Source organism: Hakea prostrata, chromosome 2, assembly GCF_041222555.1.
Source record: "Hakea prostrata isolate BN-2017 chromosome 2, UWA_Hpros_2, whole genome shotgun sequence".
Classification (NCBI taxonomy): Eukaryota; Viridiplantae; Streptophyta; class Magnoliopsida; order Proteales; family Proteaceae; genus Hakea; species Hakea prostrata.
Genome location: NC_142601.1, coordinates 39,548,202 through 39,620,290, shown reverse-complemented (window position 1 = coordinate 39,620,290; position 72,089 = coordinate 39,548,202). Strand labels below are relative to the sequence as shown.

Below are 72,089 nucleotides of genomic sequence, written 5' to 3'. Positions count from 1 at the left end.
GAATACCCCTTCCATCACAAGTACACTACATCACTCTTTATCATACCATGAACAGTTGTGCAATATCATAAAAGATGAAGTACATCAAGGAACACCACAAACAGCAAGTATACAATAAGATTCATATGCTTTATACAATTACAACAAGTTACATGATCAAAGATTAGTAAATAGAACAACTAAATCTTCATGTATATGTAATTGCATATAAATAAGAATGCATGTCCTTACCTGTAATTTAGTAGAAGTCCTTTAAATTGCAATCCAAACACAATTATAAAACTTTAAGTAGAAACAAAGGACACCTATATACCGGGTTACAAGAATGTATAAGAGTCAAGAGTCAAAACAAATCCAAAATCAAACCTACACAGTTACTGGAAACCAGCCGGTCACTAGTGGCAGTTGCTTAGGTTAAGCGACCTCCACAAGCGACCACCCCTGTTTCAGGCAGTTTCCAACTCCGAAAATCAGACTTTTTATCATCCGATTTCAATCCGTTTTGGGATGATCTTAGTCCGAATTTCAATCTTAAAAGCTCTAGAACAAAGGGGTAACAAGAAACCTTAAAATTAACTAAGATTTAATACCCAAATCATTTCCCTTGATTAGATCCATCCATTAACAAATGCAGGGATTTGTTTCTGGACAGGATCTCATCAAGAACATTGAAAAGGGAGATACAACTAATCAATTGGGTAACCACTAACAAAATGGGGATGGGTTCATATCAATTATAGGTTAAAAAGAAGAGAATCTCAGATGGAGATTCATTACCTTAACCAGAATCATCAGGAATAGAAGAGAAAAGGTTCCATATCATTAACAACACTTCGCCCACCTTCTAGCACATTTCCACTGCTGCCTAATCGCCCAAAATAGCAATCTTGAACATAATAATGCGTTAATAGGGCTAGGGATGCTATTTATAACGAACAGGGGGCAAAATAGGGCATTTTCCCACAAGCAAAACTGAGCGGTTGCTTAAGGCAGTCGCTTGGTTTAATCAACCGCCACTAGCAACTGCCCCCAAGTATATTGCTATACAAGGGTGCTTTGCTCAGGGGGTTGAAACCCAACCACAACCTAGCCCTAAATAACACATGGGAGAGGTCTTACCTTTATTCCGAACATCTCCAAACACCACTTGCCTTCTACCAGAGATCCAACTTCCTAGTAAGGCAGATTCTTCAACAAGAGAATCCAGATCCATGGGTTCTGGATATGGATCATGGACTTCTATCCAGACACTCCACAAAATAATCCAACTAGACCTTCGGGTTCTCAGACCTGCAATACGGATTCTGGGTTAGAAATACGGGGGTTGTTACAATTCCTTTGAGCTTGACCTTGTAAGAGCTTCCTGCACGCTCTTCGGTTCATGCTCATCGACTAAAGTCATCTCACAGTTGATCTCTTCAGGAGTTACTATGTAGGCTTCATCCTCTATGTCGAAACGTCGATAAGGAACTAGGCCGCGCCCACTACGGCGCAAGTGCATGTCTGATTGCTCACCCTCTGAGGTAGCTATCACATCTGCACTCCCACTCCCACTAGGATCTTCTGGATGAACCTCAGGTTCATTATCAAGAATTCAAATCCTAGAGTGACAAGACCACTATATTGTATTTCAAAGAATTCTGATGATTCTTTGTTAACTCCTGAAAGAGATGGAAAATCATTCTCCAAGAATGTTGCATCCCTAGACTTAAGTTCTACTCTCCTCTCACCCTCATCTAGTCCAATGAAGACATGACCCTTTGAGGGTTCAGAATACCTCACAAAGATACACTTTCTTTCTCTGGGTCCAAGCTTTCCATATTGCTGAGAAGAAGAGTGAACATATGCTGCACATCCCCATGCACGCAAGAAACTCAAATCTGGCTTCCTTCCGGTCCACAACTCATATGGTGTGGAAGAAACCGATTTGGTTGGAACTCTGTTGAGGATAAAGGCCGCAGTCAGCAAAGCATCTCCCCAATAAGAGATGGGTAGATTTTCCTGCGCCATCATGGATCTCACCATGTCTAGCAAGGTTCTATTCCTCCTCTCAGCAACCCCATTTTGCTGTGGAGTCCTTGGAATAGTAAGTTGTCTAGATATCCCTTTTTCATCACACAACCCTTTGAACATATTGGAGAGATACTCTCTACCTCTATCCGTTCTAAGAGTTTTAATCTTTTTATCTAACTGATTCTCAACTAAGCTCATGAATTTCTTAAAACATTCTATAGCTTCTGACTTATGAGAAATTAGATAAACGTGACCATACCATGTATAGTCATCTATGAATGTGATGAAATAAGCCTGTCCTTTTCTAGTATGCACATTCATGGGTCCACACACATCTGAATGGATAAGTTCTAAAGGAAGAGACGCTCTCAAAGCCTTTTTAAATGGTTTTCTAGTTGTTTTTCCTGCTAGACATGACTCACAGGTTGGCAAATCAGATAGTGAACCTTGGCCTAAGAGACCTTTTCTTCCCAACCTGTTGATAACTCTATGAAATAGAGTTAAGATTGGTAACTTTATACTTGAGATGGCTTGATTTAAGAGCATTTTGTCTTTGTTTTAGTGATAGTATTCATTAGATGTAGTCTTATTTGGTCTTAACATGTTGAATCTTGTTTAGCTCATTATTATCACCTTTACATGAATTTCTCTTCAGATTTGTGGATGAATTTGACTGTTTCTCTTTCTTTTGAAAAATGTAGGTAAAGAGCCATAATAGGAGAAGAAACTTTCCTCTAATTTTGCTGTGAAGTTGCTGCAGCAAAACGGAGCAGAATATTCTTAGATCTAATACAGGTGGAAATGACCAGAAGGGGCTAACTGAAGAGGACATGATTCTTGTAAATATATGATTGTTCTCAGCCCTTGATCTCAGGAAGAATGTTCTAATCCTATGGCCAGAATCTAACCTAATGATTGAAAGCATTTTTGGAAGAAAGAGAAGGGGGGCAAAGGAGAGGAATGAGGCACATTGGGCTAAGGGAGGCAAGAGAGTGCTCGGCTGAAGCTAGGAGAGGTAGAGAACGAATGCTGGAGCTCTTGTGGAAGCAAGGAGCTGCTGGAGTTGCTGATTTGCTGGAGAAGAAGGCTGGAGCTCGTGTGGAAGCATTGAAGCTTTAGTTTTTTCTTGTTTTTATAACTCTATCTTCTTACTTTCTAGTCTCATGTCAACTATACTTGGTTTTATGCATTTGAATTCTGTTATGGGCTAAATCTTTGCTGTGTTGGGATGATAGTAGTACCTAAACCTGAATTTTGATATGAAACTAATCATGTGTTCTTTAGTTTTATTGCAATCCACTTTATTGTTAATGAATTCAGCATGTTATATTGACTAATTTCAGTTCTTGAATGATCTTTCTTGAATGAATGTTATGATTTCATTAATTGGAAAATTAATGGAGTCTAGGTGTTTGTTGAATTGTGTAAGTTAACATAATCTTTAATTAGGTTGTGTTAATTAGTAGGTTGGGTAGGAATACCCAATTACCTCACATTATCATTGATTGGATTGTGTTTAAATTGTATTCTTAATTCAATTCTTCATAGGAATATGCAGATGTTGATTTAGGATGCTAGCTTATGTGTATTGGAAAATACCATATTGCCATTCGTTCCAAGTTCTTGAATTATCTTGGGGTTGTAGTATTGCTTTAGTATTTGCATTATAAAATTCAAGGGAAGGGAAACTTGATTCCTAACACACTTGTCACTCACTAAGTTTCTTCCATTGCTTAATCTACATTTTAGTTTCTTAGTTTTCTTTACTTGTCATTTGGTTAATTAGTTAGTCAATCACCAATCAACCTTGTTAATTTCATTTAAATCAATTTTACTTTTACATTGAAAGTTAAGGATATAATTCTCCGTGGGATCGATACTTTACTTATCATTTATTACTTGATTGCGATACGTATACTTGCGTAATATCTTGAGATACAAGCAACAAGTTTTTGGCGCCGTTGCCGGGGAATTTTGTCTTTAATAATTAGTGTAGAAGTAAGTTTTAGTTATCTATTGAAAATTCTTTACTTTGAAATTAGTTTTCTTGTATTTCCAGGTGCTTTTACCCTTATATGAACACGCTTGCCGATCAAGAGTTTGTACCCTTTGACTTTGAAATAGAAAGGACATTTCGAGCTAGAAGAAGGGAGCAGCGAGGCCTAGCAGTAGTTCCAACAATGGCTGAAGCAGTGAGAAATGGATTGAATAATAATGAGAATAATATGGCAGCTGAGGGTGATGATAGAGATAGAGCCATCAGAGCATATGCTGTCCCCATGTTGCATGAGCTGAATCCAAGCATAGTACGGCCAGATATTCAAGCACTACATTTTGAACTTAAGCCGGTGATGTTCCAAATGCTTCAAACTGTGGGACAATTCAGTGGGCTGCCAACAGAAGATCCTCATCTCCTTCTTAGACTCTTCATGGAAGTAAGTGACTCTTTCAAGATACCTGGAGCAACTGAAGAGGCTCTGAGATTGAAGCTATTCCCTTATTCATTGTGGGATAGAGCAAGAGCATGGTTGAACTCCTTACCTCCACAATCAGTAGCTACATTGAATGATTTGGTAGAGAAGCTCAGAAATGACATAACTGGTTTTCAACAGTTGGACAGTGAGTCTTTATATAAGGCATGGGAAAGATTTAAGTAGCTCTTGCGTAAATGTCCTCATCATGGCATTCCTCATTGGATTTAGATGGAGACTTTCTACAATGGTTTAAGTGGACAAATTCGGTCCATAGTGGATGCATCAGCAAATGGGGCTATATTGGCAAAGTCTTACAATGAGGCTTATGAGATTTTGGAGAGGATGTCCAACAACAATTACCAATGGCTAGCTGAAAGAGTTGCTGCAAGTAAGAGGGTGGCAGGAATTTATGAGTTGGATGCAGTGACAGCCTTAACTGCACAAGTATCATCCCTAACTAGTGTGCTAAAATCTATAAACTTGGCTGCAGCTATACAACCTCAACAAAATCCAGCAGTCTCTTGTACATATTGTGGTGGGGAGCATGTCTTTGATAGTTGTCCATCTAACCCAGAATCAACCTACTATGTTGGTAATTTCAGCAAAGCTAATAACCCATATTCCAACACTTATAATCTTGGTTGGAGGCAACACCCTAACTTCTCTTAGAATGGTCAAGGACAGAATGTAGGCCCATCATCTATCCCAACTAGACCTTATCAGCTTCCAAGTACTCAACAGCAAGTGAAGACTCAGCTTATGGAACCTTCTTCATCAATTGAGCTTCTATTGAAAGAATACATGGCAAAGAATGATGCAATTATTCAGAGCCAAGCAGCTTCATTGAGAAATTTGGAGAATCAAGTTGGGCAGCTAGCTAATGCTTTAAGCAACAGACCTCAAGGATCAATGCCAAGTGATACTGGAAATCCTAGGCGTGAAGGCAAAGAGCATTGCAAGGTTATTTCATTACGGAGTGGGAAACCTCTAGAGCCACCTCATTTTAAGTCCAGTCAACCGAAGGAGCCTATTCCTGTTCAAGAAGAAGGGGAAAAGGAAGATCCAGTGGCTATTCAAAAGGACCAATCTGATTCTGAAAACCAGAGTGCTGAACCACCAGCTACAGCCCCATTGCAACAGGGTTCTCCAGAAAAATTGCCTTATAAACCACCCCCCTTTCCTCAAATATTTCAAAGGCAACAATAAAACCATCAATTCAAGAAATTCTTGGATGTTTTGAAGGAGCTCCACATCAATATACCATTGGTAAAAGCACTTGAACAAATGCCAAATTATGTGAAATTCATGAAAGACATCCTTTCTAAAAAAAAGAGATTTGGAGAGTTTGAGACAGTAGCCATGACACAAGAGAGTAGTGCCTTCTTGTTGAACAAGCTTCCTCAAAAATTAAAGGATCCTGGAAGTTTCATCATTCCTTGTGCTATTGGAGAGAATTATATTGGGAGAGCCCTTTGTGACCTTGGAGCTAGCATTAACCTTATGCCAATGTCAATCTTCAAGAAGCTTGGTGTGGGAGAAGCAAGGCCAACTACAGTAACACTTCAGCTGGCTGATAGATCCTTAGCTCACTCTGAAGGAAAAATTGAAGATGTCTTGGTAAGAGTTGATAAGTTCATCTTCCCTGCTGATTTCATTGTTCTTGATTTTGAAGCTGATAGAGATGTGCCCATCATTCTTGGAAGACCCTTCTTGGCCACTGGAAAGACTTTGATTGATGTGCATAAAGGAGAATTAACTATGAGGGTAAATGGAGAGCAAGTTACTTTCAATGTTCTCCAGGCAATGAAATCTCCAGATGAGGTAGAGCAATGCTCTATTGTAGATATTATTGAAGAGCTGGTTTTAGAAGAAGTGGAGACAAAGGGCATTAAAGATCCATTAGAGCTTTCATTGGCATATGAAATTGCACAAGTAGGTGATGAAGCAAGTAGCTGCATGGCTTGGTTAGATGCAAGACCAGCTAAGACATTAAGAGGGAATAGATTTGATCCTCTTGTATTATCTGAGCTTGCAACTCCATCCCTTAAGCCATCAATTGAAGAGCCTCCTGTGTTAGAATTGAAGCCTCTTCTAGGACACCTTAGATATGCCTATTTGGGTGAAGACAAGACACTCCCGGTTATCATTTCAGCAGTGCTAACAGCAGAGCAAGAAGATATGTTAATTAAAGTGCTGAAGAAATACAGCAAAGCATTAGGATGGACCATATCAGATATCAAGGGAATCAGCCCATCAATTTGCATGCACAAAATTTTGTTGGAAGACTGCTGTAGTAATTATGTGGAGCATCAAAGGAGGCTGAATCCAATTATGAAGGAAGTGGTTAAAAAGGAAATCATTAAATGGTTAGATAGTGGGGTTGTGTATCCAATTTCAGACAACAAGTGGGTGAGTCCAGTACAATGTGTCCCCAAGAAAGGAGGAATGACAGTTGTGGAGAATGATAACAAGGAGTTGATACCTACAAGGATAGTGAGTGGGTGGAGAATATGTATGGACTATAGAAAGCTCAACAAGGCTACAAGGAAAGATCATTTCCCTCTGCCCTTCATTGATCAAATGCTTGATAGATTGGCTGGAAAAGAGTACTATTGCTTCTTAGATGGATACTCAGGTTACAATCAAATAGCCATTGCTCCTGAAGATCAACATAAGACCACTTTCACCTGCCCTTATGGTACCTTTGCCTTTAGAAGAATGCCTTTTGGTCTATGTAATGCCCCAGCCACTTTCCAAAGGTGTATGATGGCCATTTTTACTGATATGGTGGAACAATTTGTGGAGGTGTTTATGGATGATTTTTCAGTTTTTGGAGAAACATATGTTGAATGCCTCACTCACTTGGCAAAAGTTCTACAGAGATGTGAAGAAACCAATTTAGTCCTCAATTGGGAAAAATGCCATTTTATGGTTAAAGAAGGGATTGTTCTTGGACATAAGGTTTCCAAACATGGTCTAGAAGTTGACAAAGCCAAGGTTGCCATTATAGAAAAATTACCACCACCATCAAGTGTGAAAGGGATTAGAAGTTTTCTTGGCCATGCTGGGTTTTATAGAAGGTTCATAAAAGATTTTTCACAAATATCTAAACCATTGTGTAGCCTGCTTGAAAAAGAAAGTCAGTTCAGCTTTGATGAAGCATGTATGACAACATTTTTAGAGTTGAAGAAGAAGCAAATCTCTACACCCATCATTGTGGCACCGGATTGGTCCATTCCCTTTGAGGTCATGTGTGATGCTAGTGATTGGGCTGTAGGAGCGGTTTTGGGACAGCGTAAGAATAAGGTATTCCATTCAATCTATTATGCTAGTCGGACCCTATCAGGAGCACAATTGAACTATACTGTCACTGAAAAAGAACTCTTGGCAGTTGTGTTTGCATTTGACAAATTTAGAGCTTATCTAGTGGGGGCAAAGGTCATTGTGTTCACAGATCATTCAGCCATCAAATATTTGATACACAAGAAGGATGCTAAACCAAGGCTGATTAGATGGATCTTATTGCTTCAAGAGTTCAATTTGGAGATAAAAGATAGGAAGGGGACTGAAAATCAAGTGGCTGACCATCTGTCTAGGCTGGAAAATCCAAACCAAGCAGCTGAATTTGAAATTAAAGAAGTCTTCCCTGATGAACAACTCTTTGCTGTTTCCCTCTCACAAACACCTTGGTATGTTGATTTTGCTAATTATTTAGCCAGCGGACTTCTACCCCCTATGATGACCACTCAACAAAGGAAGAAATTTCTACATGAGGTTAAAAGGTATTTCTAGGATGAGCCATTCTTATTCAAGCTATGTGCAGATCAAATATTGAGGCGTTGCATCCTTGAGATAGAAGTAGAGGATGTGTTGAGGCAATGCCATGACTCCCCATATGGTGGACATTATCAAGGAGATAGGACAGCAGCAAAGGTCTTGCAATCGGGGTTTAATTGGCCAAGTATGTTCAAAGATGCGTATCAATTCATTCAAAAATGTGATAGATGTCAAAGAGTGGAAAACATCTCCAAAAGGAATGAAATGCCCTTAACCAATATCTTGGAAGTAGAATTGTTTGATGTTTGGGGAATTGATTTCATGGGGCCATTTATTCCTTCATATGGCAATCTTTACATTTTAGTAGCAGTGGACTATGTATCCAAGTGGGTGGAGGCTGCTGCTTGTTCAACTAATGATGCCAAGGTGGTTATTGAATTCATGAAAAAGAACATCTTCACTAGATTTGGTACTCCAAGAGCCATAATCAGTGATGAAGGTTCACATTTTTGCAACAAATACCTTGGAGCTTTATTGTCTAAGTATGGGGTTCGTCATAAGGTTGCCTCAAGCTATCATCCCCAAACAAATGGGCAAGCTGAAGTTTCTAATAGGCAGATCAAGTTGATTTTGGAGAAAACAATCTGCCCTATAAGGAAGGATTGGTCTATAAGGTTAGATGACTCCCTTTGGGCCTACCGAATTGCTTACAAAACACATTTTGGAATGTCACCATACCAACTTGTGTTTGGAAAGGTTTGCCATCTACCATTGGAACTAAAGCATAAGGCATACTGGGCAATTAAGAAATTCAATTTTGAATCCACTTTGGTTGGTGAAAAGAGAATGCTACAACTCCATCAACTTGATGAGTTCAAGCTCCAAGCATATGAGAATGCCAAACTCTATAAGGAGAAAGTGAAGAAATGGCATGATAAGAAAATCTTGAATAGGGTATTTGAACCAGGTCAGCAAGTTCTGCTGTTCAACTCCAGACTCAAACTATTTCCAGGAAAGCTGAAATCAAGATGGTCAGGTCCATTTACAAAAATGACAGTATTTCCACATGGAGCAGTGGAGTTGCAAGATGGCATCTCTAACAGGAAATTTTTAGTCAATGGGCAGAGAATCAAGCATTATTGGGGAGCACCATTGGAGCGGGAAAAATCTTCAATCATCCTTTAAGATGCTTAAAAAGGAGGGAGGTCAATTAGATTTCATTATTTTTAGTTTAATTGTGTGCTATTAGTTCATTAGGTGTTTAATAGAGTCATGAGTAGTTCCCAATGTGTGAAAAAAAAAAAAAAAAAAAACTGAACTGATAGATAATTTGCTAACATGTATCTTTGATGTGCAGGGAGTGTGGGGAACAAAAAGAGAGTGAGTGGTTGCTTTGCCAAACTTATCATTCAACCAAACTGCTGAACAGAACATGTTTCAATATCTAGAAGCTTTCACTATCTTTGTTGTAGTGATGTTGCAGCAATACTACTACAAAGTTTTGATCCCCAGCTACGGATCTTACATGTTCTGTTGACAAATTACATTCTCTGTTGAAAATTACATTATGTGTTCGTTGCTGTAGCAATGCTGCAGCAACACCACAGCAAGGATAAAACTGCTCACCTGACCCGGTTTAACATCAAACCCAACCAACCCATCAAAAATACACTTCAACACTTCTATTAGACCATTATTTACCCATACTGACTCGAACCCATTTGTTTTAAACCCTTCTAAACCAATACCACCCCAAACCCATTAACCCTCTCATTTCCCACTGAAATTAAATCAAAACGAAAACACACTCAGCTTACCTCTTCGACCCTCACGGCACCATCTTCTCTTCTCCACTGCAACTCATCTTCCTCTCATCTTCATTTTTCTTGCTTCTCAAAGACTTTCAAACATCCATTTGCCTCCATTCACGCACCACTGTACCTTCATCTTCACCGATAGTCCTTATTCCACTAAAACCCTAATTTTTCCCCATTCTACAATCGAATCGCTTCTCAGAGGACTCCGGTGCTGTACTGGGCTTCGTGCAAATTATTGTTGTGTTTCAACATTCCATCTTCCCTACACCACATCAGCTAAGTGTTCTCCCCATTTCCTTTCTTCCCTTCCCCATTTGTGAAATTTCTGCTTGGCTGTGTTTGTGTCGTATGTTCATTTTTGGTTTGTGGTTTATGTGTTTATTCTTATACTATTTTAGTGTTTGTTTTCGTTCGCCTATGTGCAATTTTTATTTTGTTTTAGGTTCTGTTTTGGAGCTACCATCACTTGCACACAACAACACAAAATTTCTAGGTCGTCGGATACATATCCTCTGTTCTTAATTGTTTGTTCTTGTTATTTGTTTCATTAGTTGTAGTTATTTGTTTGTTATTTGTTTGTTTTTGTTTTCTACGTTTGTAGTGTCTCTAGTTTTTTGTTTGATATAGTCTGTTTGATTAGTTTTTTTATCTTCTACTGTATCTGTTTTTGTTTAGTTTGTTAGTGTTTTTGTTTGAATTCAATATTGGTTGTTAGGGGCCAACCTTGTGCATTCCCTTCGAAATGGCCCCTCAAAAGAGGAGCAGAACAGACCCTAGTTCTAGTGCTTCAATGGTTCCCCCTTATTTTGCCTCTCCCATGGCTGAGGACCGCTTCACATCCATTTCCACCAAGAAATTTCTTCAGGAGAAGGGGTTCAAACTCAAACCCAATGAAGCCCAAGCATTTACATTCATCCCATCCATCATAGCTGGGCATCATTGGGAACAATTTTGCACCCATCTTGGTGCCTACATCCCTTCCCTCGTCTATGAATTATATGCTAATCTCACTACCCCACCTCAGGACCAGGTGTATGTTAGGGGGGGTTCAGATACCTATAGATGGTCCAACCATTAATGCCTATTATGAATTGGACAATGTAGAGGATGAGCACAATCCTATCTTGCTTCGGCAGACCCCACTGCCTTGCATAACATTCTCCAGACTTTATGTTCTCATGGCATGGATTGGTCCTCATCCCCCCAAGGTGCATTGACTATCGCCCGCCACAACCTGCAGCCAAAATATGGTACCATTTCTTACAAACCCGCTTAATGCCCTCCACGCATATCCAAACTATTTCAGTGGATAGAGCTTTGGTCCTCCACTCTATTCTGGAGGGGCATCGGATTAATGTGGGTCACCGCATTCATGAGGCCATTTGTGCTTGTGCTGCTCGGTCGGGTGGTAGTTTAGTTTTTCCATGTTTAATTACTGCTTTATGTTTGGCTAACCATGTTGATGTGCAGGCTTTTGATGTCCATACACTTAACAAAGGTGCCATTACACACTTCAGTATCACTCGCATGCTTACACCTAGTTCAGCTCCCCCTTCCAGTGCACCCCCTCCTGCTGCTGCCTCAGCTATTCCTCCCACTTCCTCCACCTCAAGTGCTCCACCCTCTAGTTATACTCAATTGGAACAACGCCTCAGCCAAATAGAAGTCACCCAATTTCAAATGATGCTGGAACATCAAATTTCTTGTGACCTCTTCATGGATTATATGCGTTATGTGGCTGCCCGTGATTGCGCCCTTGAGTCTAACTTAAGGATGAATAGCACCCGGTTCCAATCTTTCCCCGCTTTTCCCAACCAACTCTTCGCTAATCCTTGGGGCCAAGATGGGAACTACATTCCTAATATCGATGAGGAGGATGAAGATGCAGCTGCTGCTGATGATGAGTTCCATTCCTTTGATGATGATGATGAGGCCTAGCTTATTCAGGGAAGTTCTCTCTCTTCTTTTACTTTGTTTTCTTTTGATTCCCTTACTTTCTTTTCCTTTCTTTCTCTGTGAGGACACTGCTCCTCTTTAGTTTGGGGGTAAGCTTTGCAATGTTCCAATAATTGCATATGTGATCTTTATGATTATGGAGCTCCTAGTTGCTTAGTTTTCATCAGCTTTCTTTTGTAGTTGCTTTCTTTTGTTGTACAGAGTTGCTGTCCAGTTTTAGAGTACCTATTTTGGGTAGATGTTTTGTGTAGTTAATTTGGCTTTTCATGAAATTTGGATGGTTGTTAAGGAATGAGTTGCTCTTACTCTGATTTTGTTGGAAATCTTAGCACAATTCTGCTATAATGATCTGATGTCTGCATTTACTTATATCTGTGATGCCATATTATTGATACACCAAGTGATATTTCAAGCTCTGGAGAAGCTGGGGAAAATTGGATCAATGTGAGAGTTTTAGGATTTTAGAATTGGTTAAATGAGAACCTTGAGACTTACACATTAGGGGTCCCCATTTGGGTGTTTCCAAGAACTCTGTGCATTGTGAATATTGACTGAAGTTTGACCCTTTCCTTTCCCCAAAAGAATAATGTTCCGCTGTTTTGGGCAACCTAGTAACCGGGAATATGCATGTAACCCATGTGTATTTTTGACGTCAACGGTGGCCCGGAATATGAGCATAAAAAATAATAATAAAAAAAAAGGGAATAATGTTCCGCTGTTTTGGGCAATCTAGTAACCGGGAATATGCATGTAACCCATGTGTATTTTTTACGTCAACGGTGGCCCAGAATATGAGCATGCAAGGCACTCTTGTTTGTGATCTTGTTGAGTAACCGGGTATCTTCATCACAAATGAGCGATATTCGCGTAAAAAGGCAGGATGACAACAACATTCAAAAAAAAAATCAAAAAGAATAAGTTTGGGGGTCAAATGATCAAAAGAGCATGAAACATGTTCTTGGGGGTGTAAAAGGATATGGATCCCTAATTAGTGGAGAGGTAATCATTTGGTCAACATATTAGATCAATGAACTAAACTTGATGACCATGATTCAGCTTGACTAGGGTGATCTGAGGCAAGATTCTTAACTTTCACACACACACACACTTGAGAGCATCCTGATGAGTAAAGTATGACATCTAAGTGTTATTGGCCAGATGTGTTGGAACTAATAATAATAATAAATTAAAAAATTAAAAAAAATTTAGAAAAAGATTAAGAGGCAACTTCTGCTTAACACCCATCCTATTGCATGATTGAGCTAGGCTATTTTCTTTTCTTTTCTTTTGATCTTTTAATGCTTTCATTAGTAGTTAGTTGGTATTTTCACTTGTCTTTATTGCTCGAGGTCAAGCAATGTCTTAAGTTTGGGGGTGTGATAACTCTATGAAATAGAGTTAAGATTGGTAACTTTATACTTGAGATGGCTTGATTTAAGAGCATTTTGTCTTTGTTTAGTGATAGTATTTGATATGGAAAAAATATAAACTAATCTGTTTCATACTTTTTTCCCCCCCCCACCCCTTCGGAAAAAAAAGGGGGAATCGACTCGCTCCCAAGCGAACCGGATCCAGAAGATAGCTTGCTGAAGAAGAGAACTTATTCAGCCACAAGCATGCCCTAATCCAATTTATGGATTAGGTTAATTACCCTAATGATGGCAGACTCAAATTGACGGCTGCGGCTAATCATTATCGAAGGGATAATCATCGCATAACCTAGAGGTTATCTCAGGAGTCCTCTACTAGTCCAAACTAGTAGAAGTCTATCGCTCAACGGATCTAACTATTAAGATCCAACGACTACCCAAAGAAGGCTCAAGTGCATCTGACGAAGGAGATTCGAAGGTACACTCTATATAAACCTCACTGCCATACGAGGTGAGGGACGGAGATTCATATACACACTGGTAGACGTAAACTATCAGGGGCTCACGATCTAGATCACCTTTCCCAGTTCTTCATTCCTTAGCTCTGTGCTTCTAGCAGAGCCGTTTGTGATTAAGTTCATCAACTGACTTAGCCTTCGGAGGTGGACTCCCGACCCCCGCGGTCGGGCCACATCTGACGCTTTCGTTTTGTAGGTCATCACGAGAAGATCTAAGGGCTGAGCAGATTTTGGACGCATCATTTGGCGCCGTCTGTGGGAAAGACTTGTAAAGCCATGGTGACTAGATCGGCAGCAGCCGCTGCACAATGCTATTCCGGTATTCAGATCCCTGGAGTGAATAATCCAGACGTTCCCCAGGGAAGCCAAAATCCTATCGAAGTAGATGGTGGTCAGGGAGGACGTAATCCTCCTGATACATTCCAAGATCAATTGAATCAAGTAAAGATTCAACTCTTGGAGGTGACCCAAGCACTCCGCATGCTCACCAGACGAGTGGTGTTACCACAAGAGCCTGACCATCGCGATCCAGGGAGACGCGCGTTACCATGTGATCAACCACTTGATCAAAGATTGGCTGAAGATCGGAATATCGGTCAGAACTTTCGTGAAGATGACCGAGGACCTAGACGAGTTGATGACCAACCTAGGCGAGACGATTGGTTTGACAGACCGCAGGAAAGTACAACCGATTCAAATACAAGGTTGGACACAGGGGTGAGAACTCACTCACCAACTATCAAAAGAACCAGTCGCGATGATCGAGCAGTTCGCGACGAGAGGAATGTTCGGGAAGGACGGACTGTTCGTGATGATCGAATAGCACGTGAAGATCCTGTTAATCGAGGTCGTGATCATATCGCTGAAGATCACCCGACCCAGATTGGTCAGGAATTGGCTAACATCAATCAGAAGTTAGGGCAGTTGGCTAAAGGAAGGATAACTGAGGATATTTACTCAGTCATTCGGAAGACCCCCTTTGCCGAGCCAATTGCAGGATATCAGTTTCCCCATAACTTCCGTTTGCCTACCTTTTCTACATTCGATGGCTCCGGAGACCCAATGGCCCACATTGGCTATTATCAGCAGACCATGGCAGTTTCAGGTAATTCTAAGGAAACTTTATGCAGGGTTTTTGGTTCATCTTTAACAGAGCCAGCACAAAAGTGGTTTTCGAACCTCCCATTTGGAAGGATCGTAAACTTTGATGAATTGGCGCGCAAATTCATAGGGCGATTCCAGAGTGAGATACAGGTCAAGAAAACAGAAGAAACCTTGTTTACTGTCAGACAAGGAAAAAGTGATTCAATCAGAGAGTTTTTGAAAAGATTCAACAAAGTAACGATGGAGATAGAAAATTTGGATGAGCAAGTAGCCAAAACTGCTCTGTTCACTGGACTCACTAATCGGAAACTCCTGGAGTTATTACTACAGGATATGCCTGCAACTTATGCTGAGTTGGTATTGAGATGCCAGAAGCAGGCCGAAGTCATGGAGATCCTAGATGCACGCCATGGAGATAACAAAGTCTCCAATAAGGAACAGAAGGCTCCTGAGCAGAAGCGAAGCCATAGAAAAATGTCCGTGATCGGGTTGGAAAATCTCAGGCTTGGCGCCAGAGGTCTCCCGGTAAAAGTGAATATACTCCATTGAATGTTCCTCGGGCTGATATTCTAAATATCATCAAAAGAAAAAATATTTTGAAGTGGCCACCTAAAATTCTTTTGAAACCTGGGGAGCAGCAGGATCGAGAAAAGTATTGCCGATTCCACAAGGACTATGGTCATTATACAAATGACTGTCGTCATTTGAAAGCAAATATTGAGAGATTAATATCTTAGGGACACTTGTCCAATTTTGTTAGCAGAAGAAGGGAGGAGCCACGTGAGCCACGCACGGCTGCTCCTAAAAGGGATCGTTTGGTTAGTTCAGAACGATCAAGGGAGGCTCCGAAGTCTAGGAAGGGCAAGGAGGTGACTGAAGCTACTCGGTCACCTATCCTTACCATTTTCGAAGGACCAAAGCCCGAATCACTCTGCAGTTGAAGACAAAATCCAAATTTGTCGGAACCGGAGAGATGCAGAAGCGAAAGAAGCTGAATGGTGAAGATTCTATCACCTTTGGCGAGGAGGATGAAAGAGGCGTTTGTTTACCTCATGATGATGCCATAGTCATCAAGGTAGAGATTGCACGTCGGGAAGTGCATAGAGTTTTGGTTGATACATGGTCTGCAGCTGACCTAATTTCTTATGAAGTGTATCAAAAACTGAAGGTGGATGAGGACTTGATGGAGCCTTCATCCACACATCTATATGGTTTTGCAGGGTCGTCTGCGGTGGCAGAAGGATCTGTCCAGTTGGACTTATCTATTGGAAGTTTTCCTAAGGAAACAACTGTCCGAATTAATTTTTTGGTGGTTCGGGAACTGCCAGCTTATAATGTTATCCTCGGGCGACCATCTTTATCCAAGATAGGTGCTATTGTTTTGACAAAACACCTGAAGATAAAATTCCCGACTGATATGGGAATTGGTCAAGTTTCCTCTGACCAGAGGATCTCTCAAGCAATGTTACGTTGCCTATTTAAAAGACAAGGAGGGCCCGAGGAAGGTGACTGCCCTACCTATAGAAGTTCGAGACGATCGGGAAGAAGCAGAAATGCAAAGGCCCGAACTAGTGGAGAAGTTGGAGCGAATCCAACTGTGTACCGAAGATAAGAAGAAGATTACTTATATCGGGTTTGAACAGCTGGAGGAATTCAAAGATGAGTTGAAGTTATTTCTTCAACATAATAATGACATATTTGCATGGTCTGCTGAAGACATGCCAGGAATCGATCGGGCTGTCGCAAAGCATAAACTCTGGATAGATCCGAAGGTGAAAGCAGTGATACAGAAAAGGAGAAATTTCTCCATTGAAAAGTATGAAGCCGTTCGGGGCGAAGTTGAAAAACTGAAGAATTCTGGTTTCATAGAACCAATTGAATGCCCAACTTGGTTAGCTAAAGTGGTGATGGTAAAAAAGGCGACATAGACCAGAATAGCAACTACTTCGAGTTTAAACCCATTAAGAATCAATGCAATTTGAATCAGAGGAATTAAGAACCTGAATTAAGAACGTATGATCCAAGTAACCCAACCTTAGGATTATGTTGGAGAAACCCATTTTGATATTGCTCTGCATCAAAGGATTTGTAGTGTAACTACCAGTTAATTCCGAGGCTGATGTTGGGGGGTAATCTGGACTTTTTATTGTTTAAGTTAAATTGAACCGGTTGGTTCAATTGATGGTTCATTGCTATGTATAGCTTTACCCTTGGTTCACTCTCATTCTAATATGCAAAAAACGATTTGGGGATTTTTCCTCTGTTCTGCGATTTGGGGTTCTCGGTGAAGCTTCCATGGCTGCCATCTTCAAGCTCCTACAACGATGATTCTTGGAGGTTCTTTGAGACGCTCGGTTGGGGCTTTTGATCAGTGATGTTAGAAGGTCACTCGACGGAAGTATTGGCTCCTGTTTTCACATGTATTAGGTGTTATCATAAACTCTCTCTTTCTTCTCCTTCTCTGTAATCTCCTGGATATAGTGGATTGGATTCGAACTTGAATCCCGGAGACGTAGGCAGTCATTGCCGAACTTCGTCATCATCTCTCTCTCTCATTTGATATACCCTTGCATGATTCGGTCCATACTAGGTTAGGGCATGTGTTAATTCGGTCACAGATTGGCATCAAAGCCTTCTAGTTCATGCTTCTATAAATTCAAATTAGGTTTTGTTGATTAATTGCATCCTAATTTTATTGATTACTCATATGGTTAACAATTATTTCAATTTACAAATTCTGATTTCTTGTATTTCTTTCGCTGTTGCCTCTGATATATGCTTCATGGTTTGGTTCTCATAGTCTGTTAGTTATATGTCATATATGCTCTCTTATATAATATGATTTGATTATATATGTCAATTAAAAGATTCGGTTCTATGATAAAACCATGTTTATATGATGCATATGTTCTTGGCTCTTTGTTTAAATCTGAATTCAAATTGATTGATGATAATTTAGTATGAGTAGGCTGATTTTGAAATGGTTAATGATTAATTAATCACATTAATTTCTTGATTTCTGATTATACTAGCTGCTGCCTTATTCTTTTGTTAATATTTGATACAATACTTGGTCTGTATTGATCTACTGTGTTAACAATTTGTTAATAAAGACTGCTGAAATTGTATAAAGTTAGCTTATGAATTTGTGGTTAATTAATATCTGATTATTTAATTCTTGGTTATAATAATCTTTTTTTTTCAGAATTGTATATCAGTATTGTGAATTTTTATTATTGTATATACTGATTGGTGTATGGTACTGCTTCAAAGTGGAGCCAAGCAAGGGATTTGGTCTACCAGGGGAGGGTACTCCTCCTAGTGTGGTCAGTGTGGTTCCCACAAGCTCTAGTAGAGCTGTAGGTCAAGGGGAGAATCCTAGGTACCTAGGTTTGGGAGTTCTAATGGGGATTTTCAGGGTAGACATTGAGAAGTTTGATGGGACAGGGGACTTTGGGATTTGGAAGAGGAAGGTGAGAGCTTTGATGGCTTAGCAGAAACTCCTAAGATCCATAGATGACCTAGTTGCTTTCTTTGAAAGCATTGACCCAGTCTTGAGGACTGAAGTGATGGAGAATGCAATTGGTTGCATGCTCTAGAACATCACTGATGGTGTTATCAGATGTTTGGATGATGACAATACCCTTATTAAAGTGTGGAATAAGCTTGAACAAATCTACCAGAAAAAGAATCTAGGTAATAAGATTTATCTGAAAGAAAAATTGTATGGGTTTAAGATGGACCCTACAATCAGCCTTGATAAGAACCTAGATGTATTTAAGAAGTTGATTCAAGACTTAGCCAGTACTGGGGAAAAGAGCAAATTTGAAGACCAAGATCTATCTATCATCCTATTGAATTCCCTTCATAATGACTATCTTGTTGTTAAGAATTCAATTAAGTATGCTTGTCAAAACATTTTCCTAGAACTATTGATTGATGCTCTAAGGAATAGGGAGTCAGAGTTGTTGACTTCTCGAAACACTTCAGGGAGTGGGGACAATTTGTTTGTTAAGGGCAAGGGCTCTTACAAACATGGAAAGTCCAAGGGAAAGGGTAAAGTGTTTGACAATCATGAAAATAACAACAAGAATAATAATGCGAATAATAATAAGTTTGATTCTAGCACCAGGAGATGTTATTTCTGTCATAAAGTGGGTCATATTAAGAAAATTTGTTTTGCATATAAGAGGAAACTGCAAGAAGGTGAGACATCTAACAATGATATGTCTAATTCTGGTGAAATAAACATGTTTGAGGTCCTTTGATGACCTAGGTGCTTTCTATGTTAGCATAGACCTTGTTTTAAGACCTGGTTATTTGGGTTTCCATTAGGTGCACACTTTGGTTTATCCTATTTTGTTTCTTTGTTAAAGGGAGGTGGTCTATTTAACTTTAAGGTGATATGCTTGTGTAAGGAAGCTGTTTATTTAATAAATCTGAGACAACATGTTTTGTACTCTCATGGATGCTTTTATTTGCATTGATATACATGTCTGACTGAGTTTTGGAATGCTAGAGTGGTAATAGGTGGTGTTGAGACTGTTTAGTACAGTTGGTTACACATGAGGATTCCTATTCACTTGGTATAGCATTAGGTGTATCCTTGATGTTTGGAGAGGTATAGTCTCCATGTTCAGCATGAGTGCTGGTTTTGGCACATGTGTTGTCAAGTGTGATGAGAGTTTGGTCTCCAGGGGGAGAGGTTTGTTTTCCAGTTCAGCATTAGTGCTAGTCTTGACACAGGAGATGTCAAGAGGGTGTGTCCTCACATGTTGTTGGGGTTCACATGATATTCAGGGGATATGGTCTATCAGCTTGTTTGGTTTTGATTTGGGAGTAGTTATTGTCAGATTTATGGAGTTGTCTGGTAAGATGACTTGCACCAGTTTTATTGGTTAGATTATGTCTTGTTTGTAGTCAGATTTTTTATGTGGTCATTGAGTATGGTCTTGTAGGTCAAAGTTGTTAAGTTTTATTGAGTTTACTTCTTTTATCTCTGGTTTGGTTTCTACTCTAGGTGACCTGGATTTGTCTAGTTGTGACTTGTGCCCATCATGTGTGGTGAGTGGGTGAAGAGGTCCTGGTTTGAGTAGTGGTAGTAAGCCAGTGATGGATTGAGGAGTGTTATTGCCTATTTGGGTTTGTCTTGAATATTTTCATCTTGTTGGTTAAATGTAAGGCTATTAGAATGTTTGCTATCCTGAGTTACTCTGTTCATTATTTTTAATGGGTAATTGGATACTTGTTGTCTTTCTTTACTTTAATGTAGAAGAAAGAATGATTTGCAACTTCTTTAGGCATTTTAACAACTAAATTTGAAAATATGAATTGTTAATGAATCCTGTTGTGATTTCATTTGAATACCCTTGGCATTGATATATAAGACTTGATGGTTGAATTTTTTGCATTATATTTTGCATTTTAGGTTCACAGTTGCCTCTAGTTTCTCATTTCGTTTTCTGTGTCTTATATCTGCATTTATGTGGTTTACATATTGATTGCATGATTGTATTCCTTGGGGAAGGTTTTAAAATCATAATTTGAAATGAAAGTATTTGGATCTGTTAAGAATTTCCTAAGTTTTGGGATCTACTGGTTGAGGGGGAGAGATTTATGGTTACTTGTCATGATTTATATTTGAATTGTTCAATCTCTTTTCTCTAAGTTGGTTAAGTTCTCTTATGTATCATGTGATATGTTTTAGACTTGACTTGGCTTATATTGTAAGCATTTGTGTAGATTCATGGGCTGTGTTGGCATTAACAATTATGTCAGGATCCATGTTGTTCATCTGTTGATGTTTGTGAGGTTTTGTTAATCTAGGTTGGTTTTGGGTATCACCATGGATTTCCTGAAGTTTATACTAGTCTCTTGTTTAAAGTCTTATTTGTTTTAATTCATATATTTATTATGCTTTGGTTGGCATGAGTAAGTCTATGTGGTGGGTTATTACCTTTTGTGGACATTGTATACTTTGTTTTCATTTATCTATGGTGTGGTGATGTCCAGGTATGTCTTGTGTTTGTTTATCAGGTTTGCATATGTTGCAGTTTTAGGGGAGATGCTGCCCAAATTTTTATGACTCTTATTATGTTTGTCTCTGTTATGAGATATATGCCTGGTGTGTGCATGTGTGCTCTTCATGGTTATATGAGTGAGTTGTGAATCATGAGTTATTGATTCAGTTTGTTGCATGGTGTATCTACATGGAGTCCTTAGTGTTGCATAGTTAGTGCATGTCAAGGTATTTTGCATATTTGTTATTTGCTTTGTACTGTGTTCTCTGTGTTTTTTGTGTGTGCAGGTACACTTGGATGATGATAGTCGTAATCCAGTTCACTATAGTCATTTTGGATGTACAGATTAAGGGGGAGATTGTTGGGGGGTAATCTGGACTTTTTATTGTTTAAGTGAAATTGAACCGGTTGGTTCAATTGATGGTTCATTGTTATGTATAGCTTTATCCTTGGTTCACTCTCATTCTAATATGCAAAAAACGATTTGGGGATTTTTCCTCTGTTCTGCGATTTGGGGTTCTCGGTGAAGCTTCCATGGCTGTCATCTTCAAGCTCCTGCAACGATGATTCTTGGAGGTTCTTTGAGACGCTCGGTTGGGGCTTTTGATCAGTGATGTTAGAAGGTCACTCGACGGAAGTATTGGCTCCTGTTGTCACCTGTATCAGGTGTTATCATAAACTCTCTCTTTCTTCTCCTTCTCTGTAATCTCCTGAATATAGTGGATTGGATTCGAACTTGAATCCCGGAGACGTAGGCAGTCATTGCCGAACTCCGTCATCATCTCTCTCTCTCATTTGATATACCCTTGCATGATTCGGTCACAACTGACCTCAAAATCAACTGAGACCAATTGTCTTGTATAGCGCTCGCAATAAATGAAACAGGTTTTAAAGTTTTTTCTATAGCATTGATCAAATCGCATAGCTTTGATTTTCGGACCTCCAAGAAGAGCAAGTTTTCTGACAATAAGGAAGAAAGTAAGAAAGGGCCTTTCAATTCTCAGGATTGTAAAGAGAAACACTCTGGGGCTGGGGAAGGGTGAACACTGGCCATTCCTCAAGTCTGTTTTAGAAGAAAAAAAGAAATTTCTCTTTTTCACAGCTCTCAAATTTGCGAAATGGGATTAGAGTTGGATATGAGCGGGGCTGAATTTGTAAATTTACGGACTCTAGACCCAAAGTTATATATATATATATATATATATATATATATATATATATATATATATATATATATATATATATATATATATATATATATATATATATATATATACTAGTTAGAACATTTACGTGCAAATGCACGTGGATTTCTCGCATTTATCCTAATTAAATAGAAACTATGAGTAGCGAAGATTGGGCCATAACTATCAGAAAATGGAAGAAGGGGTGGGAACTGGGAAGAGGTGTTGGGATTTGTTGATGCATGGTGCGAATCACAACCAGTTAATTGACCTCAATTTTAACAAAAAACCAAAAATTAATCAAAATAAAAACTTCCCAAGACCAAAACAAAAGTGGTCAATGATTTGGTGGAGCTCTATTTAGCAAAACAGGGGGATTAAAAAGAATTAGAAGAACTTAGCAGAACCAAAAAAAAGAGAAACAACAGTGGTGTTAGTTATTTTAACAGTGGTATAAAAATGAAATAAACATAAAACCCATACAAATTGTTGCTTTGAGCGAAGCCCCACGTCATCGAGCAATTTCCTGACTTCCATCTCACTTTCTATCTGCAAGGAAACAAAATCTCAAAATGCTTGAAAGAGTACAATCATAACCCAAAACTGTATTGTCAAACATTTACAGGAACGTAATGATTAAACTCTCACGTACACATTACGTTCACCAATTGTCTACCTCTCAAGTATTCGAGTAAAAAAAAAAAAAAAAGAGCCCACTTCATAATGTAAAACCCAATTTATTTATTTATTAATTATTTTTTATGACTAAGCAAACGTATTATAAGCAATTTCAGACCCAAATAAACATGGTGACTCTAACGCACTGACCATTGTGTTGGCACCTTCGTCCCATATTAACCATTATAAGAAACACTTTTCAGTTTTCATCTAGCTGTTTCTTGAGCTTCAAATACCTTGACGATATGATGTTAGACCCACGGCATATCAGGGGGAAAATTTTCAGAATCCTGAATGCTGCATCAAGCCCACTGAAATAATTCATAGCGTGTAAACACTTTTAAGCACCACTATGTGTAGGACGTTAGGAAAAAAGATATAGTAAAAGTTCAACCAGAAATAGAAAAGAAAAGCCTTCCATTAAAAGAAATAAGCAGATGCTTTAGAAGCGTACTCAACTAATCAAGAACATGCTGACTGAATTCTTATCAAAACAGTTTAAAGTTAATATAAGTATGAAAAGACAAATTAACAAATTGAAGAGGAAATACTGATCACCTTGTTGCAGCAACAACTCATCTGCTTGACAGCAAGGGTGAAAAGCATGCAGGGCATGCTCACGGGTCTGACCATCTTTGAAGATACCAACTTCAAAGCCTCCAGTGGTAGAATCGATGATAAGGACAGCACCATCAGCCTGTGATGTACCTATGATCATGTTCTTGATGAAGTCACAATGCCCAGGAGCATCAATAACTGTGTAGTAGTATTTTGTGATCTCGAACTTCCACAAGGCATTGTCGATGGTGATATCATGCTCACACTCGCCCTTCAGTACAGAACCCAGGCGGACTTGAATGACTTTTTGTTCATCTTAGCAGCTTCCTTCGCAAAACGCTGGATCATACGCTTGAAAACATAAAAAAAAAACTGTCTGAAATAGCTTCAATTGACATTTTTCTATAAAAGTCGGATACAAATTTTCGTGACCAAGAATTAGTAGGGAAACATCAACATCCTAATATAGCAACATATTAATACGACTCATACCATTACAGTTCCAAGCATAAAAATAAGAAGAAAAATTAAATAAAAATGGCCCAGCTAAAATGGGAGCCAGTTCATGAGCCACTCATCACCCATTAAGCCATCCATCCATTGCCACCTTGGTTCTTAAGCACAAGTGACAAACGAACTGCCACTTTCAAGGCCCTATATAGAAATCTCCCAACACCAATTTTGCTTCTGTAGTGCGTAATTAATGCGCACTACGGTGGAGCGAGCCGTCCGATTAGACCGATCTAATCGGACGGCTCGCAGCATATTTCCATTAAAAAATGATAAACCCACCTATATTACTTGGTTTTTGTTGACGGTTCGGTCCAAGTGGTATTAGGCGGTCCGAGTTGGGCGGTTCGATCAAGCGTTTTATACCTGTGTCAAATACGTAGATACGAATTCAAAAACCACTGAGATTTTCAAAATATTTTGAAAAACACAAAACCCAATCTGAAACCGCCCAACCCTCATTTCGTGATTTCGATTTCGAGGTCCGACGAATCTGGAGAAGAAGAGGAAGAAGAGGAAGAAGAGGAGGAAGAGGAGGAAGCACAAGGCAATCTGGAGAAGAAGAGGAGGAAGCACAAGGCGATCCCAACAGGCTGACTCTCAGTATTATTCATGGCGCGTCCCAACAGGCTGTTTCCAGTTGAGGATTTCTCAGAAAAGAAGAAGAGAAATTGAGAAATTTAGACGGTCTTTCCCCACGTTTTCGCTCTCCCCCATTTTCTCCCCTAAATTTAGCTTCCTTCATCTGCATGTTGCTTATCTCAGAGAGAAAGAGAGGGAGAGAAGAGAAGTCTGTGCTCTGGGTCTTTTGGGTGTTCTTCGAAGGAGAAAATTTGCATAATCGTCTTATGCAAACTTAGCAAAGAAGCAAATCATAGCAAGAGAGTGAAGAAACAGAGATGGATTTTATTAAACGAAGACCAGCAGCTAAAAATTCTGTGGTTGCTGGGTCTGTTTGGGAAATTAGAATGAAGAGCGATGCAGTCAATGGTGGGATCAAGGTGTTCAGTGGGGCAGAGAATTCAGAAGGAGTCGTTGGTGAGGATAAAGGGCTTCAATTTTACAACCGGGTGAAGCGGAATCACAATGATGGAACCTCTGGGAAGAGGAGAACTTGGAATGACAGAAACCCATCTCAGATAAGGAAGACAAAATGGGAATTGAAGAGATTAAGCGATGAAGCGTCTCGGAAGGAGCTTGATGTTTCTGTTTCATTTGATTCTCCTCGAAAAATTTTGACGGATGATGAAGGTATCGATGCTGATGGTGAGTACGAAAGAGAAGATGAAGTGGGTAATTTAGAGATTGAGGTTGAGAAGAAGATTTATGATGATAAAGAAGTCAGCTTTGCAGGACAAAAACCTAAAGAAATAGGAGAAGAAACAAAGAAGGTTCTCCAGATTCATGAAAAGCCTATGACTATACCTATCTCTGTTAATGTGAACAAGAAAGTTGCGAATGAAGAGAAGAAACCCAGGAAATTTGTGAATGAAGAGAAGAAAGTTCATCATCAGAATCGAGAAAAACCCAAGCACATTTTTTCAAGGGTGAATAATAAACAGCAAAGCCCTGTTAGATTTCCTCCTCTCATCGATCCTTCTCTCAGAAAAACAGCACCTGGTAAATTATTTCTTGTACCATTTTAGAGATTTCAACTCCTGATTCTGATTGTTTCAGTATTAAATTCTTTATTATGTCTCTCCTCAGTTGCATCTTCAGCTTCAGCTTCAGCTTCAAAGGTGTTCGACAGTATTCCGGATACATCACACAAGTTGCAGAACATGGGTTAGTTACCAATTTCTCGGCTAAATTGATATGATTATGTTTATTTATTTACTTGAAAAGCACCATCAATTTCACAGTGGTTCTTTCAATTTTAGTGGACTTGGTGATGTGGAGAGACGTTTCAAAATCAGCTTTTGCTTTTGGAGGGGGAATGTTCTTCCTGCTCTTATCATCCTTCATAGGAGAGCTTAATTTTAGGTAAACATTACAAGCCACAGTGATTACAACTCTCCAATAATCTCTGTTGCCATCACTTCCCATCACTGAATTCTATTTTCAGTCCTGATTTTCTACAGCTTGATTTCTGGAATTTCCTACCTGGGCCTTGTCTATATTGCTACTAACTTCTTATCTAAATCAATTCTATTCAGGTAATCCTCCCAAACAACAAATCTTCTTAGTAAAAAGTTCCCATTTTTCTGTTTCTGTCTTTTTTGAAGATATATGTAAATTTTCCTGAATAAATTCTCTGGTACTTCAGTTTATTTGCTCGTTAGAACAGGGAAAAGATGCAAGGTTTTGATTTTTGGTTTTTCTTCTTCAGGTCAGGTAGTAGCAGCAAGCACTTTACAAAGCGACAAAGAAGTACTATTAGAACTGAAGACATTCCTTCAAGGTAACAATCCATTCAACAGTGGTCCATATATGAAATGGAACAACAATTCTTCCCCTTGTTTCTAGCCTGGAATTACTTGCAGTGCTAAACGGGTCACCGGAATCAACCTCTCCGTTTACAATATCTCAGGCAAGATGTTTGGAAATTACTCCTCTAAGCTTTCTGAACTGGATCTCTCCAAGAACACGATTGACGGGTCGACTCTTGTATAATTGATTGTTCTTTTCTACTGATATATTAGCTATAATGATGTGCTGGGTCCAAAACAGAGGCCTGATCATTTCAATCATGCTTTGGAATGGAATAATTTGAATAAGATGATACTGTCAAAATTTTGAACTTGGGATTTTGCCATATTTGTTGAAGTCAATTTAGAAATAAAAACAGAGACTAAAGGGCTGCCTATATATATTCTCTCTGTTCAGCCCTTCTTCCTTGGATATTTGCAGGATCTCCATGTTGAATGCATGTCCGTTATTTAGTTAGTGATGCCACTGCTCTGCCAAACCCACTAAGGGGGAAGGAAAGGCTTCAGTTGGTATTTTAGTCTGTACAAATTCATGAGTGATAGGACTAAAACGCAAGGTCTCTTTAAATGGTATAGCACAGACCAACGTTTTAGGACTTCACACCTTTATTTTCTTGGGTGATCTTGATTTACTTGGCTGCAGATAGCACCTCAAGTTTCTCCTCATATTGTTCTTTTATTTGTGTGTCTTTTCTTTTTTGCATAATCAGGAAAGGAAAGAGAACCTCTTAAGAACTTTCCCCCCCCCCCCCCCCCCCCCAACTAAGTGCTATTGATTACTTCTAGGTTTTAAAATAACAGATTAGAAATGTACCCTTTTGGAGCATTCTTAGGCATACCAATCCAGACAGCTAAATATTTAAGGTATTCAGGTTGCAATGAACCTGTTATTTTTCCTGTGGATTGGTGGTGTTTTGCAAATGCATTGATATACACAGTAGTGTTCTTGATAGAGTTGATCATGATGGGGAAGAAGGAAGCTTTATTTGTATATTTGATTGTTTGACTGGTTTTGTAGTTAAATTGCCTTTTAATATTTTACCTTTCTTGAGTGATATGCTAATGAATTTCTGGTGACTTCTGGAAGGAATGCATGGCAGAGTTTGGGGGCTTTGCAGCCTGAAGAAGCAATGCGGAAGTATATAGATATAGTTGACAAGCAATATCCTTGCAGCTGGGTCTACTGGGGTGAGTACTCCATTACTTTATATGAGTGCAGTTTTTGGGCTTGTATACTTTTTTTACTGAGTTCTTTAATCATCCTCTCTTTTTTGACCATGTTCTTCACTTCTTCATTTATCCTTTCTTATGGTTGTTATAACAAGAAACGTAAAGATGGAGGCCATGATATGTTGGGTTTTGACAAACACAAGTCAATTCTCTTCATACATTTACTGATTTACATGTGGGTTTCATGAAGGATAATGAATTACTTATCAAAACTGAATCATGTTTTGACTACCATATAGTATTGTAAGAAGCATTTGAGAATGCAATTCTCTCTCATACTGTGTGTTTAGAGTTCTTAGAATCATGTTTTGACTATCATATAGTATTGTAAGAAGCATTTGAGAATGCAATTATCTCTCACACCGTGTGTTCAGAGTTCTTATCATCAAGTTTGTTAGATGCATCTAACTAAATGTTTGTAAACATATGTTAGGATATCTTATTATCACTTATAAGATAACTAAATGTTTGTAAACAATTACAGAAACAAACTTTAATTTGGGAGGGTTTGAGTGCTAGAAATATATTCACCCTTACCCACCCATCCTTTATATCGTATGCTGCGGATTGAAGCTTGGATTAATCTATGTTTCCCTCTTTTCCTTTCAAAGGAAAATCTGAATTTGGTTGGATTAGTGCTTGCTAGAAGCTTTCAGTAGGTAAATATTTTCTATGTATTCATGAATGCGCATTCTCATTTTCTATGGAACTGTTTTGACTCTGTTCAAGGATAATGAGGGTCATGCATAACCAAAAGAGCAAGTGGCGCCTCAAGTTCTCGAATTTGAAGAAGATTGGAATGTGATATGAGCTCACTTGGTAACAGGCATTATTGGTACTCTTTCCACATCAACACATTGGTGCTTAGGTGTAGTGCGCAGTTGTTGGATTTATGACTAACAAGCCCAACTGGGATTCTTTGTAGTGCTGTTTCGGGTTTTGTTGTGATTCCCATATTGTTACACATTAGTAAGTGCTTCTCCTTACTTCCACAAGGGAAATGATTGTTAGGAAAAGGGAAGCAGAATTTGTTCGTGAAAAGGGGATATTCTTGTAGCTTGAAACTGTTATCAATGTGCAATTCTCTGTGTTTTTTATTCTTTTTTTCTTTTCCCCTCGGGTTTTTTTTCTTGATTTCTCATTCAGAAACTGTTAATCTGCTGTTACTAACTGGAACTTCACATGGAACAGATGGGAGTTACATACCATGAACCTAAGTATTGGAATTTTAGTGAGGGGAGAAACAAATATTTCAGCCATGCCACAAGCCAACTTACGCGATTTAAAAAGATCTGTCTCTACTTGTATCTCTATAAGCCAGTAAGGGTGACTTCTCTTTATTGAACAGGTTTATGTCTATATTGTACTCGAAATTGTATAATCCATGTATATTGTTTCTCAGGCATGTGCTGGAGAAATATGCTAATGAGGATGTTTCATTGGGATCTTGGTTTATTGGCTTGGATGTGGAGCACATTGATGACAAAAGTTTCTTTTCTAGTACCCCACCTGGCAAATTCCTAGTTCCTCATGATGCTTTACTTCTGTTTGAAGATGTGCTGACAATCAACCTTTGATCCTGTTAGAAAAGAAGAAGAAGAGAAGAGGATAGCGACTGCTGAACCAATAGAAAGTGTAAATCTGTTTTATGAATTTTAATCATATCAATGCATTTGCTGATTTCAGAGTGTTTGCTTTCCTCTCTTGTAAATGTTCGACAATCAATCTAGAACATTTCTTTATGGTATTGTGAAGTTTATTTCCCCCCATTTTAGGTTTTCTATATAGGATAGTGGGAAGGTGCTGTTAATGTGAATAAGTTGGTAGTTTGAATGATCATGAAATCTTTGTAATATCTGATTATCTGAAGATTGGTTTTTCCTTGAATGGTGGTGTATAGAGATGTTCATTGCGTACTACTTCTGATAACCAGTCTCTAAACTTGCATCCTGTAGGAGACCTTGCTGCTTAGATTGGCTTTTCCTTGGATGGTGGTATGTAGAGATGTTCATTGTGTGCTACTTCTGATAACAAGTCTCTAAACTTGCATGATGTGGGAGACCTTGCTGCTTCTATATTCTCTTGATGGCAAGGAACATGGATAAGATGTGCTTCCATTATTGACTGGTTGGGGCATATGAGCCCTCAAGTTATTTTAACAACTGCCTACTTGAATGATGAAAGAGATCTTTCTAGTTTCCTATGCATATGTTTGGAGTATATAACTGGATTGGTTGCTTGGATTTAATGCATGACATTCGATGATTAAGGTTATGCCCATGTGATATACAAGTGATGGAGTTTTGTGAAATTGATAGGATGGTTAACCTAAGAAACCGAACTATCAGGGATGGTAGTGCTAGCAGTCCCAGTCATGTTCTAAGTTGTTGGTTTCGTATGACATGTTTTTTGCATTTAATATGGAACTGTTTTAGCCTTGGCTTTTTAAATGGAACAATGTAACTAAATTTTGAAAACTCATTTCGTTTTGATGGTATGCTGTAATTTTTCTTCAGCTCTTCTTTGTGATATACATCCAAACTACCAAAGATTGTGAGAATACCGATATTGAAAGACCAAAGGCAATGAACAAAGTTAAAGTGAAGGTCCCATTAATAATAGGACACATCAAATTAAGAGAACCCATCCAGTAGAAAAGACTTAAAGTACACTATTCTTTCAAATTAAAAACGCTGGGTATAAAACGAAATGAGTTTTCAAATTAAAGAGCTCGTGTTTTGGGACATGAAGATCTGCAATCAATTTCAAAGCTTCTTCTCGTGTTCAAGCTTTTGCTCTTATTCAATCAGATTTTTGGATTGCTTCATCTTCTCCTCTCTAACATTGTTTTTTATTTGGGGCTTATGATTTGTAATTTAAACAGGTCGTGTTCACTTATTACCGCCACACAATATTCATTTTGAAAACGTATTTTAAAACATATTTGTATGTCTCTGTGTGACTCTAATGAAACGAGTTGGTTCCGTTTAAAAAGGAACCATTCCGTTTCGTCATTGTGGTCACTCTGATGAAACGGGTTGGTTCCGTTTAAAAAGGAATCATTCCGTTTCGTCTCTATGATGACTCTAATGAAACGGGTTTGTTCCGTTTAAAAAGGAACCATTCCGTTTCGTCTCTGTGATCACTCTAATGAAACGGGTTGGTTCTGTTTAAAAAGGAACCATTCCGTTTCATCTCTGTGATGACTCTAATAAAACGGGTTGGTTCCGTTTGAAAAGGAACCAACCCGTTTCGTCTCTGTGATCACTCTGATAAAACGGGTTGGTTCCGTTTAAAAAGGAACCAACCCATTTCATCTCTGTGATCACTCTGATGAAACGGGTTGGTTCCGTTTAAAAAGGAACCAACCCATTTCGTCTCTGTGGTGACTTTGATGAAACGGGTTGGTTCCGTTTAAAACGGAACCAACCCATTTCGTCTCTGTGGTGATGACTCTGATGAAACGGGTTGGTTCCATTTAAAAAGGAACCAACCCATTTCGTCTCTGTGATCACTCTGATGAAACGGGTTGGTTCCGTTTAAAAAGGAACCAACCCATTTCGTCTCTGTGATGACTCTGATGAAATGGGTTGGTTCCGTTTAAAAAGGAACCAACCCATTTCGTCTCTGTGATCACTCTGATGAAACGGGTTGGTTCCGTTTAAAAGACCACCGGCCCCCCGAAACGGGGCCTAAGGGACCCATCGTCGCATGTTAAACGGGTTGTACTTTTTATTACTGGTAACACGAAATTTGATACTTTGTGTTCACGGTGATGAAGAAGGGTTGGTTCCGTTTAAAATGGAAGCAACCCGTTTGGTTCTCCTGTGTTGACATACATGAAATGGGTTGGTTCCGTTTAAAAGGGAATCAACCTGTTTGGTCTTTGTGTTCACATATATGAAATGGGTTGGTTCCTTTTAAAAGGGAACCAGCCCGTTTGGTCTCTGTGTTCACACGCTGAAAAAGGTTGGTTCCCTTTAAAAGGGAACTTAAAGGGAACAGGCCCGTTTGGCCTCTGTGTTCACGTGACGAAACGGGTTGGTTCCCTTTTAAAGGGAACCGGCCCGTTTGGTCTCTGTGATCACATGCTTAAACGGTTTGGTTCCCTTTAAAAGGAAACCGGCCCGTTTGGCCTCTGTGTTCACATGACGAAACGGGTTGGTTCCCTTTAAAAGGGAACCAGCCCGTTTGGCCTCTGTGTTCACATGCTTAAACGGGTTGGTTCCCTTTAAAAGGGTACCGGCCCATTTGGCCTCTGTGTTCACATGACGAAACGGGTTGGTTCCCTTTTAAAGGGAACCGGCCCGTTTGGTCTCTGTGATCACATGCTTAAACGGTTTGGTTCCCTTTAAAAGGGAACCGGCCCGTTTGGCCTCTGTGTTCACATGACGAAACGGGTTGGTTCCCTTTAAAAGGGAACCGGCCCGTTTGGTCTCTGTGATCACATGCTTAAACGGTTTGGTTCCCTTTAGAAGGGAACCGGCCCGTTTGGCCTCTGTGTTCACATGACGAAAGGGGTTGGTACCCTTTAAAAGGGAACCGGCCCGTTTGGTCTCTGTGTTCACATGCTGAAAAGGGTTGGTACCCTTTAAAAGGGAACTAGCCCGTTTGGTCTCTGTGTTCACATGACGAAAGGGGTTGGTGCCATTTAAAAGGGAACCAGCCCGTTTGGTCTCTGGTTCACATAATGAAGGGGTCGGTTCCTTTTAAAAGGGAATCACCCCGTTTGGTCTCTGTGTTCACAGTGATGAAAGGGGTTGGTACCTTTTTAAAGGGAACCAGCCCGTTTGGTCTCTGTGTTCACATGACGAAAGGGGTTGGTGCCGTTTAAAAGGGAACCAGCCCGTTTGGTCTCTGTGTTCACATAATGAAAGGGGTTGGTTCCTTTTAAAAGGGAATCACCCTGTTTGGTCTCTGTGATCACATGACGAAAGGGGTTGGCCCCTAAAGGACCAGCCCGGTTGGTCTCGTGATCACATGCTTAAGCGGGTTGGTTCCCTTTAGAAGGGAACCAGCCCCGTTTGACCTCTGTGTTCACATGATGAAAGGGGTTGGTACCCTTTAAAAGGGAACAGCCCGTTTGGTCTCTGTGTTCACATGATGAAAAGGGTTGGTACCCTTTAAAAGGGAACCAGCCCGTTTGGTCTCTGTGTTCACATGACGAAAGGGGTTGGTGCCGTTTAAAAGGGAACCAGCCCGTTTGGTCTCTGTGTTCACATAATGAAAGGGGTTGGTTCATTTTAAAAGGGAATCACCTCGTTTGGTCTCTGTGTTCACAGTGATGAAATGGGTTGGTTTCTTTTAAAGGGTACCAACCCCTTTGGTCTCTGTGTTGACAGAGATGAAACGGATTGGTGCCGTTTAAAAGGGAACCAGCCCTTTGCTATCTGTGTTCACATGATGAAATGGCACTGAGACTTCCCAATATTGGTGAATTGTAATAACCACACAACATACCATTAATATGTTCCATCACACTGTTATAGTCACTGAAATTATAAATTGAAGATTTATAATAATGTTTAAAGCCTGTTGTATCACTAATAAAAGGGAATCAATAATTTAAAAAAAAACCATATTTTGGTTTCAATTATTTGTTTCATCACAGTCTAACTGTCATATAGACAATAGATATGAAAGATTATATAATTGATTTTGTACAATATCATATATTATAGGTGAAATTGTTTTGACAAGTACTTACAACCCTTGAAATACAATGTGATCAGTCTTTCACATAGATTCAGTACATTTTGTTAAAATAAAATTTCAGTAATACCCAACAACTTTACTCTTGTCCTCTTGTCTATGTTACAGTACTGACTTTGAACGTAGGGCGTTTATATTGTCCTCTACTATTGACATTGTCATACGACGTTGAAGCTCTAGAATGGACGTACGTTGCTGCTGCACTGCCACACATCTTGATCTACCCAAATAAAAGAATGTGGATGCCTTACACCATTTGGGCACCTATAAAATCTCCGACCTGAATTTTTTGTTGTGTTTGAAGTCAGCAGCAACATCCTCCCTTGCCCGGAGTGGGTTGCTCCATACTTGTAGATGACCCGTCTTCACAATAGCATCCACCCATTCCGGATAAATGATCACACAACTGCACCACATTCACAGGTCCACAAGCACATTAGTGAGTCAAATATGGAAATCTACAATTCTAACCCCTTTGTTAAGACAAAGTTTTATGATCAAGTATGTCAAAATAAAACAAAACAAATATGATCAAACAATACAAACTGCCAAAGATCATCAAAAGTCTTCAACCAATGCAAGTTGAGTTAATTGGGTCATTTCAAGCTGAAGTTGACTATAATCTTTTTCCTTCTCCACTAATTTATGTTTGATTGATGTCTTTGATCTCATTCTCCAACTTTCCAATTTTTTGCTCACTTTTTTTTCTTTCCAATCGCATCTCATTGTCTTTCTGAGTGAGGTGACGACTAGTAAGTGTAACTCCTACACTTGCACCACGATCCCGCCCCGGACGTTCCTTCCCAATGACTACCTCAAAAGCATTGTCTTGGGCCATCTGAGAAGTCAATCCAACGCTCAACCCATTCTTTCCATTAAGACCTTTGCAAACCCCATCTCAACTTATTCCCAAAACCCTAATCTCACTCGGACTTAAACCAACTGTCAAAATTATCCACAATTCTAACTAGTTACCCCCCATAGACTCCTAACAAAAACATTCAAATTTGGTTGAGTTCTAATCAGACAAACCCAAGAATTTCTACATCATTCTCTTTCTAGAAATCTAAAACCCTACCCGTAAATTCTTTGTCAAATCAATTGCATATATTTCACCCTCATTAAAACATTGTGAGACCTTCACTGTTATCCACTACACTGACATAAACCTTTCACTAAACCCCAGTCCAATAAAATCCTAACCCTAATATGACCAAATACTATTTTTTGTCCTAGTCAAGCCCACCTATTCATAGCAGATCTGGTCATTAACTTCTACTGGTCCCCTACCAATCTAGAACTACATCAGGTAGCAAGAGTGAAAGACATGTTATTGACTATACCAAAAAGTTCATATAGAAACTGAAGCTAGTCCAATAGGATAGGGTTCTATTCATTGACTATATTTTTCATTTTGCATATGAAAAGAAAACTGAGCAATAGGAATGAACAAGACACATGTTCACACCAAAAAAATTGATTAATGAACTTGATGGGTTGGAACCATCATACCTTGGATAACTTCTTTGAGCTCAGGATTTACCTTAAAAAACACATGTTGGATCTCAATTTTCAAACAAAGAAAAAGATAATACATTGAGAACTACATAGATGGCATCAACAACTCCATGGATCCTTGTCCTCCAACAGGGCTCTACCCAAGGTCATAATAGGTACAAGATCTAGACAACAAATGAACTTTGTCACAACTTTTCATATGGTCATATTTGGCCTGCCTCTTGCTCTCGTGGTTCCTTCGATCAGCGGCTTACAGGTTGAACCTGAACATAACATATGATTGCAGTTCCAAGGTATGGCATTATAAAAATTTGTGGACATGAGAGAAAGAAAGAAAATCTTCAGTCTTCAAACATTATTCAAGAAAAGAGATGCTGTCACTGCATTGACGAGTAAACTCTCCAAGAAGAAGAAACTAATGAGACAACTAGAACTAGTATACTCCATAAAAGTAAGGGGAAATTAATGAAACAACTGGAACGATTTTAAGCAAACACAACATGGAGTAATATTTAGAAATGAACTACAAGGCAAGTTTTCCTTCACATGATCAAATCACTTGTAGGACACATGGAAGTAATATATATGCTAGAGAAGCATGAACTACTGCATGCTACTACCACTTCCTATTATGATTTTTGCATCGCACACAGTTCATAACCCCCCACCCCCTTAAACAGATCAAGTAGTACAAATTGATCCCATAATTAACCTGATCTCAGTAAACTATTCTCATACAATATTGTCCTCATTAGTACTCTGCTCCAGCTCCTTATTCAGATTACCAATTTTCATGGAAAAGAGTGCAAGTTGAGGATTCCACCATACCCTGTGCAATTAAAGGGCCCATGAATGATCAAACCATCATATATTCATATAAGGTATCAGTATATTAGACAACTACATGTCTACAAGCAAACATTTCTGGCAACAAATCAGGTTTTAAAGCCGAAGAATTCCACCAGCTCATTTACAACATTAACCAAGCAATCCTTCACTTTCAATAGAAAATCTTCAATATGAAGTAACACAATATAATACACTGAGAAAATGCACAAGACATCTCATGGGAAAGCCCAATTGTCATGCATCGTAAGTTTCATTCTGACTTACAGCATTAGGAATGTGTCTTATCTAATTCACACTATGTTAACAAAAATCTTCAGTATCTCATAAATTTTGAGTGCCGCCACCTCCGCCATCCTACACTTTATCACTAGGATAAGGCTTTACGAATGCATTCAGCATCAACATATTTTGGGTGGCCACCTTCAAAGAACATTGTGCTGACCAACCAAAAGCATTTATAGAATAACATGATTCCAAGAGCATGGGAATAAAGAACAAAAAGGTACATTGAATCAGAAACTTGAAAAGAAAAAGGAGAGAGCCCTGACCTATCATACCTTGTGAAATTGCTGGAACTATAACCCTTTAAGGTCACCTTAGGTGTATCCCTTTCATTAGCAGTCTTCTTCTCAAATGGATATCCCTCTCTCTCTCTCTCTCTCTCTTTTCTTTTTATGACAGCTGTTGGTTTTGTGTTAATTCGATATGGAACGGATCTCGGTTCATGGATATTAGGTTCGGTCCAACTCGGGTTCAACTCCAGTTCTTTTTACTTCAGTGGAGGAATTCCACATGCTTATTTGACTGACCAACATTCAACCTTGTCACCTGGTGCAATCCCAACGATTGAAGCACAAGTAGCACCAAGTTTCAGGCAAGACAGGATCCAAATCCATCATTCCACAAGGAAAAGAGAAAACATTGAGAGGGACACTTGAAGATTGTAACTACAGGAAAGATTTATATATAGAAATCTTTGATATAAACACAAGTATGACTGTATGAAGTCAATTTATTTTTGAAACTTACATGTCCTTTCTGTTACCTTAATGGACCATAACATCTTATTCACCAGTATGAACTCATCATTTATTTCTATAACCTGGTGAATGAGCGAGGACCACAACAAAGTCTGTTTTAATAGAGAATCAATGAGGAATAGAACCCCATCCACCACCCCCTGGAGTTAAAATTTTAAGAAGCTCCCCTGCCTGTACCTCAATTGTGTTCTTACCTCCAAGGTAAACTTGTCGTTTATCTTTTGTAATCAGGTAGTTAATCCCTTTAGCCCCATTTTTACCAGCATTCATACCTCTTGGTGTATGAACACGCCTCTCCAAAAGCACACTTACCATCACGGGACGGCGGAACTCAATCTCCCTCACAAGTCCATTTCCACCTCTATGAAGACCAGCACCTCCACTGTTCTCTCTTATCCCAAATTTATGCAAGAAAACAGGGTATCTCTGCTCAAGGATCTTCGGATCAGTCATACGGGTATTGGTCATATGACACTTGGACACCACTTGGTTCCATCCCAAGTAGGCCCCTGCACCACTCCCACCTCCAATTGTTTCATAATAACCAAAACTATTATCCCCAAAAGTGAGATTATTAGTACAACCACGAGAGCAAGCACAGGGCACGGAAAGGCAGTGAGTACTACATCGGTAACTCTTTCACATGTTAGAACATTACCTCCTACTACGAAGCTTTATCACCGGGAGAAAGGAAAGAACCTCTTGGAATGTATATTTTAACTGGAGCCAGGACAACCTTGATTCGGAGGAATATCAACGTTGACCGGACAACGTACACAATAAATGATGACTGCAGCTGTATGCATCGCTTCCGGTGCATTCCAATTCCCATACACTTCGGGCTAGTCCCCATGAAATCAAACAAACCCTCACCCTTCTCGGTATTGATAGTAAGCTTTAAGTGTATAACAGAACCATCATCCATATAATCTTCTTCTTCAATGGTGATGAGAATCTGCTCCTTCAAAATTATATGAAGGACTTGCAATTCTGGTGTAGATTGATTTGAGCATTTCTCTCACAGACTTCTTTCGCATTAGTCCGTACATGGGTCATGTAAGCTTTGAACTGTTTCCAAACCATACTTGCTCAATTAGCTCTTTAATAAGAGTAATTCCTCTCGGGTTTGCAGCCATTTGGGAACTATGGCTAGGCGTCGTGAGGTTTAAAGTTTTCAGATTTCCGGGTTTAACGATGGAATTGGGGCTGGGTTTGGATTAAATTCTAGGAGAGCGGGAAAGGGTTACGCTCACTTGAAAATCAGCCAAAAGCGACAGACAAAATTTAATATCTGAAAATTGGGCCTTCCCAAGAGGCACTTGTAAGATCCAAATCCAGGGTTTCTACATTGTGATTGTCACTTGGATCAAGTGAAGGAGTCAAAAATAGGAACTATGGTTTGAAACACCTACCACCCAATCTCCTCTTGGTTTGTGAATTGCCGGGGAACAAGCCTTTGGGGCTTCAAACACCAGCACTAAAGCTATCTCGAACATGACTATGAGACACTAGACAACACCTTCTTACAGAGAAGAAGGCAGCAGCCACACAATTGCACGATGAAAATTCAAATTAATCGGTTCATCTATTAATGGGATATAAATAGGCTTTAATCAGCCTAAATGAAATATCGTTTCTCACTGGAATGGAACTAACTAAATTAAAAACTAACAAAACTAAACAAAAAATCACTTCAAAACCCTACACTTAAATTGACCTAACTAATCCTACTTAAGTCATGTGACTTCTAAGTGGTGACATGACCTTCAAAAAAAATTAAACTAATTAAGAAACCTATTTTTGTACCCGGCTTGTGTACCATGTTATAGGCCCAATAAGTTGGCCAATTACAATGTAAACCTTGGAACGAAGGCCCAACCCATACACATGTCAACCCTAGTTGATTCCAAGAAGAAAAAAAATACCCCTTTAAGGTGGCTGAATCACCTAGCTACAATATATCGAAAGGTTAGATAACCTAGGTGCCATTTACCCCATAGCAGATACTCTAGTTTACCAAACTCTAGCTGTTGTGATTGATACTCTAGCTTTTGGCATTAATCAATAACAAATTATAACAGTCCTAACAAACGACCTTCAACTACTTTGATCACCAAGAGCCTTGATAATATGACTTCAAGACTTAATCTAGGTGATGTTAGCTGTCAGGCATCAATTGGTGACCAGTTTAGACTTAATTTAATCCCCCCCCCCCAATCACAGCAACGAATGCTTAATTTAATGCAGTAAAAAAATTTTAAAAAATAAAATAAATAAGAGAAGCAGAATAAATAAATAAACCTTGAGAATTCCTCATTTCAAGTTCAGATTCGATTGTAAGCAATCCAAATTTCTACTTCAAAACCTCCAAATCCCTAAAACTACCCTCCCTTTTCTTGTTTTCCTTTTTGAAATGTTAGTTCACCAAAACCTTACAGCAGCCCAAATTCACCAGTAGAATCCATTCAAATCTCAACTTAAACCCATGGAATCAATGACCCTCTAATTCAAGTAGTTCAGTCCGATCTTTCTTGATAATGTCATAACTAAGAGCCTAAGACCAGCAACCAATGGTGTCCTTTCAGTCCTCACAAAACATGATGATTCTAAAGACTACCGAATGCATCATACCTGTCATGAGTAAGACAAGCAGTGGGTATAAGCATCTAGGTCATATTTTCTGAAGGGTACAAAACTTAGTGCTTAATGTGTTTCTTGAATTGATCCACTATGTTTAAATTCACTCGGTTCCTTTTAGTTAAATTCTCTCTTTTATCCATTGTAGATGGTAGTTTACATGAATTTTCTAAATATTGTTTGAGCTTGTGATACCAAATGGATTTCTTTTTGCATGGTAATAAAGATGGAGTTGGGTAGAGGAAATTGATTTGGTGATATTGATGCAGAAATGCAAGTTACGATAAAATGGATCCAAATGATCTAGGATGGGAGCTCATTGAGATTACTGAACCCTGAGAACAAGCCGGGGAGAATTATTGTGATAAATAGGATGGGAGCTGATAACATGAGAGTGAAGCTCTGATGATCTTTCCTCCCAATACCACACCGCAATCCAAGACTGAATGCATCTCAAGCACTTGATGTTGCCTTCATAATTTCTGAAAGGCTTTAAAAAGAGGATTGGCTAATTCCCAATTCTAAAACCATGTATCTGATGCAACGCATCAATTAATTTAATACTGATTACAAAAAGTTAAATTAATAACCAGAATATGAATCAGATAAACGATAACCAAATAATTGAAAAGAATAGCACACTATTTTGAACTTGAATATAAATATTCAAAGTTGCTTCAATGTAGTGGAATTTAGCAAGAGCTAGAAAACTAATGGAAATGAGCAATGAGATGGGACCTAGCAGAGATTATGGGCATTTTTATTCATTTAGAAATTGCCTTCATAACCTAAATCAGGACTTTTAAGCTCAATACATCAGTGCAGCTTAACTCTTTACAACATCCCTAAACAAAAAAGCTCACAAAGACGAGATTTAAGTCATGAAGTTTCAATAACTATACATTTCACATGAGAATTAAAAATTGAAATTCAATAACATTTTTGGTCGGATCTCCAAAACCAAAAAATATAATCAAGAAGAAGATACATAATGAAATATTGTATAATTATATTAAGAATTTTATCATTTTATTTACAATAAAAGAACACACAGACAAACTATAAAATTATAAATGGAATTACCAGACGCACGAGGAGGGAGTCTCAGAGGCAGATTTTGGATTTAACAGTCTCGGGTGTATATCTGCTGCTCAAGAGTGAAGACCACCTGGAATCAGCTTTGACAATTAGAGCCAGCAATCTTTTCAAAGCTTCACAAATCTCTGAGTCGTAACAAATGTCAAGCAAAGGAGCCGGCGCACACAGAGAGAAAACCGATGAAAACCGATCACATTTTCCTGAACAAAACCAAGGGCAATAAACTTTACAAAAAGTACCTCAGCACGTTACAATCAAATTTATCGGCAACTCACAACCAAAACATAAACAATCCAAAGATTGCTTCAGCAGCACCTCCTTTGCAGGCAGAAATCCTGGCCAGGAAAGATCAAATGACAGAACCTATTTCAATAGAGGCTTAAGCCCAACTATATCAACCAGATTCAGTCTTATCAGTGAGGATAAGATACCTAGGTCCTAGCTTAGACTAATCATACACGATTATAATCTGGTATAGTATCATCTGGAACAAGAGATGGAAAACAGCAAATATTAGCTCAGATCTGCTGCATTCTTGTCCATCAAGAACAAGAATACATGAAAAGAGGAAGGGAAAAAGAGGGAACAGACAAGCCGGTATCAGCATTCTAGCCTCTGTTTTTCTGCAAACGTTCCCAATCCATTACCAGCATCATCCATGAAAACTTGAATTCTAATATGGGGCAAGGCAAGTAATTGAGGTCATTGCAGGTATGAATGACGAAAGAAAAGAAGAAAAAGGCAAAACCTGTTTTAGAGAAAAAGGGAAAGTGATTTTCCCACAATGAAGAGGAGATCTAACGATGCTTTTGGTGACATCTCTCCACTTCTTGCATACACAAGCACAGGAACAATGCTTTTTCTGACAGCCACCGATCCTCGCTCGCCTCGACTCGCTGGATGATATCTCCAAGAAGCTCAGGAAGCATTTTGGACCAGCAATCCCCATCTGGAACCACTTCGGTTCCTTCCTTAGCTTCACAATCGCCATCTTCGAGCTGTTGCGATTGTTCACCCAATTTGATCCCTTCAGCTTTTAGGGTTTTGAGATCCTCGGAGGAACTCCTGAGACCCTTCCGATGACGAAAAACCCTCCTTAGAGACATTAATTTGCCTACCTTCTTCTCGTCTTTAGAGATGATCCATGGTTAGATCGAAGGAGAAAGAGAAGGAATTCTAGAGAAGCACAGGCCAGAGAGACTGCTGCAAGACAAGACTGAGTAACGATGGCATCGAGCTCGAAACTAAAGATCTGATAATTCTCGCACCCAGAACAGTCAAGGAAAGGGGTTTGGGTGGAGGCCCCTAATGTTTCTCCGTCATAAACTCAAGCTTGAGAAGCAGGAACCCTAAAATCAAAGAACCGTTCTAACCGTTTCTTGCACCAACAGCTTCTTCAACCTCTTGGCTCCTCCTCCTTCTTCTCCAGATGCATCAGAGTTGAAATAACGAAATGAGGGTTGGGCGGTTCCAGATTGGATTTTGTGTTTTTCAAAATATTTTGAAAATCTAAACTCAAACCACTGGTTTTTGAATTCGTATATACATGTATTATGTATGTTGTGTTTTTAAAAAGTATTAACTAATTGGTATGTAATACTAATACTTTACTTATACATTCATTCGAACCGCCCAACTCGGACCGCTGGGTCGTTCGTTGAACCAAACCGTTAGCAAAAAACAAAGAAAAAAATGTGGGTTTTGAATATTTTAATGGAAGGATGAACCCAGCCGTCCGAAAAGCCGTCCGATCTAATCGGACGGCTGGCTCCACCGTAGTGCGCATTAATTACGCACTACAGAAGCAAAATTGTCCCAACACACCCCAAGCCTATAGAGAAATCATCAAAAGTAGCCTATCAAGTACAGTAGACCTTGTTTCTTGTTCTTATTCTCCTCCTTTTCCCATTCTCGCTTCTTGTAAAGCCTTTCAAGAACACGCTTGGCCTCACACTGTGGGAAGCTGTCAAGGTCATAATAGTGGGGTGATATGTTCACCAGCCTGCAAAAGGGAACATGATCAACATGATTATCTGGAAAACCAAAAGCCTCACGGTCAAATGTGTCTGTTCTTTATAATAAAAAAATAAAAAAGAATTTGGATCAGTCAATTTGGTGCAACTCAAAATTCCCAAAAAATAGAAAAAATAGATCTACCCATTGTCACTGCCTTTAGATCATTGGAGAGAACCCATGAATCATCTACTTCTACTACCCTAATCCTTTTCAAATGATGTTTCACAATTAAGAGATAGCCTTTGACTCGGAACCCTGAAAAATACTTAGGCTTTGGGTTTTCAAGAGTTGACAATGGACAATAGTTCTCCACAAAGCAATTATTTAGCGTACAACCATGCAAGGAATTGCAGTTCTCAACCTATAGTCACCTACCAATTCAACTAAAACAGAAGCCCCACAACCATGGGCAGCATGCACCAATATCAACCTAATAGTACTATAAGTGGAAGATAGATCCCCAACTCTACTGATGCATAAACAAGGCAATGTAGAAGTGAACACTGGACCTTACCACTCTCCACGAACATCAGTAATAGTATGAATGAAATTCCGACTCGTCAACACATATTCATTGTAGATTACCCACTCCGGCTTGTGATCCAGGCAGTTAGAAGGATGAAGATGAACCGCCTAAACCAATAATTGAGGGTCAATACAGTAACAATTTTCTCTTCAATATACATGATATGAAAACAGTTTAATCTAAATAATATTTCATTAAAACAACAAATCACACAAAAAATATAGACCTGATTGTCTTTCACTGTTAGACAGTGACCAGTACACTCAAGGTGCGAAACCTGCATAAAATATCCGGCTAGCATAGCTTTCCTTATGTTTACGTAGTAGTCTCGACTGTTGTAGTATGTGCTGCATAACTTGAGGTTGAACCTTGCCATAATGCGAACCAACTGTTGTCTGACATTATCAGCAGCCTTCATGGTCCTATGATTGATGAAGTTTTCATAACACCACTGAGGATCTTCATCTGCAATATTCCATCACACAACAGATTCTTAGTTAGGTTTAAAAAGAAAAAATCCATTTAGACTTAAATAAGTAATTTAAAAGAGCAGAAAATTTGGTACTCACTATTTTGCTTGTAAGCATGATAGACATTTAGAAGTGTGAGGTGGTCTCCACCGATGTGCCCGAACCGAGCCTTCGCTTCATCTGCTTTTTGAGCCTCCTTAGGCCGGACAAAGCAATTGGGTACTAAAGAAAGAAATTGTTACAACAGAGGAGGCCCATGGTAGGTCAGCAGATGCATAGAGGCGAGACGACACCATTTTCTTCATGAGAGAATGTTGAGAAACTGCAAATATCTACATCAACAATTGGGAATTTCTATGGTGCATGCCAACCCAATGCATGAAACCCGAACAGGCAGTTGCTGATGACAAACCTAATTGGACAAAGTAAACAACCCTATTGCATGGTGCAAGAAAACTGCACACTTGCAAGATCCAGGACTATTTTATCTACCATTACCCCAGATATATGGCCTATATTTGATGCAAGAATCACAACTGTTTGCATGCGGCATAGAACTTGCAGTATAATCAATATCTCCATCACTGTGATACTGCACGTACTAAGCCCCATTGGGTCCACATAACGGAACAATGAGAGGAGGAGATCGAGAGAGATCGAGAGAGATTGGTAGAGATTCATAGAAAGAGTTTGAGAGAGATCGGGAGAGATTGAGAGACGAACCTTGCTTCGTCTTCCCAATTCGTGAGAGGAGATTGAGAGAGATTGAGAGAGACCGAGAGAGATTAAAAGATAAGTAATTCGTCGTTAAAGGAGATTGAGAGAGATCGAGAGTCTCATTATAAATTAAAATATCATAAATATCCCTACAAAAATAAATAAAGAAAAACAAAACAGTTCAAACTTAAAGGAATTGAAAAAATAGACAAGGACATAAAAAGACAAAAAAAGATGTGAGAGATCGAGAGAAATTAAAATTATTTATTATTAAAAATTAAAATGTCATAAATATCCCTATAAAAATAGGTAAGAAAAAGAAAACCCAGTGCAAAAGTGAAGGTATTTAAAAAAAAAAAGATAAGGATAAAAAAGGACAAAAAAAGATTTGCGATGAAAGAGGAGTACATGCTTTTATAATAGTAGTATGATTAAAAATTAAAATGTCATAAATATCCCTATAAAAAAAGGAAAAAAAAAAAAAAACACAAAAAAAAAAAAAAAAAAAAAAAAAAAAAGATAAGGATAAAAAAGCACAAAAAAAGATTTGCGATGAAAGAGGAGTACATGCTTTTATAATAGTAGTATGATATATATATATATATATATATATATATATATAATGAAATATTTAAATTTGACATAATAAATATGTCTTTCATTTAATAGTATATATGTATTTACAATATATTTTAAGATCGTATAATCACGGGAGTTTATATAATACATATAAAATGAGTCAAGGTCAAAGACCAGCCGTATGGTTGACTCCAGTGGCCGGTAACCACGAATCTCCAACGATAAAGATGGCCATAGTAAATTGTTCAGCTTCACTAGAGTTTCTAATGGCATGGAAACCATGCCATTTGACCCTCTCATCCAATTCAGCCCTTGGGGCTTCATTCCTGTATTCCCCGTAGTATAGAGTATCCAGGGCAAATTGCCCTTGCCACTCTAGCCAACCTTTGGTGTTGATGGCATCACTCAGGTAGCTTTGCATGAAAACAGTACATGAGAAAGGCCGCCATGGTCGGCCTAGGTAGGTCGAACTAGGACCAGAGGCAAGATCCGCTGTGACATTGCAAAACTGAAAAGAGAACCCATCTTTTCCTTTAGGATCATCACGACCCTGGGCAGTGATCGTGTTCTGCTGCCCAGGCAAACCTTTCATAGCCAAGATTTGGCATTGTTGAAAGACCACAGTGGCTCGACCAAATATAAAGTCAACAGTGCCAGAGATGTGACACTCACGGTAGAACTGATAGTTGAGGTGTGCATAAAGAGTGTCCTGGTATCCATGGATGCCACATCTGAACTCGACAGCAATGCTACTGCCTAACCATTTTGAGGTCCTGCCGTGTTTTCAACGGTAAGGTCTCTAGCTATGAACCCTTTACCAAACACAGCTGCAAACACCAATTTAACAAATCAAAGTGTTAAAAATATGATCTACAATTCTCGAAGATGTTCCTAACAGGCACACACCTTAACCACTTTGACTGAAGCATATTATGTGCCCTATGTTTCTCTCTGGTTTATATGTTCTGCATGGCTCAATTACAAATGACCATGTTATGTGGTTCTCACCTTCTCCTGATCCACGACATATTATTTGTGTCCATTTACCATAAAGCTTGAGATCCACAAGAGTCTTAAAATAACTCTAAATCTATATTTTCATTTTGCTAATTGAATGTCCAAGTAAGAGGAGCATCTTTTATCAATATAATATTTCCTTTCTGAAATAGAATTGGGTACTTTACATTTTGAATGAACTGGTCTATTTATTTAAATCAAACATTTAAGCAAAGAAGATGACCTACTTCTATTCTTCCTATGGTTACAGTAGTTGTTAGAAGCCCATGCTACTATCCACTAATTTATGTTTTATTGCTATTGGTATTCAAATGCACAAACCTAAAATGAAATCAACTGTTGAGTCTTACTGTTATTGGGCATTTATTTTCTCCACTAATCACAACATACTGGATTCTCCACTAATTAACAATCAAAATGACTTCCAAGCAAGCAATCAACATCAATTGAATATAAGGTGAAGGAAAAAAATAAAAAAATCAATGGCTAGTTATTTTAATAATTATTAAAAAATTTATTTATATACTCACAATCTTAAAGCATTAGTTTTTCTTGAGAAGTTCTTGTTCAGAAAAGGTGATCAAATGCTGCTTGACTCGAAGTTATCTTCAATTTTCAGTGATTAATTCTTTCGCACAAGTAAGTGGCTTCCTCCATCTTTATTGATTTCTTTTTATTTGAAGAAATTTGTTTCGTTCTTAAGGTTCGAACAAATGATATTTTTTAGGCGAAAATTTGATAATCCGTCTCTCGTTTTTCGAAAATTAATGTTTTGATCTCGATACATTTATCTTTGCTTTGAAAAAGAAGAAATCATGCTTTATGAGTCATGATTACTTGAAAGGAAGTTGTTACCAAATCGCCTTTCGAACACGTTGTTTTACTCGATTTTTTGAGAATTGTAGCAGCAAGATTGAGACTTTGTCTTCTTAAATAAAAGCAAAAGTCGTCAGAATACTGTCAGATGACATCGTCTTTTCTTGTTTTATTCTTAACATTTGATTCAATTTAGATTATAAAACGGTTGGTTACAAATTGCCTTGGAAACGAAGTTAAGCTTCTCTCTTACTTTATTGTCAGAATGTCAAGGAATCAAAGCAACATACCTATTGAATTGTTTATTTCAATAAAGTAAGATTTGACATGCTTTGACTTTTTTTTAATGTTGGTTATTTTGTAAGTGACGTCATTGTCATTCTATATGCTGGTTCGAGTTTAGAAGAATTGGCCTCCAACTTATTACAATTCTTTTTTGGACTCGGTTTTTTGAGATGGACATAGAACAATTTTATGTTTAAAGAGTTTTTTGAAGAAAAAAAAAAACTTTATTTGAGTTTGATGCAAGGTGCTGTCGTTTTGCAACTTTGCAAACTCTGTCAGATGTTATTAGTGTTAGTGTGTGTTGGGGTTAATCTGGTAATTTGTACCTGTTTTAGTTATGAACCGAACCGGTTTGGTTTTTATGGTTCATACCTAATTATATTAGGGGTTGGGGTTGGCTCGCACGATGTATGCAAATCATTTTTTCTTCATTTTGGGTTATTCCTCTGTTACGGTTCTTGAAGCTGCTTGAAGGAAATTCCATGGCAGTCGTCTTCGGTCACCTGTATCTCTGGTTTTAGTTGGTTCTTGGTGAAGATAATAGAGGGCTTTTGATCGCTGGAGTGAGGTGAACACTCGATGGTCTTTTGGAGATCAGAGGTTGCTTATATCAGGTGTTTCGTATTCCTTTCTTTCTTCTTCTAGGTCTGTAATCTCCCAAATTACTTAGTGAATTGGACTCTATCCCGAGTCCCGGAGACATAGGCTCAAGAGCCGAACTCCGTCATCAAACGCCTGTGTTTCTTCTTCTTCTTCTTGCTTCTGTTTTCTTGTTAAATCACAAGACCGAATCGTTAGGCTAGGTTAGGGTTTATAGGTTACATATTTCTTTTGATTTAATTGATAATTAATATGAGTTAATCACCTAATGCTAATGTAAATTGAGACCTGGGAACATCAAATTGGCATCAGAGCTGAGGTTACCCTGCTAGCCTGAGACAGCCGGTGTTTCGGTTTATTTTTCTTGTGATTGATAATTAGATGGATTAGGGCTTTTGTTTAGTTCCTATATCTAATTCGATTGTATGATCTCATATTGCAATAGGTTGATTACTAACTTTAATTCTGGTCATATAAACATGCTTCTGCTGCTTCTCAAGTTAACTGTATGTATTCGGTTCTTTCAGTGTGACTTGTGTTGACTCTGTAGTCTGTATTACTTTATGTATGAGAGTTAATTTGAAAATATACATTTGATTTGTATGGTCTCTGCCCTCTGATATATGTTTTTATTTGGTTCTCATAGTCTGATATGTTTATATTCATATATGCTTTCCCATAATCTGAATATATGTCCATAAGGCTTCAGTTCTATGCTGTAACCCTGATTACATGTTCATATATGCTTTTGGCTCTTTGTATGATCTGATTAAAATTGATGATATACATAATATGTTTTTTTGTGTGTATAGTTTCGCTCGTAGCCATGTTAGCTTTGAGTTAGTTGTTATCAAATTAGGTTATGTATGTTATTTACATCTAATTTGATTGTTTGTTCTCATACGGTTCTTAGGTTTTTTACATGTGTTAATTTTCTGATTTTGCATATACCTGCTTCTGTTGTCCCCTGATCATATTCTGTCCTATGCTTGAGAAGAATTTTAATTAGTGTAATGGAATAAGCCTATGTATGAGAAGATATTCTGAGATGATTAATTCTTGATTAATCACTGATTTTTATAATTTTGCTGAATATTATTTTTTTTTTTATTTATAAAATTGCATTATTACATTAGTTTGTTAATATTGGCACTTTACTTGGTTTGTATTGGCCTGTTGTGTTAACATCTAATGCTGATGTTTTTTTTTTTTGTTTTGAATGATATTAGCAAACAAATTGTGATTAATTGATGCTTGATTAGTTTAATCTTCCTTTCTCAGAATTGTTTATATCAGTTGTGTGATTTACCTGCTCCAAAGTGGAGTTAAGCAAGGGTTTCTGTCTACCAGGGGAGGATACTCCTCCCAGTGTGGTTAGTGTAGTTACCACAGGCTCTAGTAGAGCTGTAGGTCTAGGGGGGAACCCTAGCTACCTAAGTTTGGATACTCCTATGGGGGGTTCCAGGGTAGATATTGAGAAGTTTGATGGCACAGGGGACTTTGGGATTTGGAAGAGGAAGGTTCGAGCTTTAATGGCTCAGCAAAAGCTCCTAAGATCAATAGATGACCCAGATGCTTTCTTTGAAAGTATTGATCCAGTCTTGAGGACTGAAGTGATGGAAAATGCAATTGGTTGCATGCTCTGGAACATCACAGATGGGGTTATTAGGTGTCTTGATGATGATGACAACACTCCTATTAAAGTTTGGAATAAGCTTGAGCAGATCTATCAGAAAAAGAATATAGGTAACAAAATTTATTTGAAGGAGAGGTTGTATGGGTTTAAGATGGACCCTACAATCAGCCTTGACAAGAACCTAGATACATTTAAGAAGCTGATTCAAGACTTAGCTAATACAGGGGAGAAGACTAAATTGGAAAATTAGGACTTGTCTATTATCCTATTGAATTCACTTCATAATGATTATCTTGTTGTTAAGAACTCAATCAAGTATGCTTGTCAAAACATTTCCCTAGAACAACTGATTGATGCCTTAAAGAATAGGGAGTCTGAACTATTGGCTTCTGGTATGACTAAGGGCAATGGGGAGAATCTGTTTGTTAAGGGTAAAGGCTCTTACAAACAAAGGAGACCCAAAGGGAAGGGAAAAGTATTTGAAAGTCATGAGAATAACAATAAGAATAATAATGGGAACAACAAGTCTAATGCAAACCTCAAGAGATGCTTCTTTTGTAAGAAAGTAGGACACTTTAAGAAAGATTGTTTTCCATATAAGAGAAAACTGCAAGAAGATGAGACAACTAATAATAATGTGCCTAATTCTGGTGAAATAAACATGTTTGAGGTCCTTTGATGACCTAGGTGCTTTTTGTGTTAGCATAAATCTTGTTTTAAGACCTGGTTGTTTGGGTTTCCATTGGGTGCACACTTTGGTTTATCCTATTTTGTTTCTTTGTTAAAAGGAGATGGTCTATTTATTTTTAAGGTGATATGCTTGTGTAAGGACGTTGTTTATTTTTTCATAAATCTGAGACAACATGTTTTATGCCTGTTTTTCTATTGGTTAAGATATACCTTGTTGTGTGAGAATTCTTGACCAATTATGATAGTGATGGCATGTTATGTATTTGTTGTTGTTTTGTACTCTCATGGATGCTTTTATTGGCATTGGTATACATGTATGACTGAGTTTTGTAATGCTAGAGTGGTAATAGGTGGTGTTGAGACTGTTTATTACAGTTGGTTACACATGAGGATTCCTATTTCACTTGTTATAGCATTAGGTATATCCCTCTTTTTTTTTTTTTTTGGAGAGGTATAGTCTCCATATGTTTAGCATGAGTGCTAGTTTTTTTGACATAGTGTTGTCAAGTGTTTGGAGAGGTTGGTCTCCAGGGGGAGAGGTTTGTTCTCCAGTTCAGCATTGGTGTTGGTCTTGACATAGGTGTTGTCAAGAGGGTGTGTCCTCACAGGTTGGGGTTCACATGATATTCAGGGGATATGGTCTGTCAGCTTGTATGATTTTGATTTGGGAGTAGTTATTGTCAGATTTATTGAGTTGTCTGGTAAGATGACTTGCACCAGTTTTATTGGTTAGATTATGTCTTGTTTGCAGTTAGATTTTTATGTGGTCATTGAGTCTGGTCTGGTTGGTCAGAGTTGTCAAGTCTTATTGAGTTTACTTCTTTTATCTCTGGTTTGGTTTCTACTCTAGGTGACCTAGATGTGTCTAGTTGTGACTTGTACCCGTCATGTGTAGTGAGTGGGTGAAGAGGTCTTGGTTTGAGTAGTGGTAGTAAGCCAGTGATGGATTGAGGAAGTGTTATTGCCTATTTGGGTTTGTTTAGAATATTTTCATCTTGTTGGTTAAATGTAAGGCTATTAGAATGTTTGCTATCCTGAGTTACTCTCTTCATTATTTTAATGGGTAATTGGATACTTGTTGTCTTTCTTTACTTTAGTGTGGAAGAAAGAAAGATTTGCAACTTCTTTAGGCATTTTAACAACTAAGTTTGGAAATATAACTTGTTAATGAATTCTGTTGTGATTTCATTTAAATACCCTTGGCATTGATATATAAGACTTGATGGTTGAGTTTTTTGCATTGTATTTGCATTTTAGGTTGACAGTTGCCTCTAGTTTCTCATTTCATTTTCTATGTCTTATATCTGCATCTATGTGGTTTAACATATTGATTGCATGTTTGTATTCGTTTGGGAAGGTTTTAAAATCAGAATTTGAAATGAAAATACATGGATTTGTTAGGAATTTTCTAAGTTTTGGGATCTACTGGTTAAGGGGGAGAGATTTATGCTTACTTGTTATGTTTTATATATTTGAATTGTTTAAATCTCTTTTCTCTAATTGGTTAAGTTCTCTTATGTATCATGTGATATGTTTTAGACTTGACTTGGCTCAGATTGTAAGCATTTGTAGATTCATGGGCTGTATTGACATTGTCAATTATGTCAGGATCCATGTTGTTCATCTGTTGATGTTGTGAGGTTCTGTTAATCTAGGTTGGTTTTGGATATCACCATGGATTTCTTGAAGTTTATACAAGTCTCTTGTTTAAAGTCTTACTTGTTTTAATTCATATATTTATTATGCTTGTGTTGGCATGAGTAAGTCTATGTGGTGGGTTATTATCTTTTGTGGGGATTGTTCATTTATCTATGGTGTGGTGATGTCCAGGTATGTTTGTGTTTGTTTATTAGGTTTGCATATGTTGCAATTTTAGGGGAGATGCTGCCCAAATTTTTATAACTCTTTCTCTGTTTGTCTCAGTTATGAGATATTTGCTTGGTGTGTGCATGTGTTCTCTTCATAGTTATATGAGTGAGTTATGAGTTATGAGTTATGATTAGGGTTTCTCTACCTGGTGCAGTTTGTTGCATGGTGTATCTGCATGGAGTCATTAGTGTTGCATAGTTAGTATGTGTCTAGGTATTTTGCATATTTATTTTGCTTTGTACTGTGGTTTTCTTTTGTCTTGTGTGTGCAGATATACGTGGATGATGACGGTTGTATCCAACTCACTGTAGTTAGTTTTTGGGGGAATACAGATTAAGGGGGAGATTGTTGGGGTTAATCTGGTAATTTGTACCTGTTTTAGTTATGAACCGAACCGGTTTGGTTCTTATGGTTCATACCTAATTATATTAGGGGTTGGGGTTGGCTCGCACGATGTATGCAAATCATTTTTTCTTCATTTTGGGTTATTCCTCTGTTACGGTTCTTAAAGCTGCTTGAAGGAACTTCCATGGCAGTCGTCTTCGGTCACCTGTATCTCTGGTTTTAGTTAGTTCTTGGTGAAGATAATAGAGGGCTTTTGATCGCTAGAGTGAGGTGAACACTCGATGGTCTTTTGGAGATCAGAGGTTGCTTATATCAGGTGTTTCGTATTCCTTTCTTTCTTCTTCTAGGTCTGTAATCTCCCAAATTACTTAGTGAATTGGACTCTATCCCGAGTCCCGGAGACGTAGGCTCAAGAGCCGAACTCCGTCATCAAACGTCTGTGTTTCTTCTTCTTCTTCTTGCTTCTGTTTTCTTGTTAAATCACAAGACCGAATTGTTAGGCTAGGTTAGGGTTTATAGGTTACATATTTCTTTTGATTTAATTGATAATTAATATGAGTTAATCACCTAATGCTAATGTAAATTGAGACCTGGGAACATCAGTGTGTTACACAAATATGTGAAGCAACATTGACAAAACGGCTGATTGAATTTGAGAGTGCAACATCAGGGGGCAAGAGATCAAAAACATCTTCTGATTCCCATTGGCTCGTGGTAATGCATGTGAGAGAGAATTATATCTTTCTGAAAAACATGGATGGGGTACAACTGCTTCAATCAAAATCGGTATTCCTTTAATTTCTCGGGCTTGTGGGACTTGCGTAACCACTACAGAACTGCTAATTTTTATGGCATTGAGGGTGGGATTTTGTAGAGCTGCAGGTTTGTATGGCTCTCTTTTCCCAAGTAATCCACGTCTCGAAGATATTGTTTTCCTTAATCATCTAGTAGTATCTCCGGAACCGATTGAGCTCCAATTCCGAAGTAGAATGGAAGGAACGTGTGCTCTTAGCTTCTTCCTCCAGAAGCTTCTATGTCTAAGTTTGTAGAATTACCTTCGAGAGGAAATCCTGTCAAGGGACGGGATTCTTCCATGGTTTTAGAAATATATATATATATATATATATATTCAATTGTGTAACTGCTAGTGGACAAAGGTCACTATCCTCTGATGAGGAAAAGCCAACAACAACTGTATCCGGAACGGAAGTAGCAACCAATGCTCAGATTTCCATTTGAGCCCACATGCTGGTGCAGAATGTGAATTGCATGCTGCTATATATGCTTCCAATAAAGATACTGCAAGAAAGTAAAGGCTGTGAGATGCCTGTGGGTTATGTCCAGATTCCTGTGGGAATCGCTGGTCCATTGTTGCTCAATGGAAGGGAATATATGGTGCCTTTTGGCAATCACTGAAGGTCGTGCGGTGGCTAGTAACCACAAGCGGTTTTTTTAACTCATGGATAAAGTTGCGTTTTGATACCTCTTCAATTCTTCACTTCGAATTGATATTGAGGTAATAGAAAAACGGCCTTTCCCGGCGATTGCGGGATATTGCTCTCAGCCATGGGCCACTTCTGTGGGATTCACATCCTCTGTAATTCCTTTCTCTGCAATTCCCTACAATTCTCTCATAGGATTGTGCCATGTGGCATTTAAGTAATTTAACGGTTATCCAATTTAAACTAAATTTGAATTGTTTTTAAACCCACCCATAAATTTGAATTTTATTGAAACTCTAGTTTGTTGGGTAACCGATGGATTACTTAAATGCCACATGACATAATCCTACGAGGGAATTGTAGGAAATTGCAGAGAAAGGAATTACAGAGGATGTGAATCCCACTTCTGTGGCAGCAGCAATAGTTCAGGGGCTTCATGGTAACTTGCTTAGGCCTTACCTCTGCTGCTCTACTTCTCTGAAGCTAAGATGAGCATCTTCAGTTAGTTTTTTAAATAATATATTCATGGAAGATTTTTTGCTTCAATCTGAGATTCAAGTTTTTGTGATAATGGGATTGATAATTTAAAGAAAAGAAGAGGAAAAGGAAAACCAAAGTGCCTTAAATGATTTTTTGAATATTCCTCTTCCTTGCTTGATTTAATCAATCCATGGTCAATTTTTCAAACTGAATTCAAAAGATTAGATGCTTTTCTACATGAAATATCAAAACTGAAGTTATATGTTTTCTTTCTGATAATGCCATGATTATTGTCAATGTTTATATATTTTGATATGATTAGAATCAGTTGATCAAAAAATTTGTGGGAATTCGACCATAGATCATCGATCAATTTTATGAAAGATGAATGTGTTGAGATGGGAATTGTCCCTCTCTCTATCTTTTCTCCTTCGATTTCTTTATATTATTTTTTATATATGAAGAAAATTGGTTATGAAATCTAGAATATGATTTCTCTTAAGTGGCTGGCTTTGTTAGCTGATTAAAGCCCTTTCTTGTGGTTTATATGCATGGTATATTAGATGGGTAATATTTGATTGAAAAAACCTCAAATTGAACCTTTAAGCCATGAAATTTGAAATAAGACACCCATCTTTTTTGGGTTGCTATTTATTTTACGTTTCTATTGATAGTATACAAAAAGAAAGGATTTGAATAAAGTGAACAAAGTGTTGGCTTTATCACTGTCGAAATCCAGAAAGAAACTGCCACTTACTCTCTTCTGTCAAGAATGTTTTTTTAACATTTTTGAAAGAAAAAAAAAAGAGGGAAAAAGAGAGAACACCTAAATAGAGATATGCGTCCAATTAACCTGACCAAGTTGGAGACCTTCATTGAGTTTAAAATCAATTCAAGAAAGAGAAACAAAATTTGGATGAAAGAGTCTTGAATTTGTTCTATAAAAGACTATTGTGTTTTTTTTTTATTCAGTCTCATGATTCTTGTGTCATTGATTATTGGTCTTATAAATAAAAGGACATGTCTCTTAGGTTTCTGTTTCATATCAAGTGATTCATATCAGTTTTAAATTTTGTGGATTCTAATAGAGTGAATGATACGGACAAAGAGTATATTAATTATAAAACCTACATGAACAAGCCTGAAGGGTATGTCATGAGAGGTTTCGAAAGACTATAGATCAATTCAGTCATTTGATCTTAAATAAGCACATAAATTATGGTACAAAAAAATTTGACGAAATAAGTAAAGAGCTTTGGGTTTCAAACAAGTAATTTTGATAAATGTCTGTACTGTACTATAAGTTTGTGTCAAATAAGGTCATAATTATTTGCTTATATGTAGACGGCATGCTTATTCTTGGTTCTAATCATTCTGTAGTGAGTGACATCAAAGAAACCTTAGCTAAAGAATTTGACATGACGGATCTTGGTGTTGTAGACATCATTCTTGGCATGAAAGTAAGTTTTTTTTTTTTTTTTTGCAAGGAATTACCCTTAACCAATCTAATTGTATTGAAAAACTACTTTCTAGATGGGGATACAGTGGATGCAAACCAATAGAGACACCATATGATTATAACAGTCTGTATCAAAAGATAGTAAAGCTATGAATCAGTTAAAATATTCTAAACTGATTGGTAGTCTTATGTATGCAATGAGTTGCATTAGGCCAGACATAGCCTATACAGTAGGCATGCAGAGTTGCTTCACATGTAATCCTAGTACAGAGCATTGGAATGCCCTCAAAAGGTTAATGAGATATCTTAAGGGTATTACAAAATATATTCTTCTCTAAATTGGACAAATAATTCTGATGCATCTTATTGCTCAGAAATAAAAACAACAAATCTACTAGTGATTATTCTTACACTAGGTGAAGTGGCTATTAAGAGGAATTATATTCTCTAGCCTCAGAAGAGATAAGGCAGAGAGTGGATAAAAGATCTGATCCTGGATATTCCTATGATTAACTTGAAGTTTGTTTTGTGATAATCAAGCAACAACAATGATAGCTAATACCTCACTTTTTAATAGTAAGAGGAGACAAATTAGGCTAATGCAGATTGTGTTGAATTATCTAATAAAACAAGAAGTGATCACTTTAGTTGATCAATATAGAACATGGCAGATACCCTTACAAAGGGATTGAAATACAGATCGAACATTCAAGATTGTGGGGGAGATGGGGTTAAAGACCATATAGATAGATAGGTCTTAATCCAATTATATGTTATTTTGAATTGTTGAAATTTCATCTAGCCATAGTTAGCATTCATGACAATTTGCATATTTCAGATAATTTGGCATGATTGTGGAGTATAGAGGCTTGTGAAATCATTCAACATTGATGATATAACAAGCTTTGTATGAAGCTTGATTAGCTTATCATTCCATTCAAGGAATATGAAAATTGTTGATATGTTTCAATGATGTTATTGTTATCTTTATATCATTCCACATCTGATGATATGTCTTCCATAGAAAGGTTTATCATTCCAAATTTGATGATATAACCAATAAACTATGTTGGACACGATAACTCTAACATTCCAAATAGAAACATGAAATGGTTCTTTGTAAAAGAAACCTTTAGATCTTGTTATTGTATAGAAACTTGATGAGAATGCAAATTATGTTGAACATGATTTCAATAGAAACATGGAATGGTTCTTGTAAAAGAAAGAAACCATTTAGATCTTGTTTTTGTATAGAAACTCTATGAGAATGTGAATGATTTTTCAGTCATCATGTGGGTTGTACTAAGTTCTTTTGATTGAGCTAGAAACTTATGCAAATGATTGAATTCATATATTATGAAATTCATATTTTGGTAAATTTGCAATGAATGGCGAAAATGGAGGAGCGAATCCAATCATCTGGTTTGATGAAAAGATTTATTTGACAAGTAAAATCACTCAAAGCTGTCAGGATGGATCTCGATAGGAAAGATTCACTTTAAGAGTAAATCGTTCAAGGATGCAACGAACAGTTGTATTGTTCTATGTGAGAATAAGTAATTCAATCCAATAAGAACTTCTAATTAGATTGGGTTTAGATTTGTTCTAAAAACTCAGGTTTGGATTCACAGTGTTCTTTTGGATTTTATTGAATACTATTCTTTTTTGAAAAGTTATGAATGATTCTGTATTGAGTTTGAACATTACATTTCTAGGACTATTGTTAGAGCCATATAGAACATAGGAGGAGATTGTTGAGGTATTTGAGTTATACCCAACTTGTGTTGAGGTACTCAAGTAATACGCAACTTATTGTTGAAGTATTTGAGTCATACTCAACTTATGTTCTAATATGAGCCATTAGATTAGTTACAATCTAACGGTGTAATGGGCCTTTATAGGAGAGTCCTATTGCCAATAGATCTCAGTATTTATTCTATAAATACTAGCTGGAAGCAGCGGTCTAGGTATTCCAAACTAGATACTCAGGGTATATTGCTTTAAGCAACCTCGTGCTTAAACCCTAACCCTAACAATCTTAAAGCATTAACTTTTCTTGAGAAGTTCTTGTTCAGAGAAGGTGATCAAATGCTGCTCGACTCGAAGTTATCTGCAATTTAGAGTGAGTTAACTCCTTCGCACAAGTAAGTGGCTCCTTCTATGTTTACCTGGTTTCTTTCTAAAGAATAGAATTTTCTTTTAGAAATTTGTTGTAATTCATGAATGAATTAGGTGGAACAATTTTCGTTTCGATTAAGAAATCCGATCAGTCGTAACACTCAATAACGAGTATTTCGGATGAATGACCAGGCGTAATGATCAACATTAAAGGGTACTTTAGCTCCTGCAAGTTATTATAATGATTGAACTTTTAACAAAGTAGTTATTATTTTTTCTCTTTCCTGAATTGAGTTCCTTTTTCGGTCATGCGTTGAAATTGGAGATAATATTAACTCGTTTGCAGAGAAACAAAAGCAAACGACTTTATTGTTCTTAAGGTAGACATAAAGTTTTTCCTTTTTGGAATTTATTCTGACAACCATACTTTTTGGTTAACCTGACAATGACCTTTTTTCTTGGAATTAGGTTTTTGAAGTAGACATAAAGTGTTTTTATGTTTAAAAGGTTTTTAAACAAAAGACTAACGACTTTATTGTTTTTCGATTTTCTAAATCAATTTTATTCTATTTCTCCCTCTTTCATTGCATTGAACTTTGGTAAGGAAACGTATGAGTGTAATCAATCTTTGTTTCCGATTTCCTTTTGTTGTAATTCCATGCTTTGAAAAGAAGGTAACAGAAATATTGTTTTGATACATTTGTTGATTCTGACAATAAACAGTGATAAAGCAAAGAAAGATTAGACATTGCTTTATTTCCCCTTTTCTCTCTTTTCCAACTGTACATCATAATTTTGAAAAGCAAGATTTGATGATGTTTTTTAATTCGGTAATGAAAGTCTGATTATGATTCGATTATTTCTATATGCTGAAATCATGACGACTGATAACACTGAGCCTAGACATTTTGTAGCCATGGTAGGCGCAAAGGAGGTCAAGACTAGTACTTCTTCAGATTGGTGATTGGACTCAGGAGCTACATGTCATGTTTGCCACAATAAGAACTTGCTGACTGACAACATCAAAGTTTCAGAGACTATAACAGTTGCAAATGGAGCATCAGCCATGGTAACCCATAGAGGAACTGCAAATCTGATTCTATCTTCAGGTAAGAAACTAACTTTAAAAGATGTTAAAGTATTTCCTAATTTAGAAAAGAATTTAATTTCACTTAGCCTTTTATGCAATGTTGACATGTGTATTTCTTTTCATAGTGGTAGTATAACTTTAACTGTTAACTCTCACTACTTTGGACGTGCTTATCTAATTAATGGTATGTATAAACTAAGTTTAGGAAATGAGACCATAAACCATATTAGTTCAAGCTTAATTAATCCTATTACATTTCATTATAGATTGGGACATGTGAACTATAGGAAGATGGTCCATTTTTCCAAAATTTATAACATACCATTAGATAAGTCTAAAGGTTTTAACAAATGTGAAGTGTGTGCCCAAACAAAATTACTAGAAAACCTTTTCGTCAAGTTTCTAGAAGCACACAACTTTTAGAATTAATACATTCTGATCTTTGTGATTTAAAAAATTTCACAACTCGAGGAGGACGGAAGTATTTAATTACCTTTATAGACAATTTCTCCAGATATTGTCATATTTATCTGTTAAAATCAAAAGATGAAGCATTTGAAAAATTCAAGACTTTTAAGAGTAGAGTTGAAAATCAGTTAAATTTGAAAATTAAACAACTTAGAAGTTGTTGGTGCAACCTAGAGGGGGGGGGGGTGATTAGGTTGTACCTAGTGGTTTATACCAAACTCTTGGTTTGGTTGCAATTTCAAAATGAATTAACGATTAAAAAAGAAATCTAATGAAAAAAACAATCACAAACACATAATTTATTGTGGTTCGACTCTACGAGTCTATGTCCACTCCTCTTTTAGCCTCAAGAGAGTATTTCCACTAACGAATCTCTTTCAATACAATGGGTAGAGAATCAAACCCTTACAATCTTCGTTACGGGGCAAGAGTACCCTTTACAATCTTTGTTCATGGACAAGAGTACCCAATACAATAAATTCTAATCAACCTAGACTAGAATTAAATAAGCAATTCAAAATACAAAAAGTATTAGATATTACCTATCAAAGGAGAGTAACACTTTACCCTTTGAGTGCGAGTGATGCAATGAATGAATCAAGAATAGCAAGCATCAATATACTTCAGCGGCTTTCAATAACTCCAAGCTTTGCTTTAGTAAAAGCTTTAACTTTGGAATATCCCTCAAAGTCAAACGGAGTTGGGAGGACATCAATAATGATAAAAACACCATGAATTTGCTTTTTCACTTGTGAGTGAATAATGGTTTGATGGGGGAGAAGAATAATTTTCAAATGGGGGTGATTGGGCTTTTATAGACCTCAATTCACTGCCCTCCCCATTTCCCCAACGGATATAAAATCTCAGCGAGATTTTAGTCTAGACGGTCAGCCGTCTCAAAAGTATCCGTTGAAAACAGCTATTGAGGATATTCTCTTTAAACTAGCCGTTATAGTCAAATCAGGGCCAGACGGACGTCCGTCTGGCCTGGACTGGCCCAGATGAGCGTCCGTCTAGTCTTCTGTTGATTTTGAGAAACAGAGTCATCAGAACAGACGGTCGATCGTTTTCTCAGACGAACGATCATCTGAGCTCTATTTTGCTGAACAATTTTGGGCTGGGACATGGCTTGGGTTTTTGGATCTTTTTGTCAACCCTAAGCGTTGTACACCTTACTAACATGTCCTAGGTCACTCTATTAACATGAATTACATATTACGGATGCATTTACGTGTGTGTGTATGCGAAGGTGTCCTAAGCCCTAAGTCTTGATCTTTGACTTGGTCTTTGGCTTGATCTTGATCAACGGTCTTGATACTCCTCTTGACTTTGGTTCTTTATCTAAGATGGTTTGAGTTGATCTTGAGCTTGACTTTCCGGTAATTTCTTTGATCCAATTATTTACATCGAGTTTCTCTGTAGTGATGAGCTGGACAAAACATATCTACATGGAAACATTAGTAGAGTGTTTGTCATCATCAAAACTGATTGGAGACTGATGTGGCAAATTTTGACATGGCATTTTCAACAGAAGTGATAGAGGAGGTGAATATTCTTTGACAGAGTTCAAAACTTTTTGAGCCTCTGAAGGTATAATTTTTGAAACTACTGCACCTTACTCACCCCAATCAAATGGCATAGCTGAACGTAAAAACAGGACGTTAACAGAAATGTTGAACTCCATGTTGTTGACTCTGTGGCATGCCTTCCTGTTATTGGGGAGAAGCAGCATTAACTGCGAATCACATTCTAAACAGGTTACACACTCAAAATTGATTGAGACTCCATATGAACTATGGTATAAACATCATTGTAGAATTGACCTCTTAAAGACCTGGGGTTGTATTGCTTATGTAAGGATACAAGATCCAAAAAGACCAAAGGTAGGACCTAGAACAAACATTTGTGTATATCTAGGATGTGCGGAAGATAATGCTGCAGACCGGTTCTTGGATCTATCAACCAATGTGGTGATAGAATCTAGGGATGCAGTGTTCTTTGAAGATAAGTTTCTTGGAAATCAAAGCAGAACCTTACCAGGTCCAACAGAAATGGTTATAGAATCGATAATGGAATCTGAACCAATAACTGTTGACACTAATCCCAGTTTGATCATTGAAGCAGAACTTAGGCATACCTCTAAAAGAGATAGAGTACCCAAAGATTTTGGTGATGACTATGTAACCTACCATTTAGAGAATGATCCATCTACCTATAAGGAAGCAATGAGATCTAGGGATTCTTTGCTATGGACAGAGGCAACTGATGATGAGATGCATTATTTACAACAAAATAACACATGGACATTAGTTGATTTACCTAAAGGTGCCAAAAGTGTAGGTTGTAAATGGGTATTGAAGAAAAAACTAAATCTTGATGGTTCTGTAGCTCGGTATAAAGCACGTCTAGTAGCTCGTGTAGCTAAGGGCTATACTCAAGTTAGTGGGGTGGATTACTTTGATATCTACTCACCGGTCTGCCATCTAGCCACGATTAGAATTCTTCTTGCTTTGATATCTATTGAGCACTATGTTGTGCATCAAATGGATGTAAAAACAGCCTTTCTCAATGGAGACCTAACTGAAGAAATTTACATGAACCAACCTGAAGGGTATGTCATGAAAGATCTCGAACATAAAGTTTGTAAACTAAACAAATCTTTATATGGTCTTAAACAAGCACCTAAATTATGGCATCAAGAATTTTACAAAATAGTAAAGAGCTTTTGGTTTCAAACTAGTAACTCTGATAAATGCCTTTACTATAAGTCTATGTCAAATAAGGTTGTAATTATTTGCTTGTATGTAGACGATATGCTGATTCTTGGTTCTGATCATTCTGTAGTGAGTAACATCAAAGAAACCTTAACTAAAGAATTTGACATGATGGATCTTGGTGTTGTAGACACCATTCTTGGTATGAAAGTAAGTTTTTCTGAGCAAGGAATTACCCTTAGCCAATCCAGTTATATTGAAAAACTACTTTCTAGATGGGGATACAGTGAATGCAAATTGGTAGAGACACCATATGATTATAACAAAAAGCTTCTACCAAATACTGGTAAAGCTATGAATCAGTCAGAATATTCTAAACTGATTGGTAGTCTCATGTATGCAATGAGTTGCACTAGGCTAGACATAGCCTATACGATGAGGCATCTTTGAGTCGCTTCACATGTAATCCTAGTACAGAGCACTGGACTGCCCTTGAAGGTTAATGAGATATCTTAAGGGTACTACAAACAATAACCCTTTCTATACTGGACATCCTCCAATTTCGGAAGGATATTCTGATGCATCATGGTGCTCAGACATAGGAAACAGAAAATCCACTAGTGGTTATATATTTACACTAGGTGGAGCAGCTGTTGCGTGGAAATCTAAAAGACAGACTTGCATTGCTCTGAGCTCTATGGAATCAGTATTATATGCTCTAGCCTCAGCAGGGGATGAGGCAGAGTGGATAAGAGATTTGATTCTGGATATTCCATTGGTTAACTTGAAGGTAACTTCTTTGAGTTTGTTTTGTGATAATCAAGCAACGACAATGATAGCTAATAACTCACTTTATAGTAGTAAGAGGAGACAAATTAGGCTAAGACAGGCCGTGCTGAATTATCTTATTGAACAAGGAGTGATCTCTTTGATTGTTGTAAGATCAAAGAAGAACACGGCAGATGCCCTTACAAAGATCGAACATTCAAAACTGTGGGGGAAATGGGGTTAAAGACCACATAGGTAGGTCTTAATCCAAAATTCTATGTTTTTTTGAAGTGTTTCGAATATGATCTAGCCATTATTAGCATTCATGACAATGTACATATTTCAAATAATTTGGTAAGATTGTGAAGTATAAAGCTTTGTGAAGTCATTCCACTTTGATGATGTAGCAACCTTTATATGAAGCTTGATTGTCTTATTATTCCAAACAAGAAATATGGAAATTGTTAAATATGTTTCAATGATGTTATTGTTATCTATATATCATTCCACATCTGATGATATGTCTTCCATAGAAAGATTTGTCATTCCAATTTTGATTATACAATCAATAACTATGTTGGACAAGATGATTATAACATTCCAAATAGAAACATGGTATGGTTCTTGGTAAAAGAAAGATCTTGTTCTTGTAGAGAAACTTGATGAGAATGCAAATGTTCTTTCAGTCATTATGTGGAAATGTACTAAGTTCTTTTAGTAGAACTAGGTACTTGCGTGTGTGTGTGTGTGTGTATATATATATATATATATATTGTCTAAAATAATTGGATTCATTTTCTTATGAAATTCATTGACAATTTACAGGAAATGACGAAAATGGAGGAGAGCAACTTAATCTGGAGCTCGACGAGGATGATTTACTTGATAAGTAAAATTGCTCAAGGCTAGAAGGAACTATTAATTGTCCATACAAATTAAATAGTTTATGTAGAACCTTAATTTGATTTGATTTTGTTTAGATTGATTCTAAAACTAATGATTCTAGTTTAAAGTATTCATTTGAATTTAATTGGATATTATTCAATTTGGAAAGTTATGAATGATTCTGAACATACATTTATGGGACTAATCCTAGAGCCATATGTAGAACATAGGAGGAGATTGTTGAGGTATTTGAATCATACCCAATTAGGTTGAGGTACTCAAGTTATACCCAAGGTTCACTGTGTCGGCGATATATCGACTTTCAGCGATATGTTGCCCATGTCGCTGTGTCGCTGGGGGGCGACACGGTGACATGGGTCGACATTTCGAACATTGGTTATACCCAACTTATTGTTGAGGTAATTGGGTCATACTCAACTTATGTTCTAATATGAGCCATCAGATTAGTTACGATCTAACGGTGTAATGGGCCTTTGTAGTAGAGTCCAATTACCAATACAATTCAGTATTTATTCTATAAATACTAGCTGGAAGCAGCGGTCTGGGTATTCCAAACTAGATACTCAGGGTGTAATGCTTTAAGCAACCTCGTGCTTAAACCCTAACCCTAACAGTTATGTGGTTCTCGACTTCTCGTGATCCACGACATATTATTTGTGTCCATTTACCATAAAGCTTGAGATCCACAAGAGTCTTAAAATAGCTCTAAATCTATATTTTCATTTTGCTAATTGAATGTCCAAGTAAGAGGAGCATCTTTTATCAATATAATATTTCCTTTCTGAAATAGAATTGCGTACCTTACATTTTGAATGAACTGGTCTATTTATTTAAATCAAACATTTAAGTAAAGAAGATGACCTACTTCTATTCTTCCTATGGTTACAGTTGTTAGAAGTTCATGCTACTATCCACTAATTTATGTTTTATTGCTATTGGTATTCAAATGCACAAACCTAAAATGAAATCAACTGTTGAGTCTTACTATTATTGGGCATTTATTTTCTCCACTAATCACAACATACCGGATTCTCCACTAATTAACAGTCAAAATGACTTCCAAGCAAGCAATCAACATCAATTGAATATAAGGTGAAGGAAAAAAAATAAAAGAATCAATGGTTAGTTATCTTAATAATTATTAAAAAAATTATTTATATACTCACAAGTATACTAATCAAGAAAATTACAAACTAAAGGTATATAACTCTATATCATCGTTTATGCCTTCCTCTGGTTTTTTGATTAAAACAGAGTTTAGACATTGAAGAACTCATTAGTGTGTCAAAATCCATTCCTCTGTTCCCATTACATTTCATGCTTTTAAGCTGAAATTCTCCCCGACTGGATGGTGAGGTAATTGACATCCAACACCAACTGAGCTACTGACATCTAACACCAACTGAGCTACTGGGAAGTAAAAGACTCCATGGGTTGCTATGGTTTGGGTTGGGAAGGGGCAAGGAATTTATGGCTTCCTTTTCCATGGTTTAGTTATAGCCTGTAGGTAATGCCTTGAGTTAATATTTTCCCAAATTTTTGCCATGTTTGAGAACTTGCTTCACTAATTGGTCATACGCATTGTCAGCTCTGTTCAGATGACTAACAATTACATAAAAAGACTGGCCATCTCCTGTAACTGTACTGCTGTGAATTTTGGTTTAGTTCTACCATGGTCTTTGACCGAGTGTGATTCCTCTTCTTTTTCATTAGAACTCAGCATGAAGTTTCATTGATACCAGTGAAAGACAGAACATGGTTCAATGAAGAAACTACCTGTGAGCTTCTAGAATCAAGACCCTCTCCTTAAAACAGAGCATTCCGGAGAAGGCAGAGAAGGCAAGATTTGATCACAAGACTTTTGTGACAATGGGAATCTTTTAATTCAGTATGCCCTTTGCTCTCATGCTCCATTGTGTATGGAACCATGAGCGACTATTTAGACTTGACAAGGACTGTTTAGACTTAACAATTTTGTATTATGAAGGTTAGAATACTCAGGTACATTGTCAAAGTAATAAATATAAAAGTTTACTTACAGAGAGTAGAAAAATTGAAGGTACCCCAGCCGGTACCGTTGCTATGATTGCCGGATATAATTGTAGAATCCATTCCGTCGCCGACAAACACAATATTAGATTTAGATTGATCGACAATAACATATTCAAGATACCTCTCGCTTTTAATATAAATTACATAATGCTGCGGAGCATTATTGGGAACAGCATTAATGACATCCATAATTTGCATAAAATCCCCTGTTCCATCTTTTGATACCACTGTATCTGCATTTGCTGCCTTTGGTAGTTGCATCGTCTGATCACCTCAGATCTCAGAGAAGTTGTAAAGTAGCACTATAAGCACTACTATAACATTGCTCACATCCATTAGAAGAACTAGGTAGTAGAAGAACAAGAACAAGAACAAGAAGAACAAGAGAAAAGACTGAACAATGAAAATATCAAATAGGAATAAGATTGTACTTAGAGAGAGAGGAAGCGTTTAAATAAGCAATGGATTATATTTAGCTTACCTTGTTTAACCTTACAAATGCATAAACAGAAATTATTGATACCTAGTCATTTTTAACTACAAAAAAAAAAAAAAAAAAAAAAAAAAAAAAACCTATTTATTTCCACCACCCCTAAAAGAAAAACGGTAAGGGAATATTATTTTTTTCATTTATCTTTCAAATTATGACAATCAAATTGGTAACTTCTCTTTGAAACTTGAATTTAATGGGGAAGAGGGGGATATAAAGGTTTATCAGAAATGTCTTACACTAACAAAAATAACAGGATTTATATTCTATTTTTTGAGAAAGAATAAAACTATTCCTTAAACATCAAACACACAATTTTCTAAAAAAAAAAGCGCAAACAAAAATTCATGACATGATTAACAAAAGAGGGGGAAAAATGAAGTGATTTAGATTTGGAAGAAAAATATTTTTTTACGCATTCAGCTAAAATTGACTACAAGAATTATGACCTTTTCTTATCCCCCAATTTCTTTCTTTCTTTCTTTTTTGTCACCATTTACTTTCATGTCGTAATAAATCATGTCTCCAAAACGTAAGAGAGATAAGTGGAGACAAGTTCATTAGAATAGGAAAGTTAATTTGTAAAATTAAACCATGTGTCCACTTTTCTTTTTGTCACCATTTAAAACAAGTACAAAAAATATGTTTGAAGTTAATTTAATTTACATAGTTTAATAGTGCAAATAAATTCAATAACTTTTACCCAAAATAAACAGAAATGAGTGAAATCTATTTATTTTTCAATATTTCTTAAATAAATAATTCTCTTTATTTATTTTTCCAATCATTACCATTAAGTTGATATCTTCAACGAGGGGTTAGGATATAAAGGTTTTTCACAAGAGACGTTAAATACAAACAGTTTGAACCAGAACTCAAATCGTGATTAGCAAAGAAGCAAGGAAAAAAGAGTGGTCAAATTTAGAAAGCAGTTTAATCTCCTTTTTTATTCTTTTTCTTTTTTTTTGACACATTCAGAATTGGGAAGAATCACGAGATTTAATCCTCCATTTTTTTTTTTTTTTTTTTTTGTCTAAACTTTCTTTTCCACACAAAAGGTGAGAAAGTGACTTCAAACAACAATTTGCATTAAAACAAGAAATCATTATAAATCTTAGAAAAAAAAATAATATGGTATAAAATCAAAAGATTCTTTTTTATTTTTTGAATTGTGATTATTATAATTAGTAGTGGGTTTGAATATATGCCCTAAACGGGATAGTTCCCATCCCTAAGAATTGTGGATAGGCTTAATTATCCAAGAGAACACAGAATGTTTTAGGGTTTGATAAAGACTTGTACTAATAAGGTTGGTAGCTTGTTTCTATCCATGCAAGATGAGCAAGTTTTGAGAGATAAACCAACTTGTCCAATCCATTCCAATTCGTAGGATTCTGATTGGGACCCTAAATGGTTAGGTCGAGTTGATTTCCAGATGAACAATCTTTTTGTGTTATTTTTTAATTTAATTTTATTTTGTTTGAATTTGAGGTTCATCCTTACCATACACACACTTCAACTACATCTTCATAGTAGTTTTTATATAAAATTTAAATATATAATGGAGCTTCACCTTGACCCCAAAGAGATTCGGAATCTTAACCTCTTAATTTATGTAATAATTATTAATCATCTCACAACTAATTTTGCTCACTTCAATTGAAATCTTTATAATGCAAGATTAAGATAATAAAACAAACAATTTTTTATTCATTATTTAATAAAAACAATTATTTTACCAAAAAAAAGTTCTAATAAAAATGAGAGTTATCTAGTGGCTCTTTTAAGTGGAGGTGAAACTGAATGTACCTCTCTTAAGTGCCAAATATTGCTAGTTACACACTTAAAAGAGTGAGTAACTCAATCTTAAGTAGTTTAAATTTTCATAATTAAATGACCAAAATACCCTTACATAAAGTGTTATGATCAAATTACCCTTATCATTGTCACTATCCATATATCTTCTTCCTCCACCGTACCTTACCACAATATTCAAAGACAGTGACCCGTTTTCTCTTATCCGATTTTTGTTTCACCTTATGTTTTATAGGTACAGAAAATATGGCTACCCTAGTTTCTATGGCAGATCTTAAAGCTACAAATCTGAAAATTGATCTCCTTATAGTGGTGTGGTGGATTCCGAAAGAGAGAGACAAAGGATGGTGGTGAGTGAGTTCTAGTCGGGGGTTGGCAGTGGTTGGTACTTTTCAATAGGCAAGGTTTAGAAAGAAGATAGGTGAAGGGAAAATCCTCCCCTCGCCCGCCTAAGGGTTGGGCATGGTATTGTCATACCCCACCCAACTAGATCCAGTCATACCCAAATATTTGTGGGGGTGACACATTACAGGACCAAGATTCAGTGCCAAATCCATATAATCACATGACATAGCATAATCAAAGGACAAGAATAAATCAAAATTCAATATTTAAAATTATAAAAACTAAATTATCAAATGAGGTTACGGTTATCCATTAACTTAAAGTTAAAAACATATCTAAAGTTAATAAAAAATGAGCATCAGAGTTTAGAGGAAGGAATTGTTTGCAATGGAATTCTAGGTTCTTCGATGGAAGACGGCATCATCACTCTCTACATAAATAAAAGTGAAGATAAAACATAAGGCTCCGAGGGACACTATCATCTCCAAAGATATCGTCGGATCTCCATTAGTACCTAACTCCATAGGAGCAATTTGGGCATCGGCACCAAGCTCTTTGCGAGTCCACCTCCTCATAAGTCACTCCCTCAAAATATTCTTTTTTTTTTTTTTTTTTTTTTTTTGGTAATCCTCCCTCAAAATATTCTACTGACGACAAATCCTCTATTTGAATGGGATCCTCATAACCTATAGCAAGATCTAATAGAATACACACATAAAAGGAGTGAGTTCAACTCAACTACATTTCATGCATCCATTCTCAATTTCTTACATCACATATATGATTTATAATAATGAGATGAATAATAAAATGAATATAAAATTATGCTTCTAACTTTATCATGAGGTCTCTATGGTAGACACGCATTAAGCTATACACTAGTCTCCTCTAGGTAGTCTCAATCACTCTTCCTCAACAAGACACGTCTATTGGGTTCTCTACGGTTGTTGGGTCAAATAGTATCAATCCATGGCTAGGGATATAGGTAATCATTCTCTCACATCACCATTTGGCATAAGAACTATTGCATGTCAAGAACAACTCTAGGCCCAATGCATGATCATACAGTCTCATACTAAATATGGTCTAGATATCATTTCTCAAGTGAAGGCATTTGTTGAACTCCATTTCTCAACCCTATGGTGGTATACATATATATATATATATATATATATATATATATATATATATATATATACGGACGTTCTTGGCTTCCCGTGAAAAAATCGCGCATCGAGTTGAAAGTAACACGAGCCCAAACTCTATATATATGGAACCCTACCATCTTATGATGACAGTTGGTCTGCTTGATACTCACAGGACCCAGCTATTGACATCACCGATAAACTGACTTCAATACCCTATCGGAAGGGTAGTAGTACTCATGGGGTTACCTAGCAAACACATCTAGAAGCCTAACATTGATGTACTTAGGTCTAAGTGCATAAATATATAGAGTTACAAGGGTAATGGGCGAACCCACAACCGTAGTTGGCATATAAATACAAGAGGACAAAGTCCCAAAATCACATCCACACATTTACATCATTCTCATATCATAATTCATGAAATATGAAAGTAGAATCAAATATAAATAATCTTACCTTCCGTTCGCGCAAAGTCACACACAATTTATAAGAGAGTACAAGATATCAAATAATGAATATTTAAATAACACCATCAATCATACAAGATATGGTTAACTATACCCTCACCTTTCAAGCTAAAATCAATCTCCGAGTTCCAAAGAATTGTACAAAAGATAGTGCAATTGACTCAAAATAACCCTAGAAACAATAGAAATTAAATAAGCAACAATCGGGGATCGAACAAGGTCAAAGGGGGTAAAATATGCATCCAAATTAGGGGGCCGGGGGCTGAGCCACACAGGGCTGGTCGATTGGCCCAATCAACCCCCCAGTCTAGGGCTTTGACCATTGTGCTCGATTTCATCTCCAATTTGAAATCAACTTGCAATGGGACCTTGGGGTCTTCAATTTGACAACATTAGAGTCCCCAAACTACCTTTCAAACATCCCAATTGGTTTCCATGCGAAAACCCCAAATTTGAGGTCTTAGAGTCTGTTTGCGGGTGTCTCGAGAGGTTCGAATCAGTTTCAAATGCAAGTGATTGCATAAATCAATTCTCACAAAGGTTGGAAAACATTAATAGGGCAAGAACAAACATTCAATGTTGCCCAACAGAAACAACCACCACAACTATGCAAGAATCTCACCATAAATGCATCAAAAGAGAGGTTGTGAAAGGGGTTCTCAAGTCTCCTTACCTTATCACATAATTTCTATTGTATCTCGAGATTTGGCACCACCAAAAGAGTGAAGAAGTTTTGAAATCACGAGCTCTCCTTCTCTTCCACATTCCCAGCCTCTCCCTTGCATAAGCAATGTATTTGTGGGGTTAGAGAAACGTAAAATAGGAACCCAAAATTTCGAATCTGCCCCGAAACTAGGCACGGGTAGTCAATCGCCTCCGACCAACCGGTGCTATATCTTCTTCATGAGAAAGCCGATTACGACAGGCTTTGGAGGGTAAAAAGGTCATTTTTTAAGGGTTGATCAATGATATAGTTTATCTTGAATTTTGAGTCCTCTAGCATTGGTTTACAAGTATGCCAAAACCTCATTTTTATGCCTTCAATATTGACTTTCTCTCTCCTCTTGAAATCCATTAGAATGATTGGGTCTTCGTTGTGGTCATTCACCTTCATAGGTTAGATTCCGAATACTCGGACTCAACTCGTATGGTCCAAAGTTGTCGTTTACTTGCACTCCGGGTTCACTATCCTAAAACTAATGGGTTAAAGGGTTAGAAATTTAGGGGATTTCACAGAAGGTAATTTAGTCATAACACTCCTTTATGAGAAATGGTCATTTTATTTCAAATTAACAGAAAAAATAATAGTGGGTAATTTAGGTTTTGTAAAAAATGGGTTGCCAATAATTTTTCCCACTTAAGAGGGGAGACCAAGGCTTCCCCTCACCTAAGTGGGCCATTAGTGACTTTTGAGCATAATATTTCTCTTTAGTGAGTTCCATTTAAGTTTCCAATCACAATATTGAGATCGAATCGTTGGATTATATCAGAATCATTAAAACTCAGATCATATTTGACACATTTACCCATGCGCTTTGAGAATGAAAATCCAATTCTAACCTGGACTACATTTTTACTTGTTAAAGTAATTAACAATCACTAGACAGATGATTCCCACCTGGATTTAATCAAAAACTGTTTCTAATTAGATATGAATCAAGATTAAAGTCAGATGTACTAGGGTGTGATCCAAAATATGATAGTATTCTTTGTTTTGCACAAGATATAATTACTTTTAATTTCAATATTTTCTAGGTAAGCATTTAATATTTTTCATCTTAAAAAAAAATGTGAAATCCGTGGACGAGTAAAATTAATATTTTTAAAACAAGTACAAAAAAAATATTTGAAGTTTATTTAATTTAATTTACATAGTTTGATATTGCAAATACCACCTGAAATTCCATACTTTTTATCCAAAATAAACAGAAATTAGTGAATTCTATTTATTTCCCAACCTTTCTTAAATAAATAAATCTCTTTATTTATTTATTCAATCATTATTATTAAATTGATATCTTATTATGAAATCTGAATCTAAACTAATGGGAAGGGGTTATGATATAAAAACTTCTCACAAGATACGTGATTAGCAAAAGAGGCGAAGAAAAAAAGACTGGTCAAATTTAGAAGGCAGTTTTCTTTTCTTTCTTTTTTTTTTTTTTTTTCTTTGTTTTTGAATTTTGACACATTCAGAATTGGGGAGAATCACGAGATTTCATCCTCCAATTTATTTTTTCTTTGGACATCATCTTTCTTTTCCACACAA

General features: G+C 37.3%; 2 protein-coding genes, 1 long non-coding RNA gene, 1 other non-coding gene and 2 pseudogenes across 8 annotated transcripts; 1 reads left to right on the top strand and 5 right to left on the bottom strand.

Annotated features, from left to right (window-relative positions):
- Positions 1-4,592: 4,592 nt before the first annotated feature.
- Positions 4,593-4,699, bottom strand: LOC149024334 (small nucleolar RNA R71). The gene has a single exon (XR_016171869.1). It is a non-coding gene; the product is annotated as a small nucleolar RNA R71 (small nucleolar RNA).
- A 19,648-nt stretch (positions 4,700-24,347) lies between these two features.
- Positions 24,348-29,573, top strand: LOC149024333 (uncharacterized). 5 transcript variants are annotated; one of them, XM_089144627.1, is made up of 9 exons: positions 24,351-25,599; positions 25,687-25,764; positions 25,842-25,962; positions 26,061-26,135; positions 26,309-26,380; positions 27,496-27,596; positions 28,368-28,607; positions 28,830-28,958; positions 29,041-29,573. In XM_089144627.1, the coding sequence occupies exons 1-7, from the start codon at positions 24,879-24,881 to the stop codon at positions 28,370-28,372; spliced, it is 1,173 nt and encodes a 390-aa protein (XP_089000753.1). In that variant the 5' UTR covers positions 24,351-24,878; the 3' UTR covers positions 28,373-28,607; positions 28,830-28,958; positions 29,041-29,573. The 5 variants fall into 5 exon arrangements, with proteins under 5 accessions (XP_089000750.1, XP_089000751.1, XP_089000753.1 ...); XM_089144626.1 differs by lacking the exon at positions 28,368-28,607 and having other exon boundaries at positions 29,041-29,571; XM_089144624.1 differs by lacking the exons at positions 28,368-28,607; positions 28,830-28,958; positions 29,041-29,573 and having other exon boundaries at positions 24,348-25,599; positions 27,496-28,215.
- A 7,292-nt stretch (positions 29,574-36,865) lies between these two features.
- On the bottom strand, positions 36,866-37,682 carry LOC149024332 (5-oxoprolinase 1 pseudogene; annotated as a pseudogene).
- A 1,490-nt stretch (positions 37,683-39,172) lies between these two features.
- On the bottom strand, positions 39,173-41,911 carry LOC149024331 (uncharacterized). The gene is made up of 3 exons (XR_016171430.1): positions 41,241-41,911; positions 40,478-40,692; positions 39,173-39,388 (listed from the first exon to the last, which is right to left on the bottom strand). It is a non-coding gene; the product is annotated as an uncharacterized LOC149024331 (long non-coding RNA).
- A 426-nt stretch (positions 41,912-42,337) lies between these two features.
- LOC149024330 (putative pre-mRNA-splicing factor ATP-dependent RNA helicase DEAH3) lies at positions 42,338-44,116 on the bottom strand. Its single transcript, XM_089143454.1, has 5 exons — positions 43,969-44,116; positions 43,604-43,726; positions 43,261-43,499; positions 43,023-43,141; positions 42,338-42,494 (listed from the first exon to the last, which is right to left on the bottom strand). Exons 1-5 carry the CDS (start codon positions 44,114-44,116, stop codon positions 42,338-42,340), a joined length of 786 nt encoding a protein of 261 aa, XP_088999580.1.
- An 850-nt stretch (positions 44,117-44,966) lies between these two features.
- LOC149024329 (putative pectinesterase/pectinesterase inhibitor 32 pseudogene) lies at positions 44,967-65,816 on the bottom strand (annotated as a pseudogene).
- Between the last annotated feature and the right edge of the window lie 6,273 nt (positions 65,817-72,089).

Coding starts and splice junctions, on each gene's coding strand:
- LOC149024333 (XM_089144624.1), top strand. CDS start 24,879: ATGGATTTTATTAAACGAAGACCAGCAGCTAAAAATTCTGTGGTTGCT. Junction 25,765..25,841: donor ACACAAGTTGCAGAACATGG/GTTAGTTACCAA, acceptor TCAATTTCACAG/TGGTTCTTTCAATTTTAGTG. Junction 26,381..27,495: donor ACTGAAGACATTCCTTCAAG/GTAACAATCCAT, acceptor GACTTCTGGAAG/GAATGCATGGCAGAGTTTGG.
- LOC149024330 (XM_089143454.1), bottom strand. CDS start 44,116: ATGGGGCTTAGTACGTGCAGTATCACAGTGATGGAGATATTGATTATA. Junction 43,500..43,603: donor TCATGCTTACAAGCAAAATA/GTGAGTACCAAA, acceptor GGAATATTGCAG/ATGAAGATCCTCAGTGGTGT. Junction 43,142..43,260: donor TAACAGTGAAAGACAATCAG/GTCTATATTTTT, acceptor TTATTGGTTTAG/GCGGTTCATCTTCATCCTTC.